The 54,022-nt window shown below is 41.8% G+C and overlaps 1 protein-coding gene and 1 long non-coding RNA gene across 2 annotated transcripts; one reads left to right on the top strand and one right to left on the bottom strand.

Annotated features, from left to right (window-relative positions):
• The first annotated feature begins 40,190 nt into the window (after positions 1-40,190).
• On the top strand, positions 40,191-42,366 carry LOC121876634. Its single transcript, XM_042381912.1, has 2 exons — positions 40,191-40,410; positions 41,400-42,366. The coding sequence occupies exons 1-2, from the start codon at positions 40,399-40,401 to the stop codon at positions 42,153-42,155; spliced, it is 768 nt and encodes a 255-aa protein (XP_042237846.1). The 5' UTR covers positions 40,191-40,398; the 3' UTR covers positions 42,156-42,366.
• Positions 42,367-43,541: 1,175 nt separating this feature from the next.
• On the bottom strand, positions 43,542-45,425 carry LOC121876633. Its single transcript, XR_006090794.1, has 3 exons — positions 45,343-45,425; positions 44,240-44,275; positions 43,542-43,580 (listed from the first exon to the last, which is right to left on the bottom strand). It is a non-coding gene; the product is annotated as an uncharacterized LOC121876633 (long non-coding RNA).
• Positions 45,426-54,022: the final 8,597 nt, after the last annotated feature.

The raw sequence follows: 54,022 nt of genomic DNA, 5'->3' as shown, positions 1-54,022 counted from the left end.
GTTAAGTCTAGTGAGTCATAGAGATTCGTAAGTTAAGTCTTGTGAGTCATAGAGATTCGTAAGTTAAGTCTTGTGAGTCATAGAGATTCGAAAGTTAAGTCTTGTGAGTCATAGAGATTCGTAAGTTAAGTGTCCTAATCCGTACAGTTTCATAAATTGAACTTCCAGATTCACACAAATATTATAAATCAAGTGACCTAATTCCCAGATATTCCCAGAAAGAAAGAAAGCAATCATTTAATTAATCAATCATATGAAATTTAGATAGCCTTATGATGGGGGTAAAGTCAAGTATTGCCAACAGATAGAGAACAGGCGAAAAAAAAATATTACTTATACTCACTTCCAAGTATTTCATGTATGACCCACCGTCTAGCTAACCTCCTCTCTGTTGACCATAGGATAGGACGGGTGAGAGACTTCTTCTACCAACTTCTCACTTTTTTCCTCATCATCTTCTTTATTTACCTCACTCAAACACTCACTTTCACTCACCGTTTACTCAACTTGGGAGACTGACTAACTTCTAGCCTTGATAAACAGGTGTGGAGAGAGAGAGAGAGAGAGAGAGAGAGAAAGGTCGAAGAAAACTGAGAGAAAGAGAAGTAGAAGAAAATTGAGAGAGGGGGAGACTAAGAAAGAGAAAGGTAGAGAGATACAGAAACTGAGACAGAGAGAGAGGGGGAAAAAAGAGAGATCTTGAGAGAGAGAGAGAAAAAAAAAAGTAGAGATATATTGACAGACAGACAGGCAGTTAGACAGAAAGAGGTGTCTCAATCATTAGCAAGACACTTGACCTCAAGGGTGTCGAGCCAGGGTCAATAACTGAGATGGTGTAGATGGAAGAAGAAATAATGAAAGACGAGGGAAGGAAGGAAGGGAGGAAGGGAGGAAGGAGAATAAAGGTGAAGGAAAGATAAATGGTGGTAGAATGATGTATGAGGAAAGAAGGATGGAATGAAACGAAGGTAGAGGGAGGAAGGAGAGTGGAGGAGGAGGAGGAGGGAAGGAGGAAAGAATGAAGTATGAGAAAAGAAGGAAGAATGGATGAAAAGAAGGAAGGAATGAATACATATGTACCTCTGATAGCAGATAAGTGAGTGAGTGAGTGAGTGAGTTGTCTTAGTCAGTGAGTAAGTCAGTAAGTTTAGTTAGTTAGAATATCAGCAAATAAAAAATAAATAAAAATATAAAAAATAGGAAAGAAAGAGAGAATAAATATATAGACAAACTCACATATTGGTATTTTGGCCCAATTTGTTGCTGCACTTGACATGTGACCCCAAAAAATATATGATTGAGTATCGACAGTAAATTTTCATCTGTTTCCTGGAAGCTGTCACTACATAGTTATTACTCCCTGGATAATATTAGTTCAATGAAAGTTAAATTTAAGCTTGTTTTATTCAGGTGTTTTTTCTGTGTGTTTTTTTTTTTTTTTGCAGAAGCTATACGAATGGGTTTTTAGTTTCGTGAAAGTGAAATTTAAGCTTGGTTTATTTTTTGGGGGGTTTATATAGAAGTTACGAAGGGGTTTTTGAGTTTCATAAAAGAAAAATTAAAGCTTGTTTTTTTTTCTTAAGCTATACGAACGGTTTTTTTATAATGAATCGCATTTTAGTCTAAATAGAGATGTAAACAGTAAAGTATGTGCTATGTGGTTTTGTCTGCAATTAAAATTCATTGTTGTTTATTCAGTAAAATCAAATTATAAAGTTGCCTGTAAAAATCGTTCTTATTTTCTGCTAATAATGTCACGAGTTTGGCTGACATTGTAACCTATATTATAATTTACAGTTTTTATTTTTATTTTATTTCTTTATTTTTTTTTTTTACTATACCAAGTTGATTTTCATGTTATTTTATTTTATTTTTTCTTTATAAATTTATTTATTTATTTGTTAATTTTTATTTTTTTTATAACAAGTTGTGGCGGCCATCTCTCCATCCATCACAACATGCGGGGAAATATCATGAATGCAAAACTAATTTTAATCCTTGTGTCAGCACCAGCAGATTCTGTCGAGCGCTGCTGTCATTTTTCAACACTGACAGCAACCAGCACAGCTTTCAACTCAGTTATTAATGACTGAGAGAATTTGCAGTTTCACAGAGATGATTGCTGGGCTCATCCGGGGAACAGAGGGAGGTGTGTGTGTGTGTGTGTGTGTGTAGGGGGTCCTTGAGGCGACAAACACGTGAAACTGTAGTTAATGTGGAGGAAATCTTGTGTGGAGACTATGATGGGGAAATTGTGGGAAAAGTAAACATAGTATTTTCTCTCTGGTGTCTTAGGGAAATTCACTTAAGGTCAGAATATATTTAAAATAAAAAATAAACAAACACAGAAATTAAGCCGATAAAAATTTTCCCACTGATAAAAAACATAACTAAGAAACGGCTAAGGTTACCACTTTCTCTCTGCGTCATGGGAGAGAATCAATTTGAATCAGGTGATGCAAATGAGGCAGCGAGGAGAGCCAGGTGAAGCCAGTCACCTGTACTAACACACCTTTGTGAAGTTGCCTCAGACCGAAGTTCAGCCTTACCCTGAACCAAGCTTAATTTCCTCCCGCTTTTGGAGTGCAGGAAGCTTTATGTTACGGTAGAGAGGGAGAGAGAGGGGGGAAGAGAGTGAGGGAGAGAGAGGGGGGGAGAGAGTAAGGGGAGAGAGAGAGAGAGAGATAACAAATTATAAACAAAAACACAAATACCGACGAAATAAAACAAATCAAACAAATATCTAACCATTTAAAACAACAAAAACATTCCTCAAACCGTAAAGGAACAAAACACAAACCAGTCAGATCAGGAAGGAAGGAAAAATAGAAGCATTCACTAGATGCTGAGGAAGGTGAACCGTCTTGACTCACTTTACCACTGACGGAGCTGTCGACCCACACGTCAGAGGAGAGGGTAACATGTAGCTGTCAGTGATATAGAGAGTGAGAGGAAGCGAAAGAGAGAGAGAGTGAGCTATAGAGAGGGGGAGAGAGAAAAGAGTGAGAAACACACACACGCACACACACACACACACACACACACACGTCAAACAGTAATGATTTTCTCCACATGTCAGAACTGCTCAGGGTCATTCATCATGTTGTCACTATCATCTCCGGCTGTGGGGGAAGTAGTGGTAATATGTATAGTGTGTGTGTGTGTGTGTGTGTGTGTGTGTGTGTGTGTGTGTGTGTGTGTGCGCGCCCCACAACCACGCGTCCGGACTGGTAAATCCTCCGATTTTATCCTGCATTTTCACTTTCAGGGTTGGTGGAGACAGACAGACAGATAGATAGATAAATAGATAGATAGATAGATAGATAGATAGATAGATAGATTTACTGCACTAATATCTCACACTTAACCAAACCTAACCTTACCTAACGCACGATAGAGTCATAACGCAAAATAAACGCCATCTTGTCATCTACGTTCTTTTGTAGCTCAAGAAAGTTATTTAAATTCGGAACCATAACCCCAGCCAAGAGGAAAATTTAATGTACGGACCTCTTGAGAATCCCTCTTTGTGTCGTAGCTTAAGTGAGCCATTTAAATGCGTCCTCACAGCTCAAGTTTAGAGGAAAATTTAACGTAAGGGATTTTTTTTTTGGAGAATTTACCTTTATGGAGTAACTTAAGTGAGGTGTTTAGATGCCTCCTCACATCTCCTACAGTGAGAAGGAAAAAAATTACCTGTGAATTTTTAAAAATGGTTGTGTGTAGTTTCTCTTCACCTGGATACCTGTGTGACTGTTTAGACTGTAGAGGGTTAAGTTTTCTGCCTGTCTGTCTGTCTGTCTGTCTGTCTGTCTGTCTGTCTGTCTGTCTTTCTGTCTATCTGCTTCAGGGTAATAGCATACACAAAATCTCTCTCTCTCTCTCTCTCTCTCTCTCTCTCTCTCTCTCTCTCTCTCTCTCTCTCTCTCTCTCTCTCTCTCTCTCTCTCTCTCTCTCTCTCTCATGCACACACGACCCCCGTAAAAAAACAAAAAAACACCTATAACCATGTGTGTGGCTGTTTGAGGACGGTAGGTAGTTAAGGGCATGAACGAGGTGATTCCGTCAAAGCTCCCAACATATGGACCTTCCACTTAATTAAATGTTTGAGTTAAGGGTAATTAATTCAAACCTAATGGCTTGTTGTAAATTTTCTTAAACTATCAACGTTATCCAATTACAAGGTGAGGAAGGTGGGTCCGTTATGCCCGAGCGCTTTGTTTAATTTTCATAATGCCTGATTTATCGCGCTAATTTGCATACTGCTTTCATCTGTTGGGGAATTATTTTTATAGCTTAATATTTGAGTCGTTATCGTGAAGCTCACTGTTATAAGAAGTTGTGAAAATTATTGTAATTATAGAAATGATATAATAATAATGACTTTAATAAAGATAATAATAATAATATTTATAGGAGAAATCATAATTATAATAAATTATATTTTCAATATTATTATTGCTATTTCTCTTCTTCTTCTTCCCTTTATGATTATAATTAATATCAGTATAATAATTATCATAATTTTTGCTCTCATATTGAACAAGTGAATCAATCAAACGTAAATGATGAGAGAGCTTTTCGTACCTGAGTCGTACCTTATGTTAATTAAACGTGAGGAGGAGAGATTTATCTGACAGTATATGTTAAGAGATCAGCTGAGCGACGGGGCAGTCTGGCGGAGTTGTAAATGGCCAATATTGCATGGTGTGGTGAGGTGAGGTGAGGTGAGGTGAGGGAGGTGAGGGGAGGTGAGGTGAGGTGAGGGGAGGTGTGATGAGGGGTGGTGAGATGAGGTGAGGTGTTGTGTGACTTCATTGACACACACACACACACTATATATATATATATATATATATATATATATATATATATATATATATATATATATATATATATATATATATATATATACTTCCCCACAGCCGGAGATGTGGTGACAGCATGATGAATGACCTGAGCAGTTCTGACATGTGGAGAAAATCATTACTGTTTGACGTGTGTGTGTGTGTGTGTGTGTGTGTGTGTGTGTGTGTGTGTGTGTGTGTGTGTGTGAGATGCAAGTGTTGATGCTGACGATACTACTACTAAATAATAATAATAATAATGATAATAATAATAATAATAATAATAATAATAATAATAATAATAATAATAATAATAATAATAATAATAATAATAATAATAATAATAATACTTCTTACAGAGAGTGTAAATCTCTACAGTGCCATCACGCCACAAATCATTATCAGCGAGGTAGTGAAATGTGGCTGGCCGGGACCGTAGATTTGTTCACCTGTTGCCGGGATGTATCTAACAAACCAGTCACCCCCTTTTCTCTCTCTCTCTCTCTCTCTCTCTCTCTCTCTCTCTCTCTCTCTCTCTCTCTCTCTCTCTCTCTCTCTCTCTCTCTCTCTCTCTCTCCTTTAACACCTCGCTACTTATAGGAATATAATTAATTCTATTTACCAACACAGAAGCCAAACATCAAAGTTAAATTCTAATACTCAAGAATTTCCTCGTTGAGAATTTTTGACATATAAAATACTTTACCTTAACGTCAATAATTCTTACACCAATATAATATAAAAAATATAATTCCAGAGTTATTTTGGAGGGTCCTGAAGATAATTTTTGCATCGATTTTAGTCAGTCAATTTTTAGGAGGAAAAGTCGTAATATGAGATAAAATGTTTTGAGAAATTTTACTGTAACTGAGAATTTCTAGAGTATGAAGTATTTTCCCGTCGGATCATTGTTATAATACAGCGCTGTTACGGGGAAAAAGGTCTTATTTACAACGTTATAAAGCACAAAAGACAATATAACGAAATTTAAGATTTTTTTCACTGGGGATCGTATTTTTGAACGAGGTCATTCCTTATCAGGGACGGAAAAATTTTTGATCACAGTATAAACAATAACAAAGGAGAACAAAAACTAACAGATGTGACGTGAATTTTAGTCTCTTTTTTCAGCCTGGTTGAACTTGACCAGGTGATGCCTTGTGCAGGTAAAGTTATCAGAGAGTTTTACCTGTAGTTAAATAGTGTTATCAACCTGTGTGTGTGTATGTGTCTGTGTGTGTGTGTGTGTGTGTGTGTGTGTGTGTGTGTGTGTGCGTGCCGCCCACAACCACGTGTCCGGACTGGTAAATCCTCCAGTTTTATTCTGCATTTTCGCTTTCAGGTTTGGTGGAGTGAGTCTTTGTGTGGGTGGGGGGGGTGAGGTGTATGGGGGAGTGTGGGTGTGGAGGAGTGTGAAGAGTGTGGGAGAGTGTATGGGTGGGGAAATGTGTTGGTATGGGGGAGTGTAGGGGTGTGTGTAGGGAGTGGTTGATGGATATTATATGTAAGTATTTGAGTGAAAAAGAGAGAACGAGAGAGAGATTACATGCATTTATATACATATGTATTATTATGTATGGGAATTGGGGTATTCACATTTTTGTATATATATGTATGTCCCTCACCACCGGGGTGCACATCACCCTCAAACCCACGGACCCACGGACCCACGGACCCACGTACCCACGAACCCAAGGGCCCACACTACCGCCCAGTCATTTACCAGTACAACAGCCATCTTTTTAAGTACTGTAGCTGGACAGACCAACACCTCCCTCTTCCATCTCTCTCTCTCAATCTTATTATAATTGTTAAATTAACTTTTATTCTTATTCTTATTCTTATTCTTATTTTTATTATTATTATTATTATTATTATTATTATTATTATAACAATATATATATATATATATATATATATATATATATATATATATATATATATATATATATATATATATATATATATATATATATATATATATATATATATATATATATATATATATATAGAACGTCTTTTTTCCCTGCTGGCCCTTTATAGACTAGCACCTGTACACCAATATACCTGACCTTGCCTGCTTGGGGTAAACACGTATTTATAGCTCATCTCCCCTTGTTGTTGTCAGCGGGTCGTGCTTCCTATCTTTCCCTCTGAGCCCAGATTCGAATCCATGAACCTAGTATCGAACCCCTATGAACTCAGGAACACAGGAATCTACGAGGTTATGAACACACGAACCCTGAATCCACAAACCCACGAACCCATACTCTGAATCGAATCCTGAATCCATGAATGCAGAACTTAGGAATTCATGAGCCCTAGAGCACGGACCCATGAACCCACGAACCGCAGGGCCCCCGTGTGGAGGTAATGGTGCCATATTTCCCTAAGTAATGAAACTTTATTTTTCCTGATACTTAATATTTATATTATAAATTATGGCTATTATTATATAAATATTGAAAATTTTACACAGTTTTGCCTCCCCAACACACACACACACACACACAGGGAGGGAGGGGTGAACACAGACCATGAATTAGGAACTTTGTGAAAGATAGCGGCCTCCTGTGAGTCCTGCCCTTAACTACTTCCCTCTCACTCCTCTCACCTCTCACCTCTCATTCTTACTTGGCCCAGAACGACCAGGGTGAGGGAGAGAGAGTATGTGAGAGAGAATGAGAGGTGAGGTGAAGTGAGGCGAAAGAAATGAGAGGGGGAGAGAAGGGAAAGAATAGATGTGAGAACTTAAATCTCTCTCTCTCTCTCTCTCTCTCTCTCTCTCTCTCTCTCTCTCTCTCTCTCTCTCTCTCTCTCTCTCTCTCTCTCTCTCTCTCTCTCTCTCTCTCTCTCTCTCTCTCTCTCTCAGCTGAGTGAGAGATGAGAGTGGCCCAAGGGTGCAGGTTGGTGATGGCCCCTCCCCTAATACACTCTCACTCACCCCTACACCCATACACTAACTCTCCTACACCCCTTCCTACACCTACCCCCACCCTCCAGTAACCACCTACACTCACCAACACCTACTCTCCCACCCACCTACACCCACTCATCCATCTACACCTAACTCCACTCAACCCCAACTACACCCTCCTCTACCCACTTCCATTCACCCCACCTACACTATCCTTCCCTACACCCTACACCCACTCATCTTCATCTTCCTCCATCCCTCCGCCTTCCTTTACCGACCCACCCACCCCCACCCGCCCACCTACACACCTACACCCCTTGTTTATGGCTGGTTGCGCTAGTTCCTCCCCTTGCACTGTCTTGAAGTCTTCAGTGTGATTTTTTCTGTAAAGTGTGATCTCTTCACGGTGTGTGTTGGGGTCTCTCTCTCTCTCTCTCTCTCTCTCTCTCTCTCTCTCTCTCTCTCTCTCTCTCTCTCTCTCTGTACAGACAAACATATCCCAACCAACAGCCAGACACAGACACAGACACAGACAGAATAAGGCGAAGGTTATTGGTGGCAGAGTAGACGGGTCGCTAATGGAGTGTCGAGTTGTGTTAGGGAGGATGTGTCATGGTGCCTCTCATAACAACATTACCTCACAACTCTGGGTTATGATTGGCTCTTATTGATCCCCAGAAGAGCAGTGGGAGGAGACCGAACACTATGTCTGTTCTAAAGGTAAATGCTATTTATTAAAGTGGTTGACGTCTTGTTAATGTATCTTGTTGATGTCTGGTTAAGTTGTTATTGATGTATGCTGAATTATCTAACCTAACCTAATCAACCCTAATCTAACCAACCTCTCTCTCTCTCTCTCTCTCTCTCTCTCTCTCTCTCTCAACAGTAATAAATGGGTGTGTCAGGGAACAGAGGCCCAAGGTTGCTGGTAGTGGTTATTAAGATATTACAACATTATTTATAACTCCTCCGCGCTACTTTAAAATTGTGTAGTTGTTGTTGTTATTATTAGTAGTATTGTTATTGTTTTTATTGATTATTATTGTTGTTTTTGTTGTTGTTATTATTAGTATTTTCATTGTTTTTTGTTGATATTGTTGTTGTTGTTTTTGTTGATATTGTTGTTGTTGTTTTTGTTGATATTGTTGTTGTTGTTTTTGTGGATATTGTTGTTGTTGTTGTTAATTGAGAGTTTAGAGGAAAGAAGTATTTCTCTCGGACGCGTAAACTGCGGTGAAGGTTGTGTAAAGGTGTGTTGATGAGGTTACCTACGTGCTGACAGCTGGCCACCTCGCTTTAACCACGCCTTCCCGCCCCCACGCCCTACACACCTTCCACTCTCAGGGTGCTCTATGCCCTCAACATGCACCGGCACAGCAACGCGCGCCCTTCACAAGACCACAAAACATCTACCCCCCCAGCCTTCCTAATATGCCTCCTTCTCCTCTTCCTCCTTCTCTTTTACCTCTTTCCTCCTCCTCCTCCCCCTTGTCACCTCCTCCTCTTCCTCCTCCTCCTCCTCCCCATGTACCTCCTCCTCTTTTACCTCCTCCTCCTCCTCCTCCTCCCCATGTACCTCCTCTTCTTCTCCTTCTCTTCTACATTCTCTTCTATCCCCTCCTTCATCTCCTCCTCCTCCTGTGCCTCCTCCTCTTGCTCTCTCGCGAACTACAGCCTCTTGAAGAAGATGAAGGCGGCTAGTAGTGGGTGTAGATAGTGCCAGTCCCCGCGCCCTGATAGAGAAGATGTCGATAGCGGAGAAAGCAGCTTGTTCCCTCGGCCGATGGAGAGCCGAATATCCGATAGACATTTCCGGCCATCCGGACGTCCGGACCAAGTGGGTCATTCTTTTAGTCCGGCACCAAGGAGACTGATCGGTCTGGGTCCACAATCTTGGTCGTTTTTTATTATTTTCTAATTCTATTTTCTCGTTGGGATAAAAGTATTATTTTTTATAATTTACCTGATTAGTTCTCATATTATGACGTCACGATGAACTTGTAAACACACGTATAGAAAATATGGATTAAACTAGGTCCAGAATTTAATTGTTGTTTATAAGCTTAGAAAATTAATGAACTCTACTTAATCTCTCTTGATTAGTTCTGCGCCATGATGTGACGTCACGATAAACATGTAAACCCCGCCACGTATTTCATAAACTTACTTGTGTGTGTGTGTATGTGTGTATGTGTGTGTGTGTGTGTGTGTGTGTGTGTGTGTATTTGTATTTAATCATATCGTTTAGTTACCTTTAGAAATTGCCTTTATCAAGTCACCTTTGTCTCCACTTTCACTAACCCAGCCATCAAAGCTTACCTGCCTGACCTGGCTTCTTTGATGGCCGGCTGGAGGTGACTGGGCTACACGAGGGACTGATGATGTAATAGGAAACTGGTAATTGTCCCCATTGGAAGGAACTGTAGTGCTCTAGACTGTCTGACTGTCAAGTGCCCACAGTTCAGAGGTGTATGGTTGGGTTAGGTTAGGTTTGGGTTTGTTTAGGTCGGGTTTCGTTTGGGTTAGGTTAGGTTAGGTAATAACAGAGTCTCTCAGGGCCATTTGTGAGTTCGGGGTATCGTCCTGCAAACTCCCAGCAGTTAGTAGCTCCTCCTCTTCCCTCTCTCCTTCCACCTCCTCTTCATCATCCTGCTCCTCCTCTTCCTCATCTTTCTCCTCCTCTTCCTCCTCTTCCTCATTCTGCTCCTCCTACTTCCTCTTCCTCCTCCTCTTCCTCATTCTGCTCCTCCTACTTCCTCTTCCTCCTCCTCTTCCTCATTCTGCTCCTCCTACTTCCTCCTCCTCCTCCTCCTCTTCCTCCTCCTCCTCCTCCCTCCTCTCTTCCTCCTCCTCTCTCCTTCCCCTCCTCTCACCCCCTCTCCTCCTCCTCCTTCCCCTCCTCCTCCTCCCTACCTCTCCTCCTCCTCTTCCTCCTCCCCTCCTCCTTCCCCTCCTCCTCCTCCCTCCTCCTCCTCTTCCTCCTTCTCCTCCTAGCGTAATACTTATTATGAAAGCAGTGAGCTGGAAGTATTCTCACGGGGCTGTAGTCCAAGCCTCAGTATTTCCCTATTATCATCCACTTAGGAGCGAGTTTGTGGCGACGCTAACTGGCTGTTGAGGTAAAGAGGACCTGATAAATTCTTCCCAGCTATCGTCAACTGGCGGCCGGGGGAGAAAAAATATACCGAGAATTCAAATTACTGCATAAAAATGACGGCGAGAGGGTTTTGTATTGTACCGACGAACAACCGGTAAAAATATGGTCCGGCTGAATATAAATGACCGGGTTTTAGAAAGCACTCTATCTATTTTACAATTTTTCTGTTTTAAATTGACCATCAAACCATAAAGTTTATTTTGTGAGTCATATTCGCGAAATCATGTCCTAAAAATATTGGTTGGAATTGTATTATACAAGTAAAAATTGTTTGACTCGAAATTAATTGACATGCGATGCAAAAGGCAAATGTAAATAGATGTTTATATATATAACAGGTGAAATGGCTGCCAGGTAAATTGTCCCGTGTTGACTTAACTACACACACACACACACACACACACACACACACAACATGACACACACACATCCACACGTTCACCGCTTTCGAACGCTCGCCTCTCTCATTTGCCGAAAAATTAAGTGTGGTAATTATGACCAATAAATTTCTCCTAACAACACACTTTGGCAATTCCAGTGTGTTTATTGCCACTTCCAGCATAATGGCCTCACAGATTTTTTTCTCCTGGGGTTAGGTAGCCTGTGTTACTTGTTGTGTAACTTGTTGTGCTACTTGTGTTACTTGTTGTGTTACTTGCTGTGTTATTTGTTGTGCTACTTGTGTTACTTGTTGTGTTTCTTGTGTTATTTGTTGTGTTACTTGTGCTACTTGTTGCGTTACTTGTGTTACTTGTTGTGTCACTTGTTGTGTTACTTGAGTTTTCTAGGTATTAGGTTAGGTTACTTATGTTTCTTAATGTTACTGTTAACGATGATAATTTAACCCCTTAGGCCTCAAAGGGTTAAGCTGTAGTAATTATGTTAGGTTGTCGAGTAAAAACAAATGACTTGCATTTATTTTTACATGATCAATACAGGAAAAGGAATTTCTTATTTAAAAATGATGAGACTAATATTATTTGGGTTCCTTATCCTAGGAAACATAAGTAATATATATTTAGATGTTGAGTTTAATAATACGTTCTGTGGAAAAATATAAGTCGTATCAAAAGTCAGATTTTATATTAAATTTCTCACGAGAAAAAGACGTGTTACATGAAGATTAACCACCCCTGCTTATTTTACCTTAAGATTAACTATTCTAACCTAACCTAACCTAACCGAACCTAACCTAAATTAACCTATACAATCTTGAAAAAACAAAATTGATAATATTATGAATGCTTGATAATGTAGGGAAGATATGGTAGCCAGGTAGAGGTGGAGGAGGTGAGGTGAGGTGACGTGACATGTCACGTGTGGGTGAGAGATGCTGCCATGGTGACGACGGTGTTGTGAGCTGAGGAGACGACGGAGATAATATCCTGACTCAGCCACATGTTGTGATTGTATCTCTCTAATATCCTGTGTGTGTGTGTGTGTGTGTGTGTGTGTATATATATATGTGTACCTGTATATATGTATGTATGTATCCACGTATGTCTGTGTGTGTGTGTCTGTTCCTCTCCCAACATAGATAAAAGAAAAATTCCAGGATCTCATTAATACTTACCAACAATAATCAAGCTTATTAATTAAATCCATCAGCCCTAAACACAATTTTTTTCCTGTCCCACACACACACACACACACACACACACACACACACACACACACACACACAACAAGTGGTTACCTCAGAGATATTCACTTCATCAATACCTCGGCTGGTCTACACTCATTTATAAGCTCGTTTGTATTGGTGTTTTTTTTTACTGTCTGGGTCATGAAAGGAATTGCCATCATCAGAGCTGAAATGAGGGACGGAGTGGGGGGGGTTAGGAGGAGATAGAGAGAAGGGACCAGGTTAGAGAGAGTGAGTGAGAAACAGAGGCATAGAGAGAAAGGATGAGACGGACAAACAGATAGACAGAGGGAGAGATACAGACAGAAACATAAACAATACCACAGACCTCCCCTTCCTCACCTCCCCTTCCCTCCTCCCTCCCCTCACCTCCCTCCCCTCCCCTCCCCTCCTCCCACAAATTGGTTTCAGAATTAACATCAAGACCATCGCCTCTGTAAGCACGATAAATATTGCCACACAACCCCTCCCCCACCCCCCACCCCACCCACCCTACCTCCCCCTCCTCCCATTCCCCTCCCTCCTCACACACACACATACACATAATCAATCTCATCGTTAATTAGTACAACCTTCCAATTATTAGTTCTGGCCATTTTTAGGGGACAAGCATTTTTTTGTTTTTATTAGCTCGAGGCAAAAGCAGGATGGTGGTATGATTAGATAATAAGGCTTTTTTGACAGTCAATGATGCTCAGTTGGCCCGTAGGCAGTTTTGGGGGGAGGGGGGGAGGGAGAGAAGACCATAATAGATAAGGGTATTAATGGCTCGTTTCATTTGATTTTCAGGTTTTATGCTTGAGGTGAATATTATAGTAGGAGCGTTGGGGAGATTTGGGGATGGTGGTGGGTGTGGTAGTGGTGTGGTAGTGGTGTGGTAGGGATGGTGGTATGTGGTGGTGGGTGTATGGTGGCACTACTACTACTACCACACACACACACACACACACACACATACAGTACACACACATCACTGCAACACCTGCACTGTATCCATCACCTGTTCATCCTCCTATGACAGTCATCCTTACTAATCCTTCCTCCGTCACCTCCTTCCCCTCTCCATCTCCTATCCCTTTCCTCCATCCCCCCTGCTCCTCCTCCTACCTCCTCCTTCCCAGCCACCAATGTCAGAACAGGTTTGATTCAGGACACATTGTAGACTTACGTTGCCAATTCACCATACTCGAAAAAAGAATCTACCGTCTACCTCTACCGTCTACCGTCTACCATCTACCGTCTACCTCTACCGTCTACCGTCTACCATCTACCGTCTACCGTCTACCATCTACCGTCTACCATCTACCATCTACCACCTACATCTACCGTCTACCATCTACCATCTACCGTCTACCATCTACCGTCTACCATCTACCACCTACATCCTACATCTACCGTCTACCATCTACATCTACCGTCTACCATCTACCGTCTACCGGGTGTGTTTGGACAGCTCTGTTTATACATCAACTAAACAGATATGATGGCCAGAAAATCAACTTATGTAGAGAAGATTGTTTGAGAAGAAGTTCCATAAACCCTGAGGCTCTGATTGATACTCTGATTGGTTCTCTGGTTCTCTGATTGGTTCTCTAATTCTGTGTTTGGTTCTGTGATTGGTTCTCTGATTGGTTATCTGATTGGTTATCTGATTCTCAGATTGGTTCATTTCATTCTTCTTCTTCTTCTTCTTCTTCTTTTCTCAATCATCATCTTTTATTCCTCCTCCTTCCTTTCTCCTCTTCCTCCTCCTTCTTCCTTTCTCCTCTTCCTCCTCCTCTTCCTTTCTCCTCCTCCTCTTCCTCCTCCTTCTTCCTCCTCTAGGTATAGCTCTAATAGGGAGAATGGGTGATGAATAGTACCAGCTTTGAGCCACGGGCGTGTAAGTGGGTGCCTGGATAATGATGGTGGATAGAGGTAGGCTGGATAATGATGGTGGATAGTATAACCCCCGCTAACTCACCAATACCACATCCCCACTACCACATCCCCACTACCACACCCCGACTACCACACCCTCACTACCACATCCCCACTACCACACCCTCACTACCACATCCCCACTACCACATCCCTACTACCACACCCTCACTACCACACCCCCACTACCACATCCCCACTACCACATCTGACTACATCTTCCGACTACCACACCCCGACTACCACACCCTCACTACCACATCCCCACTACCACATCCCCACTACCACATCCCCACTCCGTTCTCACACTGCAGCCAACAAGACGTGCACACCTTTAATTATGCAAATTAACTTGTTATGCAATGCAGGTAGGATGACTTACTGTAATAAGTTTCCATTATTAGCGTATCATGAGCCTATGAGAAGGTGTAAAGGGTTCATTTTGTGTCTAGCAGCCAAGTTACTTAAGCAATACAGTGTTTCCAGTTGGTGGTATGCAAATTTGATGGATTCCCTGACCTTGGCTTAGTGTTGTCTTGAGTTGATGTTTTGTGTTGTGTTGTGTTGTTGTGTTGTGTTGTGTGTGTTGTGGAAATAGTAATAAAATATTTGCTACCATTCTACCGACATCACCACCACCAACACCTCCAACACACCCACCACCACCACCTCAACCATCACCACCACAACCACGACTACCAACACCTCCACCACCAACACCCTCACCAACGCTCCCATCTCCACCACCAACCAACACCCCCACCAGTGAGGATGACCATTGTCAAGATAAATAATGAATATTGTAAATAGACTCATAACTCACCACACACCGCCACCTCTACGTCTTGTGGCTGGGAACACACCGTCTGGCCCTGATGCCTCGCGCCCACGGAAAATACAAAACCCTTCTAAAAATACAACCCAGAGATGAGGTAATTTCGCCCTTAAGGATACCTGCTTTGAGGACGAAATTATGTACACAGGTGAGAAAAAAACTCGTCGGAAGAAAAAAAGTATTGGGATGGTTAAGGTGAAAGACCATAACTGAGGAATATTGATGTATTTTGATATTTTAATAATTTTTGTGGGTATTTTTTATTCAGGTTTTTAAAAGACTTTGTTGGTGAGAGAAAAGTTTGGTTCCTACGTGAGAAAAGAGTTTAAATTAAAAAAAAAATTATGGTGTATTTGGACTTAAACGAAGACCATAAATCAACTTTGACATTTTATATTGAAGTTTATGAAGACTTGAAGACAAAAATAAAAATAACATTCAAACCTAAATCATCATTGATATTTTACCATTTATATTTTGTTTGTTTTTATAATTTAAGTTTTTGGTTTATGAAGGTTTTAAAAGTTTATTGGTTTAAACGGAAGGAAAAAATAAATAGGTAGAAAAATGTATTGGATTGGTTAGGAGTTGGGCGGCCATGACAGTGACATAATTTGTGTGCGTAATATATGATTTTTTTTTATCCTTTTTAGGAGGTAAAGGGAGACGTGTATGTATGTATGTATGTATGTATGTATGTACACTTCGCATCAACAATGAACCACACCAAACCTTTACTCACATCAGTAACCGTCACAATCACCTCAGGACAATAACCAGACTCGAGGCGTTATTATTCCCGTTATTTCTTTCCTCGCGGCGTTATTATTCAACCACTAAAGGAGGAAAATAACGCTCCTCTTTCCTTCCAGATTAAGGGTGGAAAATTTATATATGGGGGTCGCTTCTATTGTGTTGAAGAGCAGATGTGGGAGAGGATGGGTCGGTGGGGGTCTCTCTCTCTCTCTCTCTCTCTCTCTCTCTCTCTCTCTCTCTCTCTCTCTCTCTCTCTCTCTCTCTCTCTGACTTGACACCAACAAATGATAAAAATATACGTTCAAAATGGCCCCCAAAATGACACTGAGACTCTACCTTTCACTAGCGATGATCACTCGGGACGCTGGACACATTACACGCCTTATGACGAGAAATTTACCTCAATGACTTTGTAGGATTCAGTTCAAGGCGAAGTGTTTAATAAGATTCTGACGTTTACACAGGAGGGAGGTGGGTCAGGAGAGGTGGATGAGTGAGGTGGATGACGGTAGGAGTGTGGGTGAAGGGAGGGAAGGGGAGGTCATGTGGATGAGAGGAGGGAAGGGGAGTGAGAAGAGATGGGTGAAGGGAGGCGGAGGAGAAAGGGCGGTAAATAAAACGAAAGAAAAAAAACACAAAATTAGAGAAATTAATAAAAGAGAAAGAGCAAACAAGAGAGATAAAGAAAAATAAGATTGAAAGAGAGAAAGATTGAAAGAGAGAAAGAGAGAAAGAGAGGGATATTGATGGAGAAGTCCGAAGAGATAAGAGACCATCTCCCCACCAACGTCTCAGGAAAAGTTGACATTGGGCAAGAGCAGTTTTATCACCGACTCCTGAAGACGAACTATACTTCCTCAAGATGCAGGAATTCACCACCTGACGCTGTTGGTCCTCAGGAAAAGATAGGATTAAAAACTTACCTTTTGGGATTCTGGAAAAGATGAATTAAATTTTTGGTCTGTTCAGGAAGGTGTATCTTTCTCTGAAGGTCATCTATTTCCTGAAGGTGCAGGAACTTGCTACCTAATCTGTATGTCCTCGGGAAAAACATTTTGTGAGGAAGAAAACAGGATTATCGAAAAGCTTCTTGTGATTTATCTTTCTTAGTCTATTCACAAGTTGCGTTTATCCGTGAAGGTCAAACATGGTCTCTGGTATGTGGGTAAAAGTGAATTGATCTCTTGGGAACACTGTCTCTGGGGGTCAACAAAACCTCCTGAAGGCGGAGGAACTCACCACCATATAGTCCTGTGTATTAAAGGAGCTCAAATAGTCTTGGAAGAAGGAAAAGTTGAATTATTGAAATACCCTTTAAGGTCGGGTTTCCGTGTGTGTGTGTGTGTGTGTGTGTGTGTGTGTGTGTTCCTTATGCCTCGGTAATCATTATGGTTCGTCAACATTCCATTGGCGAAAAACAAGATTATGTTAATCTAGTGAATTCATCATCTTGTTCACAAAATCCTTAACCTGGTGAATATATAGAGTTTTCTATACGTAGAGAAATAAACTCTGTCTTCTTTGTCTGTACGATTTTTAGATAACGAGAAGATTAACCACCCACTAGTATATTTCACCTGATGATTAAACCTGTTAGCCTTAGGTAAGAACAGGTATTCTTTATCATCAGATGAAATACTGTAAAATGGGGTGTCTAATCTTCACGTGGTCCCGACTCTACCCAAACCAGGAGAATATTATAATGCTAAATTTACATTGTGTCGCTCTTAATAGTTTCTCAAAACTCTGCTTGATGATTGGAGCTCATCGTTAAGGAGAAGTTCATCAAGTGTTTTATTCAGGGACATATAACTTCTTACTAACTTTTCCCCCCCAGACTCATGTCAAGAGAATTTTTATATAGGTTTGTCGACTCCAAGTTCTAATTGGGTCGTGTTATTCCAACCTGGGAGCTTTTACACTGATGACGACCAACACAACACGAGTTAAGGGTGTGTGTGTGTGTGTGTGTGTGTGTGTGTGTGTGTGTGTGTGTGTGTGTGTGTGGGTGTGTGTGTGTGTGTGTGTGTGTGTGGGTGTGTGTGTGTGTGTGTGGGTGTAGGTTTGTACCCACAACGGTCAGTGACAGAAGAGATCGTGTCTTCCTCAGGATTCACGAGATTACTCAAAGCCCCTCAGCTGTTCCTTCCACTTTACTGACTGTTGCTGACGTTGGTGACTGTTGCTGACGTTGGTGACTGGTTCTGACGTTGGTGACTGTTGCTGACGTTGGTGACTATTGCTGACGTTGGTGACTGTTGCTGACGTTGGTGACTGTTGCTGACGTTGTTGACTGTTGCTTGCTGACGTTGGTGACTGTTGCTGACGTTGGTGACTGTTGCTGACGTTGGTGGAGCTGTTTCTGTTGCTGTCACTCTACCCTGCCTCCACACTTTCCTCGCTCTACCATTAATTCATCCTAACCTAACCTGACCCAACCTAACCTAACTTGGTAAACCTTTTTCCAAACATACCCTTAACTCCTAGAGAGAGAGTAACAGCTCTTCATTATTACCTGAGAGTCTCATTATTGGCTTTTGCTAATTTGCATAAACTTGGGTCATTATCGTGGCACGTGGAGGTCAGGTGTCAGGTCAGCCCGAGTCACCTGAGGTCAATTTATGTTGCACTTGAGCGTCAAGGTTCATCATCCCTCGAGTATCATCATCATCATCATCCCTCACGTGGTATTACCCCACCCTCAAGTATTACTCCACCACTCAAGTATTACTCCACCACTCCCTAACACGTCCACATAAGACTCTCTCTCTCTCTCTCTCTCTCTCTCTCTCTCTCTCTCATAAGTTGTGTTACCTGAGTTGTTTGTTTGAGCAAAAGATCAAGAGTTGGAAGAAACACGACCAATTAAAACTTTGAATCGAGAAATTTATATAAAAGAGACCCATGATTCCAACCTCGGGAGGGAGGTCTCTCTCTCTCTCTCTCTCTCTCTCTCTCTCTCTCTCTCTCTCTCTCTCTCTCTCTCCTAAGAATCATGGAACATCCTAACCTCAGAAAAAACAAAAACACATAAAAAAGAAATCCGACGTTGTCTTACGAAAAAGCGCGGGTAAGTTTGGCCAGGTGGACGGTGTGTTTACTGTCGTCAGCTGATCCTGTGTCAATACCAGCTGGCGGTCGGGTGTGAGTAGTGGAGCAGCTGGACACCCACTCACGTCTCCACCACACACAACGTCCACACCACCTTAAGGCGTATAGCAGCTGGAGATATACGATATATATACAGTATATAGGATCTTGGGGGCTTAGAATATATGACAAGGGGTAAAATATAGCAGCTAGAGGTATGATATATAGAGACCTGGGGTATATTTACGTATAATATAAGAAGTGGAGTATGATATAGGAGCTAGAAGTATAATATAACAAGGGGTAAGGAGCTACAGGTATAGTAGAGCTGGTGGTTGTATGATATAGGAGCGGAGGTATGACACTTACTGGCATATATAGGTGACGGTATATTGATATAGCTCCTCACCCTCCTCCTCCTTCTTCCCTCCCCCACTCTTTTATTCCCTCTCCGCCCTCCTTCTCCACTCTCTTTAGCCCCTCTCTGCCCTCCTCTTACTCTCCTCCTCTTCCTCCTCCTCCTTGTCCCTACCCCTCTCTCTTAGCCACGCCTCCTTCCTCCTCCTCCTCCTCCTCCACTCTCGTATCCCCTCTCCGCCTCCTCTTACTCTCCTCCCCCCTCTTCCTATTCCCTCACGTACTCTCTTAACCCTCTTGTCCTCCTCTTCCGCCTCCTCCTCCTCCTCCTCTTCCTCCCTCAGGGCTGCAGCGGACCGTAAAATGTAAATTCTGGCAAATGATTCAAGTCATTGTTTTTACCCAATAAAGCCGTGGCGGGTGGTGCTCTCTCTCTCTCTCTCTCTCTCTCTCTCTCTCTCTCTCTCTCTCTGATATAGGTTAGTCACCGTAAATACTTAAGACATACAGTTTTCTTTCATCAGTGATATTTACCTTATGTCTATAGACAGACAAACACATATTGGGCAAATTACATGAAACAAACACACTATTATAAGCACAAGCAAACGATACATTCAAACAAGACACACACACACACACACACACACACACACACACACACACACACACTTGAGGTAATCAAAGACAACAGAGCGTGAAGGTGTTTGATGTGATGGTTGAAATTAATGTGTTGTTGGCTGCAGGTTTCGACCATAATGGCGCCTCGGTCTGATAATGGCGTAGAGGCGCGGAAAGGACTATAATTAGCCGCTAAGAGGTTTGCTGTCGCGCGCAATTAAGGACCTGACACACAGACACACAGAGAGACATACAGACACACAAATGTACACAGACAGACACACACACACATATATACACATTTATACAGACACACACACACACACACACACACACACACACACACACACACACACACACACACACACCTGGTATAATCCCATAATATTACCACCATAAAGGCGTTGTATCACCTATAATTAGCTCTGCCTCAGGTAAATCTTCTCGTGTCTATAATGACCAAGTCTTACCCTCCCGGCTATTGTGTATAATAACCTAACTTAACCATCGTAGCCTCAATGGTTAAACTCTATAACTGTTTCGCTATAATTATTCGACACATCTTGGTACACACATTATCACAGATTGGATTAAAATTTGAGGTCAGATTATGTTTGTAGAGTTGTATTGTCTTATGTCCAGTAAACATGGCTGGTTCCTCAACGGTCTGATCCTCACGCGAGACTTTTGTTATATTATATAGTTTGTGGAGCCACGAGTATGTTAATATGGTTTTATTTAACTCTAATATATCGAGAAAATATATTATCTGTGTTGATTTATCGTTGTTGTTATTATTATTATTATTATGGTGATCAGTGGTTTAATGGTGGTGGTGATAGTGGTGGTAGTGGTGTAGTAATGGGGGTGGTGGTGGTGATGATGGTGATGATGGGTAATGGTGATGGGTAATGGTGATGTGTGATGGAGGTGGAGGTGATGGTGGTGGTGGGTGATGATGGTGGTAGTGAATAATGGGTGGTGATGGTGGGTTGTGTAAAGTGACAGAAGTGAACTATATTGGGAGCCTTGATGTGGAAGGGAAGCACCACTTTAATTCACGTCATTCATAACAAGGGAATGTCAATGTAGGCTAATTTTTATTTCATTATATAAGAAGACAATATTACCAGCACCACACTAGACTGTCTTGATTATACGCAACAGGAGAGTTAAGAACCATTTTACTAGTTAATGGACTGTGAAAAGTCTTGGATGCAAACCGGCGACTCCAGGGACAATATCCGAACGTTATATCCACTCGGCCACCTCATCCGTGTTATAGCCGTGAAAATAAATACCTGGTACCTTGAAAACCTTAAAAAAAAATCTTATTATCACCATCGTCGTCATATTATCATCTTTAATTAGCACCAGCGTATAATGTTCAGAGTCGTGAGTGCCGCTGCCGTGTCTTGCAGTACATGTTGAGAACTTTGATAATCCAACTTAAGTGAGTCAGCTTAAGTGTATCATACGTGTAAGGAGGAAGGCGAGGGCAGTAGGTGGTAGTTATGGTGCCAGACTCACACCACGAAGTTATAATGGGGCAGTAATGGTGTTGATGGTGGTGATGGTGGTGATAGGGGTGATAGTTGTGGTGGTGGTGGTGGTGATAGTGATAGTTGTGGTGGTGGTGGTGGTGATAGTGATAGTTGTGGTGGTGGTGGTGGTGGTGGTGGTGGTGGTGGTAATGTTGGTATTGATGGTGGTGATGGTGGTGGTGATAGTGATGGTGGTAATGTTGGTATTGATGGTGATGGTTGTGGTGGTGGTGGTGGTGGTGGTGATAGTTAGTTGGTGGTGGTGGTGGTGATAGTGATGGTTGTGTTGGTGGTGGTGGTGGTGGTGGTGGTAGTGGTGGTAATGTTGGTATTGATGGTGGTGATGGTGGTGGTGATAGTGATGGTGGTGATGGTGGTGGTGATAGTGATGGTGGTAATGTTGGTATTGATGATGGTGGAAGTGGTGGTAATGAGAACGTTGACTTAGCACCATTAATATACCAATAATTAGAAAGGTAACTCATTAATAACCTTGTATTAGCGAGGTTTAAATGACCAACGCAGAACAGTCACTTAGTGTTTTATAGACACACACACACACACACACACACACACACATGAAAGGCAACCATGTGGCCAGGCAATTAAGAGGTGAGGGGAGGAGCCACCTGGGAAATCTCAGGTAGTGATGGTCCAATTTAGACGGTACAGCTTCGTGGGTACAGGAGCGTCCGTAGCGTACCGTGGCTGCGTTGTGTACCGTAGTTGCGTAATGTACCGTAGTTGCGTAATGTACCGTAGTTGTGTACTGTACCGTAGTTGCGTAATGTACCGTGGTTGGGTGCTGTACCTCGTTCATTACCAGGCGTTTAAACCATTATTATCTTCTCTCCTACACGCTTATCCCCTTATCTCCCTTATCCCCTTCCACCTTTCCCATCTCCCTTATCCCCTTCCACCTTTCCCATCTCTCTTATCCCCTTCCACCTTTCCCATCTCCCTTATCCTCTTCCACCTTTCCCATCTCCTTATCCTTCCACCTTTCCATCTCCTTATCCTTCACCTTTCCCATCTCTATCCTTCCACCTTTCCCATCTCTCTTATCCTTCCACCTTTCCCATCTCCTTATCCTCTTCCACCTTTCCCATCTCCTTATCCTTCCACCTTTCCCATCTCCTATCCTTCCACCTTTCCCATCTCTCTTATCCTTCCACCTTTCCCATCTCCTTATCCTCTTCCACCTTTCCCATCTCCTTATCCTTCCACCTTTCCCATCTCCCTTATCCTCTTCCACCTTTCCCATCTCCCTTCCCATAATGGCATTGCTCTTTGAAGGTATATTTTCCCTTTCCACTCTTCCTGGGCCGAGGTTTCTTTTAGCTATCACTACCTGGCTCACGCTACCTCTATTAATTACTTGACTAATACTCTATTAACTTTATTACCTGATGATATTCTTCTATGATACCTGTCTGTGTTAATATTACCGTCTATAACACCTGTCTAAATCTATTACCGTCTATAACACCTGTCTAGATCTATTTCCGTCTCTCTCTCTCTCTCTCTCTCTCTCTCTCTCTCTCTCTCTCTCTCTCTCTCTCTCTCTCTCTCTCTCTCTCTCTCTCTCTCTCTCTCTCTCTCTCTCTCTCTCTCTCTCTCTCTCTCTCTCAAGGCACACTCAGGGCAGTAACGACGCTGGCTGATCCTTCAACGTTTCTTCAGAAGTGCTTTTCAATCTCAAGAAACACTATCAAGGTCCCTCCAAGACTCCTAAGACGCAAGAAAAAACCCCTAAGACACAATAAAAACTCCTAAGACACAAGAAAAGACTCCTGAGACGCAATAAAAACTCCTAAGACGCAAGAAAAGACTCCTGAGACGCAATAAAAGACTCCTAAGACGCAAGAAAAGACTCCTGAGACGCAATAAAAACTCCTAAGACACAAGAAAAGACTCCTGAGACGCAATAAAAACTCCTAAGACGCAAGAAAAGACTCCTGAGACGCAATAAAAGACTCCTAAGACGCAAGAAAAAATACCTACCTCTCCTTCAACACCTTAATTTTCTCACCTGATAGTGTTCCTTGTCTCTCATTTTATTTTATTTTTTTCTAGGTATTGATTTTTTTTTTGTATCTATAGTTGGTTATGCGATACTTGATGATGCTAGAGGCTTAGTGAACGATGCTTTTAGACGCCAGGTTGTTGTGATGTTTTGAATAATGTTAGATGAATAGTTAGTGATATTTTGATGTGGTTGTTATTGTTATTATTGTAATTATTGTTATTATTATTATTATTGTAATTATTGTTATTATTGTTATTTTAATTATTATTATTATTATTATTATTATTATTATCATTATTATTATTATTATTATTATTAACCACTATAGCTTAACCTAGGTACTCTCTCTCTCTCTCTCTCTCTCTCTCTCTCTCTCTCTCTCTCTCTCATCCACCCACCCACCTCGCCTCACTGAGTTCCCTCCTACCTACAGCACCCCCCAGACACTCACCTTAATAGCCCACAGTGTCGAACATTGAACCAGGCTTGCATCTCCCCCCTTCCCCCTCCTTCTCCCTACCTCCTTCCTCTCTCCTCCCCTTCCCCTCCCCTCCTTCCCAAATTTCTCATTTCCTCCCATCTCTCCTCCTTCCTCCTTATTCCCTCGTCCCCTACTTCCCACCCCCCCCCATCCCCCCTCCCCTTCTTCTACCCTCATTCCATCTCTCTCTCCTTTCCCTCCCCTCCTTCCTCTCCTTCCCCTCTCCTTTCCCTCCTCTCCTCCCTTCCTCCTTCCCTCTCTCCCTCCTTTTCCTGGCTCCTCCCCCTCCCTCTCTCCTCTCCCTCCTCCTCAACACACACAACAACAAAAAACACAGTATTTGGAAGTTATAATGTGCAGCTGATACTAACACAGTTATCCACGGGTTCACGTCGTTTGGTATACGCGAGCTTTCACGGATATTAAAACTGAAACAATTTTTGGATTTAAATGTAATGCACTTGTTTGAGTTTCTCTGTTTGATTACATACATACATTCATACATACATACATACTGTACATACATACACGGGGGTGGGGGTATAATCACTGTATACATAGGCGTAGTTTTGTAGAGGAAGATACTGGGAGATGGTTGTTATTATTTATGCTTTGTAGGTTTAATTCTACAGTGAGATTTATTTTTGTAGAAAGACGATGATATTTATTTCGTGAATATTTGTATAATATTCTGTAGTTATATTTATGTAGGGTTGTGGTATTGTAGACCTTTTAGTAGTAGCATTTTGTAGGGATATTCTGTTGAGATAAGTTTTGTAGATTTGTATTAGTAAAATATTTTGTAGAGTAAATTTTATTTATGTAGTATTAATTTTATTATTATTGAATAGTTTTATGACTGTGATTATGTAGATTATGTAGACTGCAAATAACGTTAGGGTAGTTAACCGTCAGGTGAAATAAGCTGGGATGAAGGTTTTTCAAGTGAAATAAGCTGGGGTGGTTAATCTTTAGGTGAAATAAGCTCGGGTGGTGAATCTTCAGGTGATCTCTCGTTTCCATCTAAGTTCTTTAAGTATTATGTGTATATAATAGTCAGGTATAGAGGTGAGCGGCCCGGTGGGAGACAATCACTCAGGCTTCCTACTAAAGAACTCAATTAAACTCGTCCATCGTTGCCCGGTTGATATAAAGGCTTAAGATTGCAGAGTTGTGCATTTGCCTGAGTTGGTGGTATGGTGTGGGCGTGCGTGGGTGTGCGTGGGAGTGTGGGTGTGTGTGAGGGTGGGTGGGTGGGTGGGTGGGTGGGTGTGAAGGTGGGTGGGTGTGTGTGTGTGTGTGTGTGTACAGTACAGCTCCAGGGTAGAACTGACCAAACTATGGCCAATAACATGTCCTATAACTGTAATACACATAAAAAACAATAACAACTATAACTACCCTCACACACACACCCTCTACACCACCACCCATATCTCTCGCACGTGTGTATGCAACTTTCTCCAACTTACTGTACGTGTATTTGTAAGTTTGGTCTCGTAACTGCATAAGCCAGAAGAAAGTTTCCTCATTTTAAAACTTCATTTGTGTTTTATTAAGAAAAATATACTTTTGGTTGAAGGCAAATGAGCAAGAGGAACACGTTACATGTACGTACATGTGTGTGTCTGGATAAATTAATTTAAGGTTAATAATATATGTATAGAAGTGACATATATATGCAGGAAAGTAATAGTCTATACTGAAGAGTGTTTGGGGTTATGTCGGGTAATTTTTTTTCATATTTATAAACTATATTGTGATGTACCATTATATCAGCATCCTCCATTATTTTAACCATTATGGCAAGTTTTGAACCCTCGTTGAGTACTAACTACCTCGTTACACCTTAACAGCTCATCAACTATGTGTGTAAAGGGTATGTACAGTTGGCCACAGGTATAGTGCTCTACCCCTCAGCTGCCTCGCCCAACCTGTGGCGAGATGTGTTCATATGTAAGTGTAGCAGCCATGTGTACTTGTGTGTGTGTAACGGCGACTTGTGTAGATGTGATAGCTTATAATGTGTACCTACAGAGTGTTGGGGAGGTGTAGGTGTTATAGTTAGGGAGACAGTGAGGGAGACAGTGAGGGAGACAGTGAAGGAGACAGTGAGGGAGACAGTGAGGGAGACAGAGAGGGAGACAGTGAGGGAGACAGCGAGGGAGACAGTGAGGGAGACAGTGAGGGAGACAGGGGAGACGGTGGGAGACAGTGAGCAGAGGGAGACAGAGGGGAGACAGTGGGGAGACGAGGAGACAGTGAGGGAGACAGTGAGGGAGGGGCAACAGAGGGAGGAGCAGTGAGCGTGTCGGCACATAACCTTTAGGCAGCATCCCTCCTTGATTAACACACCCAACTTGAGACGTGCCTCCTCCCTTCTTCCCCCCCACCCCCCCTCACCCCCATCCTCTCCTCTTCCCCTACCCCCTCCTCATGCCACCTACCTCCCTCTACCTTACCTCCATCCCCTTCCCTCCCCTCACCTGCCAAGAAGGGCGGAGGAGGTGTGTCGTGGGTCTTCCCCATCTACCTGGCGCTGCTCTGGACAGGTGAAGAGGAAATGAAGAAAAAGACGACAGTGTGTGTGTGTGTGTGTGTGTGTGTGTGTGTGTGTGTGTGTGTGTGTGTGTGTGTGTGTGTGTGTGTGTGTGTGTGTGTGTGTGTGTGTGTGTGTGTGTGTGTGTGAGTGTGTAATAATAATAATAATAATAATTAACGGTTTATTGAAAGAGCTTGGCAGCCAGAAGGCTGAAAATATACAGTTACTTATTTGGGGAATGGGTTTCGAATTACAAATAATATACAAGTAAGTGTGTGTGTGTGTGTGTGTGTGTGTGTGTGAGTGTGTGTACACATATTAAACATAGTCAATTTTCTTTTTTGTGTTTATCCTTCTGATTAGATTCAGTTTCTAAATTCTTTCGTTCACAAACACAGGAAGATAAAAGTACAGACAAATGACAATGATCTCTCAGAATATACAGAAGAGTCAATGTTTGCAATAATATAAGACGTTTCCATACGTATATACTTTTTCTTTACTTTTTACTTTTTTAAGTTACTTTTAATTGTTATGTAATTTGGCTTCTGTACTTCAGGTATTTTTTCTACAAAAATGTTTTTGTAACTGCTTTTATAGTTTTGTTTATTCTTGTTATTTTAGTGTACCGTCAATAAATACAATCCGGTGCAGCAGTTTCTTCCCTCACTAACAAAGCAGAACTCGACTTGGGTACGATATTTTTCCCTCTATAATCATACACAAACATACTTGGATACAATACGGTTTCCCTCAGTAATCATGCAGGAACATTTGGTCATGCAGAACATTGTAGTTTATTATCATATTAGCTTCTGCCAATTCCACAGTCGCCTTAAGATATGTTCAGACAGGAATAATCTTATGTACGAACGCTGGCCGCCTTATTCCGTATTCATGGCTGCCAGACTTACTATCTGTAACTTACTGATAATGGTCGACCTGTCGTTGGCCTCCCGCCAGGCACCATGTTATTGTGCCGTCGGTAACACTGCCAGGCGCACCACCCAACATCCTTGTTTGACGTCACTGTGTCATTTAACCAATGATTAGCCACCTTACTCACTTATCTCACTCCAGATAACATGTTATCGTACTGTTTGTACCACTACCAGACGCACCACTAAGAGCCTTTTTGTGACAACTAACTCATGTGGCCATTCATAAGTTGTCTAAATATCCCTCGACCAATGGGGAGTCACCTTAAACCCTTACAACAAACCAGGCAGCGTGTTACTGTACAGTTGGTAATCCTGCCAGACGCACGAGCTATAGGCCTTGTTTGAACGTCATCACCCTGCGCAACCAATGAATGGGCGCCTCTGCATCTCATGCCACCAATGACTAGTTACTTCAGTCTTCTGCTCGACCAATAAATATCTGATAATCTAGTGCTCGACCAATGACCACACACCTCAGTCTCTTACTTGACCAGCGGCTGGTCTATTGGTCGACTCCCGTCCAGGTGCTAATGCAGGTGTGTCCATTGTTGCAGGTATTCTGTGTGATGGACGTCTCTCTCTCTCTCTCTCTCTCTCTCTCTCTCTCTCTCTCTCTCTCTCTCTCTCTCTCTCTCTCTCTCTCTCTCTCTCTCTCTCTCTCTCTCTCTCTCTCACTGCTGTTCTTAGTTATGTATACGATGGTTCACTTTCATCACAGCCTCACGTCAGAGCCTCTCTCGCCTGATGGAAGAGTCGGAAATAAATGTCCAGCGGGCGAATAAATGTCCCACTAAAGAATAATAACACCCCCCCCCCCATCTCTTGAGTCCTGGTGTCCGCAGAGGCCTTTAAACGTCTCGTTGGGACATAGGTGGTGGCGGTATATCCTGGGTACAGAGCCATCATCCGGACATGGTGTTGGGGAGTGTATATGCATTATTATTAGGATATAGTTAATAGTGGTATAGCCTAAGTAGACAAAGGTAATGGTTTGGGATATGGTTGAATGAAAGGACATGTATTTTGGTATGGATGGACATGGAAATGCTACTTATACGTGGTTGGGTGGAGGGGACATGTGTTTTAGGCCTAGAAATACTCCTTAGACATGGTTAAGTAAAGAGGACATGCACATAGTTGGACATGGTTAATGATAATGCTTTAATCTATGTATAAAGACATAATTAGGACATGGTAACTTTTATAAATACAATTGACAGTCACAGAACCTCAACATAATTACAAACCCGACGTAAAATAAAACCTCACCTTAAAAACAACTAGAATATCATATCTAACCCACAAAACACACACACGCACACAAACACACACACACACACACACACAAAACACACACACACACACACACACATATGTATATAGGATGTCCCAGAAAAAATGTCCTACCTCCCTCCCCTCCTCCTCCTGCTCCCCCCCCACCCCCCTCCCTCTCTCACTCCCCACTCTTCACTCACTGCTCCTGCCTGTTCCTTAAGGCACTGTGGGTTGGAGGGTGGGAGGGAGGTAGGTGAGGAAGGAGCAGGGTGGGAGGCAGGGTGGGAGGCAGGGGGGGAGGCAGGGGTGCTGGGAGGCAGGGTGGGAGGCAGGGTGGGAGCAGGGGGGAGGCAGGGACATTTTCTGGGACTCCCAATATATCTAATCCTTATTTAATTATTTTTATCTGTAAATTAATTTCAGTATGGAGGTATACAGGGGGGGGGGAGCTAACAAGAGCATTGATAATAGACTCTGTGAAGTGGTTAGGAAGGGTGGTAGTGTAGAGATGACTGAGAGGAGTAAGGAGGAGGAGGAGAAGTAGGGGGAGGAGAAGGAGGAGAAGTAGGGGAAGGAGGAGGAGGAGGAAAGAAGAAGATAATTGGATGATCTGGTTGGAAGTTGATAGACAAGAAAGGAAAAGAGAGAGAGAGTAAGAGAGAATTTTATTGAGTGAATAAAAATTGAAGGTAGAGATAATGTTAAACAAACACAATCTTAAACAAACACAATTTTAAACAAACACAATCTTAAACAAACACAATCTTAAACAAACACAATCTTAAACAAACACAATCTTAAACAAACACAATCTTAAACAAACACAATTTTAAACAAACACAATCTTAAACAAACACAATCTTAAACAAACACAATCTTAAACAAACACAATCTTAAACAAACACAATCTTAAACAAACACAATCTTAAACAAACACAATCTTAAACAAACACAATCTTAAACAAACACAAAATCATTAAACCACCGTAAGTTAAGTTAATCAACGACCACAATGACTTATCCACTAAACACATGCAAATATTATATATCTTTCATCAGAGTTTTAAAACATGGGTCTTATCTCTCTCACACACATTAAGAGACATAATTATATACACTATCAGTATTATTCCTGACTGTATCTCCCCAGCGTCTTCATAATACCATCTCCTCGTATTAGTCATGGAAGAGATAATACTAAATCCGTGAGGGAGGAGAGTAAGAGGCAGACAGAGACACTCACCAGTTGTATTGTCAAGGTCTAAATCCATTTATCGTCAGGCGCCATTGTTGAGTTCCGTCAGGGGGGAAAGTTTGTAATCTGCTCCAATTAGAATTTAAGAGGCTTTCAACTTTGTAAGATGTGATTGGTGGAATTAAAGACGCGAGTTAGATTCCTCTACGGTACTGCTTTATCGCGGGGAAAATGTTAAAGTGTGTCAGGAGTGTAGGAGAAGGATATACTGCTCTACCAGGCGTAGGGGAGGGTTATCCTGCTCTGCCAGGCGTAGGAGAGGGTTATCCTGCTCTGCCAGGCGTAGGAGAGGGTTATCCTGCTCTGCCAGGCGTAGGGGATATACAGGTAAGGGAACGTCAGAAATATGCCGGTACAGGTAAGAGAGATATATACCGGTACAGGAATAATCAGCAATATACCGGTGCAGGAAGCTTAGAGGAGGCACCAGTAGCAAATAAAAATTCTCTTGGATTCATGGATCATAAAGGGTGCAGTGAGACGAGGGCAGAGTGAACCAAGCAACACCTGGGGTATTTCTGAGTCTCAAAGGTTTGTACAAGGAATATTTTCTCGTATCTGAAGCTGTTATAAAACTCTATACCTGCCTGGGGTTTTGTTCAATTTAAGATCCAGGACAAAAATAACGTTGAAAAATAGCGTCAAAAATACACTGAGACTCTTAATTAACTAGATGTGTTCACTCATCACCTGACAAAATTAAGACAGAGATTCTTTCCTCCCCCCCCCCCCAAAAAAAATATTGTCCATGTTCATTTTGTTTTTCATTTTAAGTGATTGTAATTGAATGTGTCTGAATGTCAGTGTGATTTTAATGTTATTGTTGTATATTGTGATTTAATTCACGTTAACTACTTAGCTACAGTGTTATGCCTTTAGATACGAGAAATATTTATTGTAGGGATCTCTGAGAATCTTGTCTGTGGTGGTATTGTGTATATCATGTTACCTGAGGACCGAGTAACGCACTCCTCAGCTGCCCCCGTGGGAAATACAGGCCAAGCGTGGGAATAATTTATCTCAGCTGGGAAATCTTTCGGTGTTGGCAAAGATAAATGGTTGCTAAGAGGCTTTTGGTTGCATGCAGTGGCCACGCCAGCAACACGATATTGGGGACGCTATGTGGCATACTATGTTGCCACATTTCTTGCAAAGTAATTGAATTGTTATCAAATGTGAGAGTTACAGCTTAGTATGGTATTTCTGGTTGAGTGTTATCGCGAACTGTATCTCGGCTTTGTCCCAAGTTAACCACAAAATGTTTTAGTGTCTAATATGTATAAACGTCCCAAAATATCCTTCATATGAACAACTTTAAATATGTTATTACATTATTATCTCGCCTTATGCGTGTCTGTGTGTGTGTGTGTGTCTGTGCGTGTCTGTATGTGTGTCTGTGTGTGTGTGTGTGTGTATATGTGGCGTTACCTGTATACATTTTCCAGGTAACATCTTTATCACTCTCAATGTAAAGTACTTCTCTCTTTCTCACAGACTCTCTCTCTCTCTCTCTCTCTCTCTCTCTCTCTCTCTCTCTCTCTCTCTCTCAAGGCCCAGGTAGCTCCTCGACTGTAAATTCGGAACCGGAAAATTAGCTACCCGCTACTTTTTTCCAGAATCGGGTAAAAAATAGTCGCCGGGGCTATTTTTTCCCCCGACTGGTAAAATAGGTCGGGTAGCTTTTATTTTCTGGACCTGGCGAGTAAACTAACCACAACTCTGCATTAGTGGTCAGCTATTCAGAGACTCTCCTCACCCGCTCTATCTTCTGACCTGTAAAGAACCTCTGTTTGGCTAGTAACACTGTTTTTGTTGATATTTTGCCATCAACCTAATCTAACCAAATTAAGCGTAAATTAAACCTAACTTACTTTACATACGTTAGATTAGATTACATTACATTGGATAACATTAGGCTTGTATCCGTCCCCCTATGAAAATAACAAATAGCCCCTTGATCGTGTTCGTGTTAAATCATAACATTGGCCGAAATATCATTATTATCTCCTCCAACTTTGCTCATGTTGCTGCCCATCGACCCACACCTTCCTGAGTACTCTTTCCCTCGACCCCTACCATCCCCCACTGCCCCACAATAGGGAAATTGGTCGCTTCTTCAACTCACAGGAAGGAGAGACCCATTCGATTCCAGTTCAGCGTAAAATTATGACGACTGAGCTATATCACCGCCTTAAGGGTATTCAAAAAGGTTGCATTTCACATCAAAACTTTAGCTGGCTAAGTCGACTCTCTCTCTCTCTCTCTCTCTCTCTCTCTCTCTCTCTCTCTCTCTGTTTTTTCTTCCTTTTCCCTTTTCTCTATGTCTTCATCGTTCTGTCTATATCTTTCTCTATATATCTGTCTGTCTGTATCTCTCTCTCTCTCTCTCTCTCTCTCTCTCTCACTCCACCCACCACACTTGGCAACAAATGAACTTGGTGGTAATCGCTAATCACACACTTTTGCGGCGAGAAAATTACAGACTATGATGTTGTTGGTGATTATGTTGGTGGTGCGCCATTAAGCCCTCCCCGCCTTGCTTTATGGTGCTCCACTATACCGCCACAATTATCTTAATGGCGCGGCTTTGCACTTCACCTTTGGCTGAGTCGGTGTGTAGCTCTAGTAATCTTATCTAATGGACGCCTTATGTAACCTCAGCAAAAAGTATACTGATGTTGTGTGTGTGTATGTGTGTCCGGAAATGGGGGTATCTATCTTTCTCACATACTCCCACACCCTCCCACACCCTCCCACACCCTCCCACACCCTCCCACACCCTCTTTCCTGGACCCAGACCTCCTCGATACATTAGCCTCCTACACACTCTCAGAATAATAGCAAACACCTCCTAATACACCCACACTACCCCACACAGGGCCGTTCAGGTATTCCTCCTCGGGGCTCGTGTTTCAGTATTATATTTCAACAAGAACGCCGCTATGTCTTAAATGGTGTGTTCAGAGAGTCTTAGATAAAATGAACGGCGTCACTTTATTCCTGCGTTCAATTACCGACAAAATTTTAGTTTCTCGCCAAAGATGCTGCACTTGTGGGGGTAATGAGGCGAGGGGTCCTGGAGGAGGGGTTTACGTGCTGTGGGGGAGGAGGGGGAGGGGTTTACGTACTGAGGAGGGGCTTACGTGCTGTAGGGGAGGAGGGGGGATTTACTTGTTTGTGAGGGAGGAAGAGGGAGGGGGTTACTTGTTGTGGGGATGTGAAGGAGGAAGGAAGGAGTTTATGTGCTGAGGAGGGGTGAGTTGTATTAATGGATGATAGACAGTTAGACAGACAGACAGACAAGAGACAAACGGAGAGAGATAGATACACTGACATACAGTACAATCAGGGAGACAGACTGACAGACACAGGGGGAGAGAGGAAAGATCGATAAACAAACAAACATGAATGAAAAAAAGTCGAAATGTGTTTAAGTTGTGTCGTGTGTGTGTGTGTGTGTGTGTGTGTGTGTGTGTGTGTGTGTGTGTGTGTGTGTGTGTGAAGGGACACTAAAGAGACCCAGCTCGTGTATAAATTACCTCTTTGTTTACCCTCACAGGACAGTATACGTGTGAGTGTACTGTATGTAGAAGACAGAGAAACATACGAGAGAAGAAGAAAGGTAGATTATTTACATACATTACTTAGGAAAAAAATATACATCTACAAGTCATTATTTACATCCTCAAGTATGTAAATTAATTCAGTGTCGTTTTCTTTATTTTTTTTTTTCATAAGAGGAAAGAAAAACAAGTAAGTAAATAAGGAAAGAAGAGAAACAAGAAAGGAAAGAAGAGAACAAGAAGGAAAGAAGAGAAACAAGAAAGGAAAGAAGAGAAGCAAGAAAGGAAAGAAGAGAAGCAAGAAATAGAAAGAAGAGAAACAAGAAAGGAAAGAAGAGAAGCAAGAAAGGAAAGAAGAGAAGCAAGAAAGGAAAGAAGAGAAGCAAGAAAGGAAAGAAGAGAAACAAGAAAGGAAAAAAGAAAGAAGAGAAGCAAGAAAGGAAAGAAGAGAAGCAAGAAAGGAAAGAAGAGAAGCAAGAAAGGAAAGAAGAGAAACAAGAAAGGAAAGAAGAGAAGCAAGAAAGGAAAGAAGAGAAACAAGAAAGGAAAGAAGAGAAGCAACAATTGTGGAGAAGAAGTCGAGAAAAAAGAGAATCAGACCGAGATATATTTTTTTAAGGAATACGAGAGAAGGTAAGAAGAAAAAATAAAGAAGAGAAACTATAATAAAGGGAAGAAAAACGGAGGAAAATGAGAATATGATGATGGAGAGAAGCGGGTGAACGAGCCGAGAGAAAGATGATTTTATTCAAAATTTCCTGAACGAGATAGAAGAGAGAGATAAAGAAGATAAAACTAATAGAATACCTGAAGAATCTCCACCCCAGCTTATTTAACCTAAAAATTAACCACCCTAACACTAACCTAACCTAACTAAAACCTAACACTAACCTAACTTAAACCTAACGCTAACCCAAATTAAGTGAACCTAATGCTGACCTAACTTAACATATCCTTCAACAATAACAACAACGACAAAACAGCACAAAAAATCTTAGTTGAGAGCAAGACCCCCTCCCCCCCTAGAACGACACAAACACACGAACCAAGAAGAGGCAACGAAATTTTCACAAAGGAAAAATATTACATGTGTTGTCGTCGTCTGCAGCGCATGATCACCGGGACATTTTTCTGTGGGTGTGTGGGAAGCGTCACATGGCCGGGATAGCAGGAGACAATACACACTCTCGTCTCCCCCCAGATGACCCGACCAAATGGAGCTTGAGGCTTTGAGAATACTGGAACATACCATGCTCTTCCTCCTCTTCCTCCTCCTCCTCCTCCTCCTCCTCCTCCTCCTCTCCTCTTCCAGTACTGTTTGTGTTCTCTGACTGTCTTTCTCTCTCTAGACGACCCGACCAAATGAAACTTGAGGCCCTGAGAATACTGGAACATAGCACACTACTCCTCCTCCTCCTCCTCCTCCTCTTCCTCCTTCTCTTCCTCTTCCTGAATTGTTTATGTTCTCTCTCTCTCTCTCCCTCCCTTGGCTTTTCCCAGTAACCAGCTCCCCAAACTAGTCTTCTCCCTTACCGTAACTTCAATTTACATTATCTAATCATGGGTAATGGACCAAGCACCGAGTTCCCCCTTGTATCCAATCTCTCTCTCTCACACACATTAATGGGTTCCAAAGTAATAGGTTTTAAATAGGAAATTTATAACAAGATAAGTGTATCTCTCGACCCTCCCTCCTGTCTAGTGGGTGAATACTTGTAGGGGTGTTGCCCAGTAGGAAAGATTAGGGAATTTTATGTCCTTAGGGGGAGTTTAGGGGCATATTTAGACCAATGGGAGATTTTAGGGGGAGATTTTGACCAAAGGGAGAGCTTAGGGAGATATTTGGACCAATGGGAGAGTTTATGGGGACATTTTATTTTAATCAATGGGAGAGTTTAGGGAGTAATTTTATCCAATGAAAAAGATTGCTATGGAGTTTTGTCCAGAATGGGAAGTATTTTACCAAAATTTTGTTTTATTTTGTTGTTTTTTATAAATACTTTTGTTATTTTAATTAAGGTAATGTAGCTTCGGAGATTTTAGTTCCATAACGGTCACTCAATTATTTATTACAGGATACAATTAGGTGTCTCAACGATTTGTATTTTGTTTTTGTTTTTTATAATCCTGGTGGTACATCTGGAAGCTTTTGTGTGGTTTTGTATGTATATATGAGTTTTTAGTTTATGGAGGACTATATTATGTCTTTGTGCCTTCTGAAACTTTTTTTTTATTATATTATTTTATATTATCTCAGTATTATCCTTCATATAATATTAAAGAGTTGTAGAATAAAGATGACAACTTCTGTAGAGTAGTGTCCCATATCATGTTACCATTTTTTATAGTATTACTTTAAAAGAAAATTATAATGGATAACTAAACTAATATTCACTGTTTCTAGCTTCAAATTACTAACATATCCTATTGTCCACAGTTTATCTTACATTTTTATATTGAACAGTATCATCATTTCTAATTAACTGCAGAATTATTCCGCATAAACCCATACCATTATACAGTATATTTAATTTTTTCAAACTTAATTTTTCTAGATCAGTTTTTCATGATGAATAATGTGGTGATAAACTGGTAATGAAAGTTTAGAGTAATGCTTAATTATTGAGCTATGACTCTTACTACCATGCCAATATTGACCTATTTAAAGCAGACACTCGCATACTATTGATGTTCATAATAATAATAATAATAATAATAATAATCTCCCTCGAGGTGCCGGCAGGAGGGTCAGTCACCGAGCGGTACGTATTGCTATAGGAGGAAATAGGATAACAGTAACCGGAAGTGACTGGCCATGTTCAGTAGCGTGAGGAAAGACAACACACGCCACCTCTAACACCTCTAACACCTCTAACACCTTTAACACCTATATATTACACCTTTAACACCCATAACACCTATATATTACACCTTTAACACCTTTAACACCTATAACACCCAAAACAATGATACATAATGTTATCCAAAATGAGAAAAATGACGATGAGAAAGAAAATCTATTACTCGTTTTTTTTTTCGTTTTTTTATTATGTTTAAAGTAACGACGTCACCGGTGATACTTTGCAGGTGAATGAACTTGAGGTTAAAGTCCGGGTTTGGATGAGATTAAAGTTCGCATTTACTGTATACGGTGGAGGTTATACATTACGAGGTCGTTTATTGAGAGGATTTCAAAGTTGACGTTTAATGAAAAAGAAATATTAACAGAGAAATGAATAACTGTAATATGTTTGGATACATTTTAGGATGACCTGATGAATCTCCACCCCAGCCCTCTCTACCTGATGAATCTCCACCCCAGCCCTCTCTACCTGATGAATCTCCACCCCAGCCCTCTCTACCTTATGCTGCCAGATCTGGGGTCACTAAATCTAAGGGGATAACTTAACTCTAATCTTAATTTCTAAGGGTCGCTGCCACCAGACCCCCTCTGGACAGCATGTAGCTCGTTAGGTAGCGGGCAGAGTGAACTAGGCATTGGGTTAGGTTTTCCATTGATCAGATCGATAAGGGTAAAGAAGGGTGGAACCATAACATGTCTTCATTGATTTATTTCTTATAAAACACACTGGTAAAAAAACATACATGAACTGGCCTTCCTCAGAAGAACAACGGAATTTTGGTTACCCAGCTGGGCCCCAGACTCCTACATTACTGGCGGGTCATCCACCCACTTATGGCACAACAATCGGTGAACGCCGTATCTCGGTCGTTCCTTCTTACAATATCCCTTAACACATCAGACTGTTCCACTGGTGTGGCTTGTAGCACCGTCGGTTATCATACATAGTAGCACCATCGCAACACACCTGTTACACTCCATACCTGCAAGTATGTGACTCCTTGTGACTTTTAGGTCTACACCACGGGCCCCTCGTTCGCACACCGCCCTCGGTGGGTAAGGACGAGGGCTTGACCTAGAGACATACCAGCACTATTTCTACGCCTGGTATTATAGGTCGCTCCAAGTGACGACCGCAGTTTCTCACGGTCTCCTTAGTTGTGACTAATCATGTGGAGTGGTGCGCTGGGAATCCACCGGTTCATAGTGGACTGGTATAGTGGGGAGTAATTCCCCACCTGGTGTGGCGCTCCAGGAGACAATGGCGGCTGGGCGGCAAGATACCCCAACCACGTGGCACCTGTGTTGACGGCAGAACGGGAAAGACTAAGCAATAATGCCTGACGGGCGGTTATCCCATCCCTTAACACATCCCTATCACACTTATATATCCGGCAAAGCTTTAAACTGTAGTCACTGTTATTTATCAACCTTAATTGTAGGGCGGGATATAGCCCGCTAGGACACTGACCTGTGTTGACGGCAGAACGGGAAAGACTAAGGCCGGCTTCCCGCCGCTTCTCGTCACATAGGCCTACAGTTTCCAATCCTCAATTTACATTTTTGTTTCTTATGGTTCTCCCCTGAACACTTTACGGTATATTGTCACTCATTTCTTATAAACACATATATTAATCCTAACTTATACACTAAGGTCAGGTCTTGGTTTGCTAGTGCTTGGTTAAATGCCTGGGATTTTAATATCAACGGGCATCTGAGGCGGGTACATGACGCGCCTTGAAACAAAAGCCGAATGATCATGGCGGGGGTGTATCAACTTCACTTAAAAACTGTAATGAGGGATCCTCCTCTCACACAGCGCACTATTTGAACACAGACCTCAGATTCTCTGATCACTGTACCTGTCGTGGGTATATGTCACGTGAGGCTACGATGTATTAAATTCATACCGACGCATACACGATATTTCCTTTCCAGTATAGTTTCTAGATCACTGTCAACACCTCACATAGTTCTGATACATTTATCCCTTTTTCCCGATCATTGTTCTCATGTATTTTCATATGATATCTGTTGGAGTTAGGTTCGCTACACGCTCACAGACGTAAATAGTAGGACCTTCAAACCCTGCTCCACACTTAGTCTTACAGTACCCTAGTCCGGCTCAACTGGACTTAACATTCATCTTATGCCTACCCTGAGTGATCCTTAATGCTATGAATACATACACTTGATATGATATAACTATACCTGGGTACAATACCACACATGGTCTAGGAACCTTGAGTAGGTGAGTTGTCCTTTCTCAATGTTTCCCGTTTTCTGGGGTTCTACAAGCGCTGTGCATTTGAATGTTATGTAGCGTAATATGAATTAGATGGGATTTTTAGGGATGACAATGATGTGCGCAGTACAACCTGATGAATCTCCACCCCAGCCCTCTCCACCTGAAGAATCTCCACCCCAGCCCTCTCCACCTGAAGAATCTCCACCCCAGGTGAAGAGGGCTGGGGTGGACATTCTTCAGGTGGAGAGGGTTAATGAGATATACATGTAGCCTCGTGTTTCCTAGCTGGATTCGGTAAAATGCTACTCCTACTACACAGTTGGCACGGGCAATACCCCTATGGAGATTCACGTTGCTTAACAAGGACGAATGAACAGGCTTTGTGTGAAATAAAACAAAGCCTAAGATTACTTTTGTTGTCCTTGTGGTGCTGTGGTAGCGATCCCTCTTCACACGTACAGGTCCAGGGTTCGATTCTCTACTAGGAGTTCTGACTGTCACCTAGCACAAAAGAAACGCACTATGATCTCTGAATGTCACCTGAAAGTCTGGTGGCCCACAAGGCATGACAGGCAGCCACCAATGACCACAATATCCTGTTCATCTATCACGCGAGGCTTCAGTGTAAACCGGATCTGCGAGTGTTTGATCAAGTGGGGTGTATAGTTGCCAAATGTGACTATAGAAGGTTGTTTATTGTTAGTACTGTAGCAGTAGTAGTAGTAGTAGTAGTAAAAACTCATTTAATCTAACTTTTCTTTTTAATTTCTTAAGTTTAGGGTTAATCTGAATTATAACTGATGAGAGAGTGAGGGAAGGTGGGGGAGGAGGTTCGGCAAAAACAAATAATATTCTAATTGTCCAGCATGAGGGTTTGTACTGTACTGTTTAGCCCTCAGTGGATCTCTGATGTAAGGTATGCTTGTGAGATCAGCTGTTGTTCTAATTCAAGAAAGACCAAATATTACTGCACTCCCCTTTCCCCCTCCCGCCCTCTCCACTTTCCCCTCTCCCCTCTCTTCCCCCATTCCCCTTCCCCCTCTCCTCGTTCCTGCCCATCTCCCCTCCCGTCCCCTCTCCTCATCTTCTCAAGACCGGATGCAAATACTTACACGCAAGCGCACAAATGTGCACCTGAACTCAACCATACATAAATTCAAATACACATTTATACCCGATCACGCACGCTCTATGTTTACCACACTTGACAACACTCTCAATGACGCTCACCGATCCGTCGCTTGTATGGTGACGGTGCGGCTTACACACAAAGGCGGACATCATCAGCCTCGTTCGTAAGCTCGCAACGCTCTCAGTGTTACACCACCAGGACGGAGCTCACCACCAGGACGGAGCTCACCACCAGGACGGAGCTCACCACCAGGACAGAGCTCACCACCAGGACGGAGTTCGCCAACAACAGTGAGCTGCACCAAGACAGAAGGAAGACGGGAGGCAGACTATCATCAAGGGAAGGGACACACCAGATCAAGACCAGAAGAGAGTAACAAGATGAAACTGAAGGTTAGTTCTGATAGTTATGGCACACAGACACACACACACACAGGCACAACTGTATCCATTATCCAACTGTCTACCTTTAAGCCACGGTTCAAACAGGGGGACCAAATATGGCCTGGAAGTTGCACCGAGACTCTACTGATCCCAAGTGAAAGAAATGTAAATAGTGAAACCTTTTCCAATACATCTATTTACTGAGCCAATTAGACTCGTTTTCTCATATATATATATATATATATATATATATATATATATATATATATATATATATATATATATATATATATATATATATATATATATATATATATTAATATTATTCAAGACAAAATTTAACGTAGAAATATTAGGAGATCCATTTTGTTACCGAGTCTTAGGTAAATGAGGTAGATGCCTTTTCACACCTCCAGTTAATGGTAAAATTTATTTCACGAACCTTGTAGAATCCTTAACCTTGTGTCCACTTAGATAAGTTCACATGTATCCAGGTTTAAGGTGGGATTCTTTAAACACAATATCAGTGAGATAAGTAATGATGTTAATAAATTATACAATGATTATCAACAGCGTTCTTCCTCTATAATGACCAGCTTATACAGTTAGATAAGTAATGATGTTAATAAATTATACAATGATTATCAACAGCGTCTTTCCTCTATAATGACCAGCTTATACACTGCCAGGTATACTGTACAGGTGGGGTAATTCTCACCTGGTTCCTGTCATAAAGGTGTGAGGGGGGGGGGGCCTCAGATGTCACGAGATCTTGCATTCAGTTCTTACTAAACTTAGTTAATGTGAAGTAATCTGAAATGTATTCTAAAATGTTTGTATACTAACTGTGTAATATCATCAGTATGTCGGAGTACAGATGTTAGTCTCATTAAACATATGTAGACTTTCTCTAACTTGTTCTGGTCACATACCGTAACGTTACTGGTGTTTGCCACTTTTTAAAATCCCTCCTGGACTCATCTACTGTATGTTGGCAGGTGTGTGTGTTGCTGTGCGTGGTGGCCGTCATCACCGCCGCTCCGTGGTTGGGATCCCGCAGAAGTTCAGAGTTTAGGTTTAGACCTCCATACCGTCGCTCGAGGTCCATCACCCTAGGATCCATCACTGGTTTGCTGGGTCTGAGCAACAGTCTTCTGGACCTCCTGGAAGGCACCGAACTTGGCGAATTGATACAAAACATCACAGACATTAGTGTGCTTGACGATATTTTCGCTCCGTCGAATTGTGGCAGCGTCAACCTTGGCCGTTTGTCTGTCAACCTGAGGCGCCGTGGCTCTCCCAGGCCGCTCTCCGACCCAAACCTCTTTAAATCTATTTCTTTACGATCCGTATTTGAAGGAGGTACCTTGGCTGACATACTGGAGGACCTCAGGAACGGTTCTATCTTCAGGGACTTGACCATCTTCAGGGGGCTGGAAGATCCGACGCTGGACAGTATACTTGAAAATTCTACACTGTCTGACCTTCTGGGCACCCTTGTCATCCCCGCCCTCAATAACGAATTATTGGATGATATAATCAATGACATCAACCTCCCTTCTGCGCTCGCTAATGTCGAACTACCCACTAACTTGAGGTCCTTAATTCCATTCCTCGGGAGACGTTTACGAGGCATATCGTGGCCCAGCCTCTTTGGGAACCTCGACATTCCGACCAACTTTCTGTCGAATCTCTTCCCTATCCCCCGTCGACGAAAAAGACCCAACTTTACGTTGTTTGGTAGATGGGGCTAAAGACGTGCACCAAACCCTCATCAACCTGCAGGGGCGGGCGAGGGGAAGAGCTTCTGCGTTGTATTTGTCTCTCACCCCAGCCGCTGTACCTTGAGCCCGACCCAGCCACGAGACCCATACAGGACCCAGCCACGAGACCCATACAGGACCCAGCCACGAGACCCATACAGGACCCAGCCACGAGACCCCCCATACAGGACCCAGCCACGAGACCCATACAGGACCCCCAGCCCACCACGAGACCCATATAGGACCCAGCCACGAGACCCATACAGGACCCAGCCACGAGACCCATACAGGACCCAGCCACGAGACCCATACAGGACCCAGCCACGAGACCCATACAGGACCCAGCCACGAGACCCATACAGGACCCAGACCCAGACCCAGAGAGACCCATACAGGACCCAGCCACGAGACCCATATAGGACCCAGCCACGAGACCCATATAGGACCCAGCCACGAGACCCATATAGGACCCAGCCACGAGACCCATATAGATTCAACGAGGACCCAGCCGCAGAACACCTAGAGCATCACCCACACAGCTTTACTCAACCACAGGAACACTACTGCACCTTTTAAACAGTTTCAACGTAACTTCAGGAGCACTTACTGAAACACATCAACGCTTTAGCACTTTTGTTTGTATCACGGCATCAAGTTACAGGAACACTTTAGTTATTAGTATATGTCTTGAAGAACTTATCCACACACACACACACACACACACACACACACACACACACACACACACACACACATTAAATATCTTCCCTTTCAGTAACAAATAAAGTATATTCTTACAGTACCAGGAGTATTATTATCAACCTGTCATGTATCAACAACTTATAACTTATCAACAATTTATTGACAACTTATAATATATTAACAACTTTTTACTTAAAGTTCTCAGATAATTAATTATTTTCTTAATGTTGAGAACCTCTACGGGAAACGTAAGTCAAGGCTAAAATACAGAATTAGTAAAAGTTATTTGTTTTGATTCTTTACCAAACATAAAACGATGATTAACTTAGTAAGTATTTGAATTAAGTTTGAAAATATTGAAGATAATGTGGTAAATATATCTAAGTTAGTGTTTATATAAGTTAAGGTAGAATATTTTATACCTTAGTTTAACAAATTTATTGACAAAGCTTGGAGTACAGTTTGCCTATTCTGAGTAATTCAGTCAGGTCTTGACACTGAGGGTGGTATCACTTTTCACTGCCACGCAGGACAGAGGTTCATACACAAAAGGAATAGATCATATTCATTATCAGTATATATAGGTCAGGTCCATTGGGGTTGATGTCGCTGTTCACTGACATGCAGGACAGAGGTTCGTACACAAGGAAATTCATCGTACTTTATACCGTTTTATTGTTTGAGAAATTTGTCCTTAACAAGCCCCTGGAAGATCTGAAAGAAAACAAAGAACAAATAAACAGTATCAAACAACCGATAGAAAACGTATGGATTAATTAATTATTTCTATGATCAATTGTCAGTTTAATTATAATGAAGAGGAAATTAACCTTGCTTTTTTTGTCGTAATTTATTGTTTACTGTTTCGTTGATGTTGTTCGTTAGAATAATTTTGGCCATTGTTATAAGTACGAGTCTCTCTCTCTCTCTCTCTCTCTCTCTCTCTCTCTCTCTCTCTCTCTCTCTCCTTGCGGCCGTTCAATGGCTGGATGGGACGGAAGTTGACGGGGGACTGTCTCTTACCCCCACAGTCAGGGTATTTCTCCTTCCAGTGATCAGGTCCTGTGCACGAGAAACACTTCCTATTAACCCAACACATAAACTCCTTCTTAGTAACTACCTGAAGGGGTTCTCTGTGTTAAATCTACTGACGTTATAATGTGCTCGTCTTGTTTACGTCTTCCACAGCATCCAAAAAAATAACTTTCTTAGTCAAACTTTTTATTAGGGACGTGCTGATTACACACACACACACGCACACACACACACACACACACACACACACACACACACACACACACACACACACACACACACACACACAAAGTTACCACAAGCTGATGGGGCGATTAAGGTCTAGTAAACACACTCACCAGTGCTGGGTCGATCGTAGCTCCAGTCCGCTTGACCTGTGGGAAGAACACTGTTTAGGAGATGAACACTGAGTTAGGTCAGTAGAAAAACACTGAGAAAGTAAAAGAAATGAACAAGAGAACACCAGAGTAGGAGAACAACACAGGTTAAGTCTAAGAATACGAGTAGAACACCAGTAGAAGAAGACTAACACATCAGAACACCAAATATAACACCTACAACAAGTTAAGCAGGAGAATGAACATCCACAATACCTTAATATAATGTTTACATACGAGTTCAGTATTTACCTTGACACAAATAGCTGTCAAAACGCAGATACAAATTACTACTGAGATTATACCGAGGCAAAGAGATATTTAACAGATTAATTAAGGGGAAATTATATGGATTCATCTTCAAATACTTAAGAGTTATATAATCTAAATATTAGTGGTGATGGAGAGAATTTATGATCAAATTAGAAAATATTAAGACTTAAATTATGAGACTAAACACGATGGCTAGGTTAGGTTAATGTTATACATGTGTTTAGTGGTTATTAAATAAACAGTAAAAGGTAGTTTATTATAGTAGGTTATGATTATTATTATTATTATTATTATTATTACGCTGTTTTGGTGGTGTTTTAAAGAGTGTGATGGAGCTAGTTTAGTTTTAGAGAATGCCAATGTTATGGTGTTTAACTGTGGACAAAGCCAATGTGTTTTGAGAGACTGACTGTGTACTGGTGGCTTCGTGGCTTGTCAAGAGTGTGAATAAGCCAGTATCATGTTTAGTGGCGTGTAAAGGGTGTGATGGAGCCGGTAGGTGAGGGGACGAAAGTTAAAAGGAAGCTGAGAAGGAGAGTTGAAAAGAACGAAGGAAAAATGGAAGGAAATGTGGAATGAAAGAGGGAAGGTTGGAAGAAACGAAGGAAGGTTGGATGGAACGAAGGGAGGTTGGCAGGGAAAAAGGAAAGTTGAAAGGAAAGTTGGAAGGAAGGAAGGTTGGAAGGAAAGTTGGAATGAAGGAAAGAAGGGAGGAATGAATGAAGGAAGGAAGGGAGGAAAAACGGAAGGAAAGAAGGAAGGAGGGAATGAAGGAAGGAAGGTCGTCTTACCAGCTACGACAGCCACCACTACCACTAGCAGTAGAAGGGAAGACACTAGTTGTTGGAGCATGTTGACGACCTGTTATATCACCTCCCACCACCTCCCTACCACCACACGACCACCACCCTACCACCACACGATCACCACCCTACCACCACACGACCACCACCCTACCACCACACGACCACCACCCTACCACCACACGACCACCACCCTACCACGCTTACCATCACACGACCACCACCCTACCACCACCACCCTACCACCACGACCACCACCACCACACGACCACCACCCTACCACCACACGATCACCACCCTACCACCACACGACCACCACCCTACCACCACACGACCACCACCCTACCACCACACGACCACCACCCTACCACCACACGACCACCAGTGTGGGCGGCGTGGGTGGATGGTGTAGGTGGGTTGTCGTAGGTTGGTGTGTAGATGACTAGGTGAAGTACAGCAGGTGGGTGGGTGGTGTACTAGGTGTAGGTGTGTGGTGTACAATAGGTGGGTAGTGTATATGGGTGGAAGGTGCTCGTGAATGATGTAGGTGTGTGGGAAACCTGGCAGGTGTAGGTGGGGGGTAGGGGGTGTTGGTGGTTAAAACATTCTCACCTATTCACTTATGAGAAAATTAAATAAGTACATTTTATTTCATTGATGCCAGACGATTTTTTTCAGCACAGAGAGGATCCAGTACAGAAGGGATTGGTAGACGCTTAACATAATATCAGATCCTTAGTTAGCGACAAGTCAGACAACATCTGGTATTGTCTCAGTATACTGTAATTCTCCGTATTCGACATTTTTTTCAGCCAACTATGACATTTGACATTATGAGAGAGTGTGCAGGTGCGACACGTGCGACCTTGAGTTATTATCTCATTGTTTCACTGATATAAGTATAGTTAATAAATTTATTGTTTTCTATGATGTTCTTTAATGTTCTTTGTTTACTGCGAGTGTAGCTAGAGAGGATTTCTTCGGGCTCCTGTAGTGCTTGAAATATAAAACCACTATATTTATGACAACCTTCCTATGGGGACGAGTTTATAGTTTAATCAAATAAGCCTAAATCCTAAGGCATTGTAAGCAAATGCATTAATACATGGAGTGAAGCAAAGAAAATCTCACAAACGCAGAAGGAATAACTACAATAGTATAAGATAATTTGTTATTCGTAGCCATATCTAACTCCTATAAAACACTAATCAAATAACAATAACACAAATCAAAATAGAAAGAAAACTACAACCAAACCATAACAGATTATAGAAATAATTATGTAACAAACACCAAAAGAGAAAAAGTGTCAAATACAAAAATATATAAAAGTTTCCCCTAAAAGAAAACGATGATTCCTTTTTCTTTGACCTTTTACACAGGTAGATGGCGAGCGTGTTTGACGTCTCCAAATAAATTAGGTCAGTCACACTTCCTACTTATATACCTCGGCAGCTTAACTGTCTGAGTAAACGCCTGTCACTCGTTCGGTCCCACGTGCGCTAGCTACTCTCTCTCTCTGACTCGTCTTATTCCTATTGTTTACCTGTTTTTAATGAGTTCTGAACTTTAAGTAGTTTAATAAACACTCATCATCGTATGTTTGTTGACATAAATAATTGATGTAGAGTTTTGGAAAGTACAAGAAGTTGATTCTATTGTTAGAGAAGAGTGGAGCCGCCATGGTGGACTGTCAAAACACCAGTCTGCCTCTGGTGTTACAGGAGCCACGGATGGAAATACTTTGTGTGCGGTGATACTTCGCTTGTGTCATAATGAAGAGTGAAGATTGTACTTATTATGGAAGGTGAGTAAGATTCATAGATCCAAGGGTTATTAATGAGGGGTTGGTGGTGAAGACAATTCCCCAAACCTGTTGAGTGCTGACGGTAGTTAATGGAACCCCCTAGTGACCATTACTGTACAGAGAACGCAGGGGACTGGTTAAAATAAAACCTGTATATTATTGTCGTCTTAGTTTTATCACTGATGCTCTCAGCATCATGAGTTAGAGCTACAGTATATATGTTTGTTTTGATAATTAAAAGGCTTCAGGAATGTAATTATTTACCTGGGTGATCGTCTTGATTCATGTTATTTATTTCACCTTATGTTTCAGGGACTGTTTAAACACACACGCTGTACTGTGATGGAGGCAGCTTTAACAGCAGCTGGTTGATGACAGCAGCAAGATAACAGGGCCTTGTGCAACATCACAAACTTGGGTACGTGATATAAACTACAGTACATTGTATTTTGTGTGAGAATAACAGCAATTTAGTGATGGAATAATAACAAATAGAATTGGACAAAGTTGAGGGTAGGAGGGCCGGGGAAGGCGGAGACTGGAATGGATGAATGTAATTAAAAATTGGGTCCCCAGAGAGATACAGAACCTTAGAGGATTGGTAAAAACAGCCTGAGAATATTCAGAGTGAAGGACTGTGGTCGCCAACCCTCACATATGAGGACTGTACTCTGCGTGATGACGTCACTTTTACACCATAACCAGAATAACCAAATTTATATAACTATTTGGGTAATTTTTAACAAGTGGACAACCATGGATTTTTTGGTGGGCAATGTGTTTTTCCGATGGTTTACACAATGTTAAGACTCCCCGCCCACTTGTACGATGTCCTCCGTAAACTTCCTGACCTCTCGTATGTCTATGGGAAAGGGTCGCGGAAAGGGGACGTGATTGCTGCCCGTATCATCATTGGGTATGACTTTGCTTGGGAGATTGGTATCCTCGCATCCCCTGAGCAACGCTCTTGTGCATTATGCAGAACACCCGACAGCAGCACCCTTATCCACTACCTCCTAAGATGTCCCCACACACAACGCTTCCGTGACGCCTGCTGGACCACCACTCCACGACCCCCTGACGGAGACACGATGATCCTCCCCATACTGGCCAGATATTATGTAAATAACATTGATTAAGTGTTAAAGGAATATCCTTCCTTCCTTAGGCTTTAGAAAGCCCCTTTATAATATTTATACTGTATATACTTGTCACACTTGCCAGATCTTTCTGGTGTTATTGTACAAGGGTACCTAGTGACAGCACCCTAGTGACAGCACTAGGATCCCGCTTCCTCTATCAAGGAATAAACAATTGAAATTGAAATTGAATTGAACATTCTCCATTTCCTACAGCGCCTCGATCCTCCGCTCACATTCTGCCAGGTGTCCATCATTGCGGCCTCGTCCACGTCCCAGTTCACCGGCAACACTGAAGTAGAAATAAAAGTTATATTTACTGTCCACTCCTCGACACCTCATAACTTGGGTGTGGAGTGTAGACGAACAAATGTGTGATGGTTGATTCCTATATTATATCCAGATACTGAAGTAATTTTATAACCACGGAGAAACAAAATACATATACAGCAACAAAAGAACCGTGATATTTATTGGTGGTTGTGGTGGCAGGCGAGTGTGTGTCAGGGTTTATGTAGCCTCCACTCTGGCCTCGAGCGTCCCAACACACCGAACCATCTGCAGTTCGAAGTCTTTGGTCGAACATACGCTGCTGTGATGACTTGATGATTTGTTAGTGAACCACAATGATGATGAAGATGAACCTCACTGATTATGTTGTGTTGACTGACAAGGACGTATTATTATTAATCTATTTTTATCTAAGTTTTATTTTGTTATTTTATGCAAATAGATGTACTGTACTGTAATGATTTTGGTGTTTATGAAGTAAAGAACGTTAACGAGGGAAGCAATACTTATGGACAAACACCGCGAACTCGAGCAATACCGCGAACTCGAACAATACCGCGAACTCGAACAATACCATAACTTGCAAAATGAGCAGAAAAATCTAGCTGCACAGTGGGAGAGGCTGAAAACATTAGCACTGAAGGAATACAGCATCAGGATAGTGAGTAAAACACCAGAGGGCGGACCTGATGAAGAAGAAGACGGGGTGGAAAGGATGAATAAAATGTGTTCCTCCTGTAAAGATTGTGCATGTATGTTGTTATCAGATACTCCAAAGGTACAACTTGTTGACAGATGCTTACTACATCATAGGCCTTGGGTACAAGTTCCTAGTCACCCACGTAGCCTGTGAGAGGAGTTTTTTTTTCAACCCTGAAGTACTGTACATCAAAAGTCGACTCAGGAGCACTCTCTCCCAGGAGCACCCAAAAGGCGTTTATGCTGAGGGCAACTGAGAAGGACACCTTAAGATACAGATGTGATGATAGACAGAGTTGCAGAGAGGAGTGAGCTGCTGAGAAAATTGCTGACACATTAAGGGAAGACATATTTTTCTCTTTGGTAGTATAAGGCTTTCTAATTTCCATTTAATGACATAGTGTATGCCTGTGTCAATTTCTGGTGTCTCTATTTTCTGGTTTACTGTGTTGTCTGCAGTATTGCTGTTTACTATATTGACAGAGTGTGTGTGTGTGTGTGTGTGTTTTGTAGTAACAACGTCTTATACTGCAACAATATGTGTGTGTTCTGTCGTAGTTCCACTGGCACCATGTGCTAAGCAGATGTACACAGTCTATAGTATACTTGCATGTCCAATACAAGGGTGGATTTATGGGGAGGGGGGGGGGGGAATCCCCGAAATGAAAAAAACTATCCCTTCCTGCCTCTGGGCTTTTAGAGCTTGTGATCCCCACCCCCTCCCAACATAAATGTTGGTACGGCCTTGGCTTAATAAGCTAATTGGATGAAGTACTTAATACTAACCTTAGGATATGTCCAAATACTCCTCTCCTATGGCCTCAAATTGTGTCTGAACCCCCCAGCTGAACAGGCTCGCTTTGTTCGCCAGATGAGAGAGCCTGTCTGGGTGAAAATCCAGGGCTACTTTCAGTCCCAGTCCATCCTTGTTATGAACACAACTTAATTCACCTGCTGATTGTTTGTTTAAGAAACATATAAGTTAAATGATGCTACAAACAACATCAGAAGTACTTTTTCAGGCGATTTCTTTTTTTATCGAGGTGGGAAGGTAATCTTTGAGTACTGTACCTCAAGGAGTTACGACTCTGCCTTGCCAGCTAAGAGTGTGCTTGGAGGTCCCGTATGTAATGCCCAGCTCCCACTCTGTAAAACTGAGTTGATAATAGGCGGGGCATCCGGCCATAACACTTGCTTCAAATTTGTTTAACAATGAGTCACCAGGGTTGTGTCTCTGGTCTCTGCTGTATTATCTGGGTTGACTCATTGCCTATACAGATGGCACCAGTGTGAGCATCTTATTAGCTAGCACTTCTGCATGACAGTACAGGAGTCCACACTCAAGGGCTGCTTCATTGCTTCATCATAAAGTGCAAGATACTACAACAAACTTCAGTGCCATGTTGTGCATGAAAGCGTGTCCCTTAAACTGTCACCCCGAGGCAACTGGACTGCTTTTGCTATGGCAGATTCACTAATGTGACAGTACCTGGGTTTGTCGTGGTGAGCAGTGGGTTGGGTATCTTGTTCTGTCCTGTACCTACGCTATTTCTAAACATAATACTGTAGATGAATATGAGAGTAAAGCCAAAATTTGAATCAAACCTGTTTCATATAAATCTCCTACACACTGTGAAAGTAAAGTGAAACCATCTGATGTAGTTAAAGTCAGAGTTGGAAGCCTGAATGTTGGTACTATGTGGGAGAGACTGGATAAGAGTTTCAAGACAATTGTCACTCAAAACTGGATATCTGTTGTGTATAAGAAATTAGATGGAAAAGCAGCAGCAACACTAATTACTGGTAAGAATGACAGATACAAAATCTTATGGGTGGTTAAGGATTCAAGGTCAGGTGGCATTGGGATCTTGACTGATGGGTGGAAAAAGTGATGAGAATTTTGGTTTTGAAATTACTAGTAGGCAAGACTAGTGACTGTTGTCTCTGCACACACCCCACAGTATGGGCTAGTATGCATTATTATGGGCTAGTATGCATTATTATGGGCTAGTATGCATTATTATGGGCTACTATGCATTATTATGGGCGAGTATGCATTATTATGGGCTAGTATACATTATTATGGGCAAGTATGCATCTGTATGACCTAGTAAGTACAGAGTTAGTATGAGCTAGTGTATATTAGTATGAGCTAGTACACCATATACAGTATTAGTACAATATTGACCACTATATACAGTATTAGGAATGGGCTAGTATATGCTAGTTTGAGATAATATATATTAGTATGGACTATTATATATTAGTGTGGGCTATTAAAACAAAGTATAATTATAAGGGCCTGTGTGTGTGTGTGTGCCTCTTATAACAATTCTTTGCTCTAATACTTATAACCATTGGTAGCGTGACGAGAGGAGGCTCGTGGGTATATGTAATGATAGTATCAAGTAATAGGGAAGAAATAACGGTAGATACTGTAGGTAAATAATAGACACAATATACAAATACAAAATTTATTTAAACATTAATATGGAGGTAGGAGAAAGAATATATGTACCAACAGACGAAATCTGGTACTATGCCCTCAGGCTCAACATACTCACACCACTACTGGGTGGACATACTCAATAACACTCACACCACTACTGGGTGGACATACTCAATAACACTCACACCATTACTGGGTGGACATACTCAATAACACATAACTCTTATAGTCACTTAGCACCATAAAGACCAGGGGCAACTGCCACTACAACACTCAGTCGACAGGAGTGATACTCAAGCAACCGCCATGGGGTCCTGCCACCATGGAGTACTTTCCGACGAACTCTGAAGATCCCAGTGGATTAACCCCACCACACAAATAGCCCTACTGGGTTAGACACTCATCCACCAATGATGGGGGCTGGTAGTGGTGTGTGGCTTGGTGATCCGGGGTCACCTCGCGGGTCGAGCGTTAGGGTCCGACGAGCCAGCTTTGGGGGCCATAGGTAGTCTGAAGTGTCTGACGGTCGGGTCTCACGAAGGTAACTGATCCTACTGGACCTCGGACATCTCCCCAGACATAGTGGATACAACATCCACGCTACAGACACGGCCTAGGCTGCGTTAGGGACCTGTATGGGTGAAGGGGGCGAGCACTTACTAACGGTGACAACGACATCACGTTTCAGGGGATGTTAAAGACGTAAATATTACTTCACTCAGAGCATATCAACTACGTTACTGTAACACTTGCACAATATACTATTAATTGGGTCAAATCACTTAAAGAAGGGCGAATTACAACACAGAGTGGAATGGCCTACCTGTATGGGTGAAGGGGCGAGCACTTACTTATGGTTGAAATGCCCGCGGCACCCTCACCCGAAATAGGTCCGGGAGTCCACCTACTTCTATTTCGATGAATTAATTTACTGTACACTCTGACATTGAAACTGAGACTATGAACTCAGTTTCATTCCCTACTTTTATCCTCACTAACAATGCTCTGACTGAGCTATCAAAAGCAAAATTAAATTGATTACAAAGGGTTGGATAGCAACAGGTCCCAACATACAGCGTCTTGCTACGAAATCCGCGGATTATATTCAAAGTTCCCTTCAGACAAAGACGGCCTATCGATGATGTCATCAAGGAAACAGAAAACGGGGGACGTTTCCACTGGGGGACTCGGAAGGTTTTGTGGACGTTTGAGCGTAATATGAATCCTTAAGGTTTTCAGGTTAGCCGTCATCACGATCATGACATAATGATCAAAGATAATTCTTTACTTTTTGATATATGGACATGTACAGTACAGTACAGTACAGTACAGTACAGTACAGTACTGGGTTTGAGTGGATGTGGTGGTAGCAATCCCTGTTCGCACACAGAGGTCCAGGGTTCGATTCCCATCTAGTGTGTGTGTATGTGTGTGTATATATATATATATATATATATATATATATATATATATATATATATATATATATATATATATATATATATATATATATATATATATATATATATATATATATATATATATACATATATATATATATACAGTATGCCTATATTTATATATATATATATATATATATATATATATATATATATATATATATATATATATATATATATATATATACATATACATATACACACACACACACAGTGGTCCCTCGATTAACAAGCACAATTGGTTCCACAGAGTCAGACGTTAACTGAATCTATTATTTCAATGGGATATTGGGTAATTGGTGCTAACTCACTGGAAAAGTAATACAAAGTACAGTATACTGGCAATAGAATTAACAAAACATAAAATATAAACAAAATACAGGACTGTACAGTATACTGTACTGTACAATAATAGATAAAAACAATAGAATACTGTACTGTATTTTAACTTACTTTGAGGTGTGTATGCCGTATTCCCGGCAACTTTGTTTACTTAACAAACAGCTGATTGTAGAGGCAGTCGATGATGACATGTCATATTCTTTACAGAGTGCTTTGGTTTTAATGCCTTCTTCATATTTCTTAATAATTTCTACACTGTAAATTATCAATATGTTAACTAAATTTCAGAATGACCAATAATTTTAATATAAAAAATACAAAAATATTCAAGAGACCAACTTTCTCGATATTTACCCCACTGGAAACAAATGAAAACATAGAACCAATTACTGTATTGGCGGACAAGCCAATCAGACGATCGGCTGATCGGCGCACCACAGCGTGTTTCTCATAAGGCTGTCGTTAATAGAGGTTGCACTCG

This window comes from Homarus americanus, unplaced genomic scaffold, assembly GCF_018991925.1.
Source record: "Homarus americanus isolate GMGI-L3 unplaced genomic scaffold, GMGI_Hamer_2.0 scaffold28, whole genome shotgun sequence".
Classification (NCBI taxonomy): domain Eukaryota; kingdom Metazoa; phylum Arthropoda; class Malacostraca; order Decapoda; family Nephropidae; genus Homarus; species Homarus americanus.
The sequence above is the reverse complement of the archived record's forward strand: the minus strand, read 5'-3'. Positions and strand labels throughout refer to the sequence as shown.